Here is a 62,359-nt window from a genome sequence, read left to right as displayed (position 1 = left end):
CAGCGCTGTCTGAAGATGTCTCCATGGTCATGTGGCTGACATGACTAAATGCCAAAGGAGCACAGAACACTGTTATCTTCCCACCAAAGTTGGTTCCTATTTTTCTACTTGCATTTTCACATGCTTTTGAACTGCTAGGTTGGCAGAAGCTGGGACAAGTAACAGGAGTTCACTCCATTATGCAGCGCTAGGGATTCGAACTACCAAACTGCCAATCTTTTGGATCAACAAGCTCAGTGTCTTAGCCACTGAACCACTAAGTCCCTAGATTATTTGCTTCTAGGTTTTTGCAAATTTGTTGCTTGATTATCTTTACCAAGATCTTCCTACAACTGCCTGACTCACAACAAGAATGTTGTATCAATCAATTACATTTGCAGCATGCAAAAGCTTTTCAATTACAAATTATATTTTTTTACTAATGGGCAGGAATGAAGGGTCCTTGATGCTCTCTGAACTTTTCTTATCTCAGGACACCTTTACATTCATAAAAATGATTGTGGATCTCAAAGAGCTTGGGTTATGTAGTTATATCTATTGATATTCACTGTATTAGAGATTGACACTAAGAAAATTTCAGAATATTTATTTGACTTAGTAGACTTCCTGAACAGATCACATTTTGAGAACTACTTCAGGATACTATTAAGGGCAATAAAGATTTATAGTACTGCTAGCTACACAATTCTGACACTCACATCAACACAGTACACATTGTTTATTTAGCATATGGTATGTCATATATGGTATATTAAAATCTCAGCTAGATTAGCAAAACATGTTAAAATATAAATGTTTAAAAGATCTGTATTCAAATACCAATTCTAGGTCAACTAACAATTGAAGTACTGTGTTGTTTATATAAAAAAATATAAGATACTGGATCAGTATATGCCCTCAACTTAAAGCCAGTCACAATGTGTCCTACAGTTTGATGCGGATCCCAGCAGTCACACTGAAGGAACAATTCTATGCCCCTTCTATACAGAGAGTCCTGACAGACACCATATAAGGTACAAATCCTATTCAGAATTGTCCATTGCTAACATGGTCGTTCAAAGCCTGGCACCTTTTTGGGGGGTCATTTGTATGTCTGCCTATGTCTGGGCATCCAGAAACCTATTCGTCTTTCCATTGGAAATCTGTGTTAAAATTGTTGGGCAGATGTACATGTGCCAGTATGGTCTTCTATTTGAGCCATTTGAGTCTTCTAGCAAATAAATGAGAAAGGTTGACATGCATCGGTAAGATTGCCTTTGTAAAGCTGGTGTGCTATATGGCTCAGAAAAGGAAGCCAGAAAGTTGGAGTGGTTTTAATATATCCACTTATAAACTTCAAGGTGTCATTGAGTCTGGCATCTAGCTTACTAGTATGGCAACTATTGAGCCATATAGGGGCATAGTATTCTGTTATGGAATAGACCAACCTTTGTAGTTGATGATGTGAGGGTAGCAGCTGAAGTTCCTCACTTAGTTCTACAAAATTGTTGTATGTTGTTCCTACTATTTATTTTAGCTGTCATATTCTCTGTAGAAGAGAGTCCAGTCCAGTCAATGTTTCTCCAAGATACTTTGAATGGGGATTATAGGGGAATAAGATATTTAATTAGACCTTTGAAGCTTCATATGCTAGTTTATTGTTAAGGTGGAAGCATCTAGTTATTGTTTTACTGGTGCTAGGAGTGAGCCTTCGGTCAGTGAAGAATTTTCCTAAGATTTTAAGATCTTTGGGCAGGAGGCTGTTTGCCACTTTCATGTGTTTTTCTTATATTGTTATGGCCAAATCATAAGCGTATCCAAAATTGTGATCCCTTATCACGAGCATATCTGATATGTGTTAAGTTGAATAGCCTTGTGGGAGACTGTTGTTTAATCACCTTATCTTACTTATGTTGTCTCCCATTATCTGAAAGGATTTATCACTAATCATGCTATTAGTCACCAGAGATTTTTGCAGAGGATAATATGGCACAGTTTGTATATCAGCCTGTCCTTCCAACTAAGTCATCTGTCTCAATTAGATCGACAAATACAGCCGTGGTTTTGAGACTCATTGGAATCCTACTTCAATAAAGCCTGCTATTGCTTAGCACCTGGTTTATACAACTCTTATCTTGTCAGAAGCCGGCTTGTTCCACAGGCAGATGTTCATTTATTATGGAACCTACTCTGTTTATAATTAATCTTTCCAGGAGTTTGTAGCAGGAGTTCAAAAGGGTGGTTGGGTGGTGACTTTCAACTCTGTCTTGTGGTTTGCCAGGTTTTAGAAGTGAGGTCATTTTAGCTTTTTGGAATTCTGGTGGGAATTGAAAACTAGAAAACTACTGAAGCAGCTATTGAAAACCACATCTGAGAGAAATTTTCCAGTCCAACTGTGTGTGCCTCAAAGAGTTTATCAGGATTTCTGCATGAATGCCACCAAAGTCTGGTGCTTTACCAGATTTTCAACTACCAATGGCAGTGTCAATTTGCTTTATAGAGAAGGGATTACAATACTTAGAAAGCGTTTGGCCTGACCATGAAAAACTGAAAGGGCTTACTTGATGAGAGTGGAGTATCTTTTCACCCTTGGAACTTTAGAGAGAGATACAACTCAAGAGACTATTTAGTCAGAACTTATATGGGGTGTTTGCCATTGGTTTGTCTAGCTCCACCCAATTTCCTTAATAGGCTCTAAGTTTTCCTGCTAGATTTGAAATTGAGTGATTCTGTGTATTTTTCCCACTTCTTACATCAAATTGCATTCAAGCTGTGTAAGAGATCACTGACAATCTCCAGATTACCACTCTGTAGGAAGATCTGGTAGAGTCCTTCAGTTTCTTTATTCCATCCTTGGATGTATTCTTTTCTAAATACTCAAGGTATATGTCTTTTTGCTGAGATGATTATTGCTTTCACAAATAGTGAATAGTGCTGATAGTAATAGTAATGATAGTGCTGACTACTTGGTGGAATCCACCGTGTAGTTTTATCAAGATTTTAGGCAAATTCGGACCAATTGGCTTTTTTGAAAGTTCCATCTGGGTTTAGGAATAGAATGAATTAAGGGAATTTAAACTCCAACTTCTAGCAAGATAGGTTGTGTGGGAATATTATCCATTACTTTTCTTTTTATCAGGACAGGCTGCAAGTTTGTGCTTTCTGTGACGAAGCACAAGTCTGGGTTGTTTTTGTAATTACGTGCCACTGATTTAAATGTGCCCTTGTTTTTAGCATTGAAAATCAGCTGGACTTTGTTGAAGTTTGGGCCTTCTTGTTGGGCAATAATTTACTGTTGTCATCAGTGGAATGGTATTTCCAATTAACATGATGGTTATTGAAGTTGCTTGCATAGATTGTTGGGTGTGGCTTCATTTTCAGGACAAGCTATGGCCCTGTTGCCAAAAGGTGGTTTATAGATGTTCACTATTGTTAGATCACCTAGCGCAGAAGTGCACCAGTGTGCCTAATGTCCCTGTCCTACTGTCCCCATTTATTTGTACCCATTTTCTCTGTCCTTATTCATGTTTATTCTTATTCCTGTTATCTTGTAAATGAATGACTAAACAAATAAATAAATAAATAAAAACTAACTAAATAAATAAGGTTGACAATAAGGAATCATTTTCTATATTTCTTTTAACATGTGTAGCCACACCATAGCTGGGATGGTAGGTGGCTCCCAACATGTCATAATCATGAATCTTGCCTCTGCTGAGTTGCTGTCCTTTGTTTTCTATGTGTGTTTCTTGGAAGATAGTCATATATTACTGTCCAATAAAAGTTTGGAAACACATTGGCTCTTGGATCTGCTGAGCCCCTCGATATTGATTTGGCAAATTCAAATAATATTCCCAATCTCTCTTGTCATTTGGGCCTGAAATGATCGATTTTTTTGAAATCATTTTTGTTGAGTATTGTGATGTGGATTGGCTGCCATTTAGGCGGGAGTAATGCCTGTCTCTGATTGATTGATTGATTGATTGTGGTTGACAGTGGGGTGTTTTACTTGTGTTTAAAGTTGCAGTTCTCTGTGGCCTAATAAAGAAGTTGACTTAACCGAGACTTTGCCTAAGTTATTGAGTCTGAATCTTATAATTAAACAAAACAAAGTAGTTACCAAGATGGGATTCAATAATTGGCTGGTTAAGTAGTAAAATCAGCAGAAGCAGATTGTTCCACTAGTGACTTATTGTCTGAGGAAAGACAGCGTTACCTCAGACTCTGTTGGTTGTAATGGAGATGGTTTCGCCAATGGCTTTTGCACCTTTCAGTATACATTTGGAAACATGGGAGTCCTATATAGCAAGATTTGAGTTTTTCCTCAAGTTTTCTTGAGTTTCCTTGAGTTTGTCAGAAATTTCAGTTGAGCGAAAATGTGCTTACTTTTTAATGGTGTGTGGTGCAGAGATGTTTGACGCTGCTATATCATTAATGGCACCCACATCTATTCATGAAGCATCTTGGGAAACTCTGAAGTCTAAATGAAAAGACCACTATGCCCCAACACCTTATAAAATAGGTCATCATCATGAGTTTCATAGAAGGAATCAGGCAGAAGGGAAATCAATTAATAATTGTGTGGCTGCGTTGAGATCTTCTGCTTTGAATTCCGAATTTAAACACTTGGATGATGCCCTATTAGATCTCCTAATCTGTGGGGTCCGAGATTTAAAATTACAACGGAGATTGCTTGCAAAGCCTGATTTAACATTCCAGTCAGTGCTGGATAAGGCTAGGGCAGCCAAGATGTCCGAGAAGTCATTAGTTGCCATTCAAAGTAGTCAGAGCCAACCAAACAACAGGAATTTAGTTCCCGTTCCTAGGACTAAGGTTGACCAAAATGATGGGGTTTGTGAGGCAGAAGATGAAGAATTAGATGAGGAGAAACAAGTGAAGGAAGCGAAGAAGAAACTTGGAAGCCTGGGGGTAAACCACGTTATGAGCATTGCCTGGGTTGTGGGGAGGATCATTCCCGAAGCGATTGCCGATTTAAATTAGCAGTCTGTCAGCATTGCAATAGGAAGGGTCATCTCACCTGAGTATGCAGGGGTTCATAGCCCACTATAATGCAGCCAGCAAATTCCCAAATGAGCTGATGGCCCCCAGCTAAGAAGCTTCGGCTAGGAAATGACTGTCACACTGTCCATACTGGATCAGAGGATATAATCAGTCAAACTAATAATGGCCTTAAAAAGAAAATTCAATTAATAGTACAAATTTAAGGAGTTGACTGTGTAATGGAGGTGGACACAGGTTCTGCCTCCTCCATAGTGTCCTGGAGTACTATTAAAAGGCTTATCCCTTCCATGCCAAAATGCCAAGGGCTTTGATGTAGTGTGGCAATTTAATGATTAGTTCACAGAGTGATAAAGAATCAGATTGTAGGGTAAACAGACAGCTGCAATTTTTTCCATTATGGTATCTGCAAAAAAGGTGCACCTCCATTGCAGTTTACAGAGAAGTCTTTAAGTACCTTTCTGCCCTAAAATATTTTAGAGAATACATTAGTTCTGCATGAGCAATTAATCAGTTGCTAAAATTCCGGTAAACCTGTTGCTTCCTGCTCAATAAATCATGCTCTGTAAGAAACTTGCTTGAAAGAGTTACCGTATTTTTCAGAGTATGATGGACCTTTTTCCCTCAAAAAAGAGGCTGAAAATCTGGATGCATGTTATGCACTGAATACAGCATTTTTGCCTCCTGAAACCATACCCCTTCACCAAAATGGCCATGCATAGCCTTAGGGAGGCTTTCAGAGAGTTCCTTGGGGCTGGGAGGGCAGAAACGAGCAAAGAATGGGCTGTTTTTGCTCAATCCCCCACACACCCTGCAGGAGCACTCTATAAGTGACCTAAAGGCTATCGATGCCCCCTTTAAAAAAACCTGGGCCATTTTTGGGAGGTTTCCAGAGTGCAAAAACTTTTTTTTAATTTGCCTCTTCAAAACCTTGGTGCGTCTTATATTCCAGTGCATCTTATACTCCAAAAATATGGTACTTTAAGTTTGAAACAGTTGATCATAACTTAACAGGGTAGAGGCAAGTGGGGAAAGACCAGCTGAGGGAAAAAAAACACTGACAAAAACATACAAACAAACCACTATTCAATTCTTTCAGTCAATGACATTGAGGCATAGAACCAATTTTACACCAGCCAAAGCATTATTATGGAGCCTTCCCCTTTGATGGGCATCTGTACAAGCTGCTTTTTTTTGGTCAGCATTGCATTACAAGTGCTACCCATTTTGAGCTTATATACAACATCATGATGCGCATACAAAAGTGGTAGGGATTACATGTGATGCCACATCATTGCTTTAGATAGTCTGTGCATGTGCCTACTGCCAAGATGCTGCAATCTGTTCTGCTATGAGGCTCCCAGGTGCTCTCCAGTTAACACATTTCAGACCCAAACTGTTTCTTAAAAGGTTCTCTTATTTCTGTTGTTATAATAACACATTAAGATAGCCCATTGTTTGAAGAGTGTCACACAATAATGCATCAATCAAGCATGACAACAAAGAAAAATGAAGACTTGCTCAGGGGAAAAGTGAAACTGAACCTAGTATAAGTATATGCAAATCTGTTAAGTATATGCAAATCTGCATATATAACGCATATACACATTCATTGAGTCTAGCTGCAACTTCCCTAGCTTTCACCTTAGGAACGGTTAAAAGTAATCTACAGTGCGGTCGTATAGCTTATAACTCAGACTTTTATATTAACCCAGGCAATTGAGATAATTTAGTAAACAGTTCATTAACTATGAGCTAATGTACTATAGAAAGATAGTAATAAGGTCCTAAGGATACACTCTCCTGAGTTGAACTTGACTCTTGTTGACTCAGTTTTCTTGGCAACAATACAACAATACAAAAGTACTTTGCCATTGCCTTCTTCCAGTATCTTTTTAAACTTTCCAAGCTACCCTATAACCATGGGTTTCCCTGCAGGAATAATTGTTTCAGTCATCCAGATCATGGTTGTCCCAAAGATGATTTTTTTTCAAGAGGCAACTGGACTTTTTGTTACTTAGGTCAAGATCGAAACACAGGAATTGGAAGCATTCACCAAACATATCAACTGCGTGGACAGATACATCAAATTCACATGGAAAGATGTTGAGGAAAATACTCTACCCTTTCTGGACTTTTTGGGTCACATTAAAGAAGACAGAAGCCTTAACTTTGAAGTGTACAGAAAACCCACACACAGAGATCAATATTTAAATTTTGATTCCCACCATCCACTGGAGCACAAAATGAGAGTCACCAGAACCCTACGGCACTGAGTTGCTTACCAGCAAAGAATGGGAAAGAAAAAGAACTAAAGTATCTAAAGGAAGCCCTCAGAATGTGTGGCTATCCCAAGTGGGCCTTCATTAAATTTCAAAAAAGACCCTACGAGAGCTCCTCCATAACAGACAATGAAGAGAACAATAAACAAAGCAACATTGTCATTCCATACATTGCAGGAATATCAGAAAAGCTCAGGAGGATCTTCAGCCAACACAACATACGTGCACACTTCAAACCCAAGAATACACTACATTTGTCTACCCCAAGGATAAAACACCCAGACACAAACTAAGCAACATAGTATATGCAATACAATGCATTGAGCCATGTGCAGATCTATACATTGAGGAAACAAAACAACCACTTCATAAACGCATGGCACAACATAGGGAACAAACCCTTCAATATAAGATTCAGCTTGTTCATCTGCATTTAAAAGCAAAGGCCATTGTTCTGAATACAGCAAAGTCCACATTTTGGACAGAGGTGATTACTGGCTTGAAAGAAGGGTCAAAGATGCCATCTATGTCAAAACTGAATAGTCCTCTCTCAACAGAGGAGGAGGGATGCAACATCATTTATCTCTAGTCTACAACACAGTCCTTTCAATCGTTCCAAGGAGGGTCCACACCCATTTTCACTACTCAGGTAATCCTGAAGACACAGATAAACATCCAGGTGGCCTCAACCACTTGCTAAAAGAATGCAAGTGACCAGCTGTCTTCAAGGAGTATAAATCCTTCCATTCCTCACCATATAGTCAGAACTGTAGATGCTTCTTTGATGAAAAGCAAAATGTTTTCAAAGAAAAACTAGGAAGTCCAGTTTCCTTTTGAAAAAAAAACACCTTTGAGAAATTCAATCACAGAGTGGACCTGACCACCTTCAGTTATTGAGATGAGCCGTGGTCAATGGAATGCTCTCACCTAGCATAGACAGGAATAGGAATAGAATAGAATAGGTAACTGTTTTTTCTGTCTACCCAGAAATGGAACAATATCTGTGGTGGTTGTTATTGTATTGGGCAAGACAGTATTGTCTCTCAACAATTCTAATTTGTTTGGGGAAAGCAGTTGATCAGCAATATTAATATCATATCATTTATTATTATTATGTGGTTAATCTTTGGTGAGATTCACAGCCTTTGGGACTGGTTGGTAGCTCAACAGCTTGAGTCCTAATCAAGGACCAAGGAACTGTTAAGGTAACGTCGAACGATATAAGCTGTTCCAAGTAGGGTGGTTTTTTGTGGACTCAGAATGTTCAAGTCTGATAAATTTAAAATTTCCAAATAGCGAGGTAGCCCATTGGGTATTGCTCCAAGGGCTCCAATTACAATTGGGACAACACACGATTTCTTTTTCCACAGTCGCTCAACTTCAATTTGCAAGTCCCGGTACTTTGTGATTTTTTCTTGCTGTTTATCTTCAATTTGTGCATCTCCAGGTATTGCAATCTCAATGAACCATACTTTTTTCTTTTCAACTATTGTTATGTCAGGTGTGTTGTGGACCAAGTGCCTGTCAGTCTGAATTTTGAAATCCCACAAGATCTTGACTTTCTCATTCTCTAAAACCTTCTGAACCTGATATTCCCAGTGGTTTTTGCTGTACTCAAATCCAAACTTTTGGCACAATTTCCTCCTCCTCCTCCTCCTCCTCCTCCTCCTCCTCCTCCTCCTCCTCCTCCTCCTCCACCACCACCACCACCACCACCACCACCACCACCACCACCACCACCACCACCACTACCACCACCATCATCATAGTCATCATCATTATTATTATCGCAACAAAAGAATTGTACCACAGTAGCCAGTTGTTTTGCCGGATTTGGCATTGATTACTAGTCGGGCCCCACCCAGGGGCCTAGGACGTCGTAACGTATTTACGTAATATGCGTGCAGATCCAAGCAGTGCGGCATTTTGCATTTGACTGATGGTGATTTTGTCAATTTTTAACTGTTTTAAATGTAATTCCAGTGCTTTTGGAATAGCACCCAGTGTGCCGATTACCACTGGAATTACCATTGCTGGTTTGTGCCATAATCGTTAAATTTCAATTTTTAAGTCCTGGTATTTCGCAATTTTTTCATGTTCCTTCTCATAGACCCTGTTATCACCTGGTATTACGATGTCTATGATTGGCAATTTGCCTGAATTTCCTCAAGTTCAACTTCACTAAACACTTTATTCCATATAACAAATCGCCTTTGATCTGCTATTTGTTGTTCACTAACATTTGAATCTGGATATTGTTGTTTCCATAATTCATACATTCGCTTTAAATAGCCTCTTTTTTCTGGCTCTGAGTTGTAATAACAGGCCATTATGGCACGGTTTTCATCTGCACTATATTTTTGTCGTTTTGTTGACTGGTCCACTTGTAGTCCACTTGTTGACGGATGCCCAGGGACCTCAACATCCGCTGCAGCCCTTGTTAACCCGCGTGACGACCGATGTGGTATAGAATTTTATTCGTTCTTTCACCATGTTGTATGGGTTGGCGAGTTTTTTTTATGGGGCCAGGTTGCCAGCCTGACCCCAACCCTCATCATCCGGGCTTGGGACCAGCAACGGCGGAGTTCTTGTTGTTGTTGTTATTATTTTACATTTGTAATTGTAGCAAGATTATTCTAAGAAGAAATAATAAAATGCTCACAGTAGAAGAATGCATTATAAAATGACAGAACTTGAGGAAATGGCAAAGCCAATCAATTTAGACAAAAAGCAATAAAGATATTTTTAAAAACAGGAAGCCTTATATGGACCTTTTGTTGAAAGAAGAAAAGAATGAATTAAAGATTTATGTATTTGGGGGATTTAAAAGGTCAAAGAGAAAGGGAAAAGAATAAGATGGCATCTGATAGAAAGAGGGACAAAAGTAATCAATTTATATTTATATCCTCCTTACTTTTTATTCTCTATATTTTAGAAAAACAAGATTTAAAAAAGTGTATCTTAATTTTCTTAATTTTGTATATTCTAATAAATTGGAAGAATTCTAATAGAAAGGAATATACATTTGTGTTTTACAATGCTAATAAACTTTTTTAAATAAATGGCCAGTCCTCATAGTTCTTAAGAGTAATTATAAATATATAAATATATTCTGTAAAATAAAATATCTAAAACAATTAAATAAATTACACATTTAAATAAAAAGGTTCTGGTCTGCACCAAACACATGTTGCAGTCATTTTAATTACCAGCTCAATGTGTAAACTATATTCAATGGACCTACTAGGAAGTATTTTGAAATTGCTGCCTGCGTTCTAAGGATGCTGGAGGCTTTGATAACAGACAAACTATTAGTAAAAAAACTTTCCTTAGTAATTGAAAACTTATTTAAGAAAAATACGTTCCAGTCTATATTTTTAGTTAGCTCATTTGGGTGTCTTTTTAGCCTTTTTAGAATTCATTCATGTTTGGGTTTTTTTAAAAAAAAATCTTTATAAATATATTCTCTGGAATGTATCACTTCCAAAGAAACTATATTAATTCTACTTCGGAAAAGTAATTGGAACACAAGATAGATGACTGAGTCATCTCCCAACAGACTACAAGTATGAAAGCAATGTAAAGTTGTAATGCTCAAACTTTACAAATATCAGGAAATGACTGCCCTAACATAAGATGGAAAATTTGATTTCTTTCCAATACTGGCACAATTATTTTCATTTAATTTAACTTTAATTAAAATGTATTTTTAAAAAATAAAAGCTAATTTTGCAAGCCTCTGAAAAAAGAGAGGAAGGGAATAATAAAGATAAAATTATTGGTGAGGTAAAATTAATAGAGTGAAATGATACTGAAATGACTGCTTTGCTTTTATTAAGGAGTCTGCATGTGTTCCAGAAAGCTTATGCATCAAGATATTTATGGAGATGATTGCTGACACGTGAAACCCATTAGTATTCTCCCATTAGGAGATCATATATTGACTTTTGGACACAACTCAGATTGAAGTACTAGCCACTGGTCCTTGGGTTGGCAGGAAAATATGGTAGAATAAAACTTGTGGCATCAATTAACAAATTATATCCTGCTATATTAATGAGGCTGGTCTTTGCTGTTTTAATAAGGGGCAATTTTATACACTGAATATAGCATTTTTGGCCTTCTGAAACCCCACCCCTTTTGCAAAAATGGTCATGCATAGCCTTTAGGAAGCTTCCTGAGTGCTCTAGGGGGCTGGAGAGGGCAAAAATAAGCAAAAAAGGGCCATTTCTTGCTCATTTTTGCTCCCCCAGCCCCCCAGGAGCATCCGATAAGCCTCCTAAAGGCTATGCATGCCCTTTTTAGGGGCAAAAAATGGGCTAATTTTGGGAGGTCTGCAGAGTGCAAAAACTTTTTTTTTTTAAATTTGCCTCTTTAAAATCTTGGCGCATCTTATTCTCTGGTGCATTTTATACTCCGAAAAATATGGTAGTTCACTTCTAACCAGGCCTTGATTGTGGATAAGAAAACAACTAACAATTAGTGGAATGGAGCAAGGTTGGATGAATGTAGATAGGTGCTTATTAAGCATATTAAGGCATCTGTCAGTAAGTTTTAGGTGTAGAAATATTGCATTGTAATCTCTCAATTTAGGTGTCTCTGAATGTGAGTTTAAATTCTCTTCTAAAACACCATAAAACTTGCTATTTTTGAAATAGATGACAGGCATGGTAAAGGGGCAAAAAATAAAACAGAGAATAATTCAACTTACCACCACAATTAAGCCCAAAATTTATGTTGTTAAGTGAGATATTTTTAAGTGAGTTTTGCCCCATTTTATGACCTTTCTTGCCACAGTTGTTAAGTGAATCATTACAATAGATAAGTTAGTAATAGCTGTTAAGTGAATCCGGCTTCCCCATTGACTTTGCTTGTCAGAAGGTTGCAAAAGGGGATCATGATCTTGGGATGTAGCCATAGTTATAAATGTAAACCAGATGCCAAGCACTTGAATTTTCTTCACATGATCACGGGGGTCCACATAAGTCAGTTTTTTCAGTCTCATTTAACTTTGAATAGTCACTAAATGAACTGTCGTAAGTTGAGGACTACTTGTAAAGAGGGGACTGGTACTGTTTTAATACTGTTTGAAAAAAGGATTAAGATAGTTTAGAAATTGCCTGCATAAAATTTGATAAGGTGTCTAGTCTTTCTTATGATTCAAAATAGTTATGAATGTGAGGACAGAGAATCTTAAGATCCGCCTTGAGTGGACAGATCCCACCTCTGGCCATATAAATGATTGTTAGATTGTTTTCATGGAAAAAAAGGTGTCAAGGGAAGACGGAAAATGTTATGACCGGATTGGCTGATAGCTATAACTTTAGGCTGATAGCTATAGGAAGGGTGGTTCAACAAGATTTTAAGCATGTGGCAGGCATAGTGCTTACAAAGGGAATTTGCACCAATTAAGTGCATAGCCATTTGCTGGGATAAAATATGATGGGTTATTTGTTCATTTATAATCTGGTGCATTATGCAAAACCCAGGCAATTTAGCTGATGAATCATGGTTCAGCTAACACATGTTACTAGTATGTTATGCAAATGTAGCCCACCTGCTTGTGAGAAATGATAAAAGCAACTTTGAGGCAGAAGAGAGAAAGAGTGGTGAAATCAGCTGAAGTCTAAAATCAAATCTCATTATGAGTTAATCATGTTTATGCCAAATGAGAGACCTTCTTTCAAAATGAAAGATAATCCTGGAACTCTGTACAGTTGGTGGCTTCCTTTTTCTTTCTCTATATGTATATACTTACGTTCTTTTCATATATCTGCATTATTTGTTGAAAAGCAACCAAACTTTTCCCCATATGTAGGACTATATGTTGGGCAATGACATCTTTTTATTCTGACCAAGGAAGCTGGGCTGAAAAAAATAATCATTGGCTTTCCTTTCCAATTGCCTCTTGAGTTAGAAAAATCTAGGACACCAGAGACACAATCAGACTGATGGACATCTGATTATAATTTGCTCCTTGAGGGACTCTTGGAAAAAAGCAACTGGCAGAAGAGAAACCACTCCATTGTGTCAGAATCCTCATCTTCAAACAGAAACCCCAGGAACATATATAAATGGATTAGATTAAATACAATCTTCAAATTAGTAGAGGCAACCTGGAAGCTTTGCTTAAAGCCAGAAAGACATATGTTCTGGTTTCAGCAGCCAGGAAAAACACCAAAGTCTCAGACAGGCTAGATACATTCATTCGTTTGTGCACTTTCTATTTAATTCTATGTCTTTTAACAGTTGGGATTGAAAAGTTAGCTGGTTTTTTTTTTTTTTTTGAAATGAAGACAAACCTCCCTTAATTGGCACTCAGTTCTTGATGACATCATGGACATGTGCATGCAATTGCTAACCAAAAATCGTCAAAAATTAATTGCGACTGAAATTAACTTAGACAAAATAAAACTATTCAACTCTTTAGTTGACTGTTGATAAGCTGAGCTCTAATGTCAACAAAGCACTCTTACCTAGAGTCAGTAAAACTTCTTTGTAGGAAAATGAAATCATCTTTCCAATTAATGAACGTGTGTTGTAGTTTGGACATCTGCTATTTTTTTTAATGACTATTGCTAAGCTTTGATCTCACAACTTATCACTTGAGAAAAGATGAAGTTAATACCTTGCACCCTACTAGATTTACCCTTGAAACAGTTGGCTGTAAACTCCCAAATTAAGCAATTTTTGCTTTGTAAAGTTATGGTAAAAAAACCTCCACTCTTCCTGCTTTCTCTGGGACTTTTCCCAGATGTTCAGGAACTTTTCCTTTCTGACCTATTTTCAGTCATAAGGAGGTATCAAGCCTATAGTTAGGGGCTAGGGAATTGCCCCCTCGATGTTTTCCCCATATTCTCATCTTAAAACCCAACTGGGCCCAAACAAACAATTCCTCCTCATCTTGATTTATGGGCTTTTTACAGGCCTGGGAAAGATAAATATAATGTTGCAATATTTTGTTTGCCATTCGATCCCTAATCATAATGCAAAGATTGGGCATTAGCTTTTGAGGTGTCCTTGGTGCTCTCTGATCTTGGTTGGTTCTTGCAGACATTTTGTTATCCAAACTAGATAACATGGTTTATAATGGCTTTTGAAAGACTAACTGGGGCTGATGCCAAGATTGATTTTAAGTCTTTCCAGCTTTGCACCAGCTTCTTATCCTATCCTCTCCTGTTTAACACCATTTCTTATTTTGATATAATTAAGAAACAGCAGAGTGTGTCAGTGATCTTAGATTTATCAGGAATGAAAATATGATTTTCCCCTCTCCTAATTTCCATTATCACTACCTTTTAATCTGCTTCTTCTGTATAACTTTGAAAATACATTTTAAAAATATGCAGGAAAAAAATAAAATGCATAGGAGAATATGCTTTCCTTTCCTTTGTAGGTGTGTCCTTTACCGGAATTACTGAATGCCCCTAAAGTTTGATTATTTCCAATGAATGCAGAAATAAGCATTTCAGCCTAAATGTAATAGAACTTATTGAGAAATAATTGGATTTTTGTTCTTGCTATTCTTCAGAATAGTGGTGAAATAAAATCTAAGTAAAGGAATCGTCAATGTGAAAAAGAATACAGTATGGAATAATTAAGTAGCATCAAGTTTTATTCGAGGACAAAATGTTGCAGGAACAGAATACTTGTCTTGGATGCAGATTACAAGATTAGCTCAGCTATCAAGGTATGTTAACATTATACAGTATTTGAGATAAAAAGTAGATTTATTTAAAAGCACAAAAATAGGAAGAAAACAGGATAGGATAGGATAGGATAGGATAGGATAGAAGAGAGAGAGAGAGAGAGAGAGAGACAGAGACAGAGAGAGAGAGAGAGGAAAGCACCTAGTTTCTTAAACACTATTCATTTTTCTAACAATAAACCAGAGACAGACACAGAGAAAGTATATAAACATAGATTAAGTGAGCTTGTTTTTGATTTTTAGTGACTTCTTCAATTTTTGGTAACTTCTTCCTGGTAACTTCTTCTTCTTCTGTGAATGGAACTCAACCTAATTTTTTGGTTTTCTCTGATAGGTTCGTTCCTATTCTAATGCACTACGCTATAAAAGTTGTAGATTACATGCATTTGCATTCTCAGTATGAAGTAATGCCATCAGCATAGCACAAAGTGATGTTTTTCCTCTCCATTTTGAAAACCATGTTAATCTTTTTTCCAATGCATGTTTTCACACTTCATATTTAGCAGTGGTTGAATAAATAACAAGAGAGCACTCAGCCTACCAGTAGTCTGTGTGGCTATGTTCTGTTCTGTCTGTGGCTTCCTGATTCTGTATAGGTTTTGCATGTGGACAGTGAAATATTATGGGATTCCCATTTTGTTAAGCACAGACCCAGCTTTATTGGGGCTTTTCTATACAAAGGTCTTTCTGTAGTCAATGAAACAAACATTGACTTAACTTCTTAGTATTCCTTGGCTTTCTCCAGACACATACCTCTTGTTCCTTGGCTTTTTTTAAAAAAGCCACCTTAAACACCTGGAATTTATCTCTCCATACACAACTCTAATCTGCAGTGAACGATCCTAAATATTATTTTACTATTCGGCGTTTAGTCATGCCGGCCACATGACCATGGAGAACATTTTCTGATAGTGCTGGCTCTTCGGCTTAGAAATGGAGATGAGCACTGCTCCTAGAGCTGGAAATGACTAGCACGCATGTGGTGGTGGTGGGGGAACCTTTACCTTTAATATTAAAAATATTGTAATAGTTTGCATAATCTGTTCAGTCCCTTTTCTTTGATATTGTTGACTAGTGTATCATTCTTCAGATTTTCTAGCATTGTTTGATTAGAATCTCTATTGATTCTTCTATATTTCTTTAGAAATTCCACAAATTCCTATAGCCTTCTGATTTGGTAATGGCCTGAATGCAAATCTAACTTCCTCTTTCGCTTGATATTTGGATTTCAATATGCACCATCCACTCTGATTCTTTCTGAATCAGTTCCTAGCTACCGTATTCCTCCTGTAACTGTGTAACACACCAATTTCAGGTTGGAACCTCCTTTTTTGTTGGAGATTTTTTTTTAGCATACTTTCTTTGTTTTTTCCCCTCCCGGTGATTCTTTCCTTCCTTAATTCTTTACAGATGGCAATAGCACTTATATGCCACTTCACAGTGCTTTACAACCGTCTCTAAGCGGTTTACAGGGTCAGCATATTTCCCCCAACAATTTGGCTCCTCATTTTACCGATCTCTGAAGGATGGAAGCTGAGTCAACCTTGAGCTGGTGAGACTTGAACTGCCAAATTGAAGGCAGTCGGCAGTCGGCAGTCGGCAGTCAGCAGTTAGCAGTGACGTGCAGTGAGATTTATGGCTGGTGAGGCACTGACACAGGGGTTTCAATTTTTTTTAGACTTGTGGACTTCAACTCCCAGAATTCCACAGCCAGGCATGCTCAGTTCCGATTTAAAGTGACATTTGTTTTTCTCCTTTGCGAAAAAGTTTTCCTTCATTCTTTTTCTTCTCCCTCTCCCTCCTTCTGCCCTCTCTCCCTCCCTCCCCCCTCTCTCAAACAGACACATGCACACAGAGAAGTTGGATCCCTCTCTCACTCATTCAATCTCAAACACAAACACAGAAGTTGGATTGGATGTATTTTCCAATGGCTTGAAAGCAGCTCCTCTGCCATACCCACCCCCATTCCCCTGCTGCCCTCCGATCCGAGCCTTTGATTGCAGATGGAGCCACGTTGCCTTTTCAAACTTGTAATCAGTGAAGCTGGGCTTATATACTTTTATCCAGGTGTGTGTGTGTGTGTGTGTGTGTGTGTGTGTGTAAAGGCAACGTAGCTCTGCATGCAATCAAACTACACTTGAGGAGGGATCTACACTTGAGGATGAAGTTTGAATTCCTCCCACTCCCTTCGACCTACTCACGTACCTTTTCCAGCTGTTTCAGAGAGGCCATGCTTGCCATCATGAAAAGAAAAAAAATGTAAAAGGAAAAAGGCAAGAGCTGAGATTAGGCTGAGCTAGTTGTTGCCAGACTCACCGTATGGATGACTCTGCTTAACTGTTTAAAAAAGCCGCTTAAAAAAGCCCTCTAAAGGAGGCAGGAGAACGACGTGCCTCATTACGTCAGGAATTTTTCGGCTTTTAACCCTTGCTTAGCTCTGCTCGAGTGATCATAAAGTCAGACTAGATGAGGCACCTCGTTCTCCCGCCTCCTCCTGTAGAGGGCACTTTTTAGAGGCTTTTTTAAACAGTTAAGCACTAAGCAGAGTCATCCACTGTGACTCTGGAAGCAACTAGCGCAGCCTTTTTTCCTTTTACATTTTTTTTCATTTCATGATGACAGTGGTGCCTCTCCTGCCTCCCCTGATTGCACGTCCCTGGCAGTTAGCAGAAGTAGCCTGCAGTACTGCATTCTAACCACTGCATCATCATGGCTCATGCTATAATACAGTTAATATTACTCTACTAATACTGCCATTCTGTTTCTATGCTGGTCAATTGCAACAATGTTAAGTAAGTATAATACTATTCCCTGTTTCTTTTAATAACCTTCTGAAATGCTTTGTGAAATTCCCTTCTGAAATGTTTATATTTCTTGATTATGGCTTACCTTCATTTCCTGGTAATTTTCTCAGTTGATTCTAACACGCAGTTTGCTTTTTTCTGTTTCTTGGTTTTTAATAGTCTCTTTTCACATTATCCACAATAATTTCAATTTATTTTCATTGCATAACTACTTTGGTTTTCTATCAATGAGATTCAGGATGGTTAGAATGGGAGCAAACCACTTTACCTGCAGCTTCCTATAAAAATAAAGCCAAATCCCTCACAGTTCTATAGGAAGTTGACATGATGGGTCAAATACCTCCCCTCCCCAATCAATGATCAGTTTCTGAATTTTTATATATTTGAACTTTAAATTATAAAATAACAGTAAGTGCTAACTAGTCAAGCACTACCAAAATATTTGACCTATGGTTCTAAATAGCTATTATCTATGGCTTGGAACAAACCTAATTAAACATGAAATCTTACTTGCAGGACTTCATTGTAACTTTTGTAGGATTAGCTCCCTCTTGAGGAAGAACAATGAACCTAGTTTATATGCATTCTATCAACCATGAAAAATCAGTTGCTGTAAGAAACAGTAGCTTCATTTTGTTCATGATACAGAATATAGCCTAGTACAAATCATAGAGAAGTTGTTAGGAGGGTTGATGTGATAATGGGGTTGTATATTTATTCATGCATTATTACATTTCTGGGGTCCTGTTTGTTTTATTTGTATTTTTAGTCTGGGCTGTATTTTTGATGTTTTATCTGTTTTTATGAATTGTATACTTTTTCTACCATTGGAGTTGGGCAGCTAATAAATGTGAATGAATATGAATGAAATGTTCTAGGGGCAAACATTTCTTAAACCCAATGGTTAGAGAGCAATAATCTGGGAAGCCATTTGTGCACTAACTGACTGGCTGTTCTTCCACCCTTAATAAACAGCAAACAAGAATCCAAAGTAACTTATCAGACCAGAGGTGAGAAATGAAACACCGCCAAACTGGGCAAGATCAAGAAAGCATATTAGAAATATTTTAATTCTATTATTTTATTGTATGTATGTTTTTATTCAAATTGTATCTTTTGGTGTGATTTGTTTATAATGAATCATACATTAAACAGGTGAATTGTAGTTTTATTTATTTAGAACATTTAACAACTGCGCATCTCTCTCATAGAGAGGGTGGTGTACAGTCAAATATTAAAAGCATAAAATATTTAAAATTTAAGAGAAAAAATGAATGTTAAAGTTTACCTCCCAAAGACCGATTCGATCTCACAGGCTTGGCCTTCTCCGGGTTCCATCGGCCAGCCAATGTCGGCTGGCAACCCCCCCCGGGGGAGAGCCTTCCCTCTTGCTGCGCCGGCCCTCTGGAATGAACTCCCCGTGGAGATCCGGACCCTTACTACCCTCCCGGCCTTCCGCAAAGCCACTAAGATCTGGCTGCTCCGGCAGGCTGGGGGCTGTTGAAATATCCAGCCCCACCTCAATTGTGAATGTTGTGCATTTTTAAATTCTTTGTATTGTCTTATTTATTTCCCTTTCCTTGTTTATTGTGAGCCACCCGGAGTCCTTTGGGAGTGGGCGGCATGCAAAACTAACAAACAAACAAACAAACAATTATGAACGGAGGGAGACTTTTCAGGTCACATCCCCTTCCTGCATGTTTCTTTATGTACCCCAGACAAGGTTGCAGAACTATATTTGTACCTTTTACAAAAGGCCAAGAGAGCAGGGAGGCTGCTTCAGCTCTTGGGAAGTGTCCCACAGGGTGGGGGAAACAGTAGAGAAGGCTCCTTTTCTGGATCCCACCAGTTGGAATTATTTGGCCAAATGGGTCTGCATCATATCTTCCCTGCTTGATTGGCTGGGATGGGCTGATGTAAAAGGATGAAGATAGTTCTATAGGTAACCTGACCCGATGCCATGTAGGACTTTAAAAGTTATAATCAACACCTGATTGGATCTGGAAGCACATTGGCACTCAATGCAGCTCATGCAGAAGAGGATTACATGTTTCCTGTGTAGTTGCAATCTGTAGCAGCAGTTCTAGAGACAGTTGCATGCTTACTCAAAATAACATTAAACCAAATATATCATTGGCCATTTTTAATTAACAATTACATACCAGTATATGGTGGACGGCCACTGCTTCCTGGACAGGATTTTATTAATGCAAACTTTTCATTATTTTGAGCTTCACCTTTATTCTTCATGTCTATGTTTCACAACAAAGTATAAGGCTTCAATATAAATATTTTCATTAATGCAAAATATCAAACAAATAACACTGGATATAACTAAATGTTATATCTCAATTATCTAGGTCATGGTTGTCCCCAAAAGTGCTTTTCCAAAAGGCAATTGGACTTTCTTGGTTTTTTTCCCTTGAAAACATTTTGCTTCTCATCCAAGAAGCTCCTTCAGTTCTGAACTGAACTGAAGAAACATCTTGGGTGAGAAGCAAAATGTTTTCAAAGAAAAAAGAACAAGAAAGTCAGTTGTCTTTTGGAAAAGCACTTTTGGGGAAACTTCGATATACAAAAAATTATATAGCATTATATTGGTCAGTGACTAATTACAAAACTGAAAAATATCCATAAAGATAGAAAGCAAAATAATGTCTTGTTTGTTTTGGCAGTTAATAGGAGAATTCTCTTCAAATAGTTAAAACACAATTCTCTTAACCTTTGTTTTACATCTTCACTTTTTAATTTCATTAATCAAACTGCCTGCCAAACGTGTGTGGTGTGTGTGTGTTTGTGCGTGATATAATGCTTCAATGCCTTTATGACTCTAATGCATACCAAAATAAGTATTTGGAATTATACACAATAGCTGGAGTAGAGCTGTTAATTATGTTATACTTTTTTCTCTTTATTTTTTTTGTCTATACTAAAATTGAGACATCAAAATTATTTTTGTTTTAATGTCTTTTATGAATGTGAATTGCCATGAGCATTTACTGATTAAATAAATTGTTATGCAGTTTTTGGAATTATTCAATCTCATATTTTGACAGACAAATTGTGCAAAGTCAGCTGGAATAGTCAGCTGGAATAGTCAGCTATTTTGTTGCTGCCTTGTCAAGCCCATGAAGATTTTTCACAAGTTGATTGCCATTTCCTTGTTCCTAGAACGAGAGCCACTGGTCCAAAGTCACCCAGCTGGCCTTTTGCTTAAGGTTCAGGGGTCCTGATGCCATTAACCATTATATCAATCTGCCTTTTAGTATCTATATAATCTTTATTAAATGGAACCATGTAACTTAATAGTCCTTGGTAATATTCAGCCCTTGAGTCCTTAGCTACAGACATCGGGGATACCAAAAGTTCCTATTGACCCTTCCCTAATTGTGTAACTTTCCATGATTTATTTGCACTGCTGGCCCAAAATTATCTTTTTCTTCATTCAACAATTAACATCCAGATTAATATCCAGCTTAATAATAGACCAACAATCAAGAGATAAACAATATCCCAATCAAAGAATTACCATTTAGACAATCAATCAGTAAACAACACCCTAAACAAAGAAATACCAAGAACACTCCCACTAACACTGAAAGGGCAAACTATTTGTATGTAAAAAGATCAAACCCCATTCCCCTCTAGCATTGATGATGTTACCTAGTTGGATAATGAAATGTGTCAGCACTCCTCCATTGAATAATTAGGAAAGAAAACCACGAGACTCCATTGATAGAAATCAAGTGTACTTTTACTAATTATAAATGATTAGAAGCGTAGCAAAGCGAAAACTGATTATTTAGGCGCGAAAGCAAATGATATATAGAATAACCCATTCCCCACCCCTTGGCATCCCAGTTACAGTCCAATCATAATTCTCCCAAGTGTCAGGTGTGAGACAACGTCGAAAGGCATCACCCAGATGGAATGTCGGTGCCGTTGGCCTTGGCGGGAAACCTCCTCCGCATGCGCAGTAAGAGAGGCAGCAGAAACTCCAGAATCTTCCTCCAGCACAATTAGTATTCCCCTCCCAAATACCATGCCCCCCCTCCCCATTTCAATGGCAGCCGAAGCAGCAGCAAAGCAGAGGCTGACAGAAATGTTTGCAAAAAAGCAAGAAAGTAAGCTGAAAAAGCACCAAGGACCCCACAGTCATACATCTATAGCTATTTAGTCAAGACTAAGCTTCACTAAATTCTGCATGAATGCATAAAGGATTGTCAATTTCTTCTACAGCAATGTTTCCCAAATATATTTTATTATTATTTCAAATATATTGACAAAATATATTTCAGAAAAAGGAAGGTTTTGTAATGAAAAACTTGATATTTCAGTGTGTATGTATGTATGTATATGTGTGTGTGTGTGTATGTATGTATGTATGTATGTATGTATGTATGTATGTATGTACTCTTTGAAAAATGAACCTTGAATCTCTAAAAACTAATATTAACAAATTTTTAATTGGTTTATAAACATTTTACTTTCCAGTCATTCCATTTATATATGTAAAGGAAACACTATCTTGAGTGCCTATTTGTTTACCCAAAAATCTTGAATAGGCTGACTGGCTTTTTTCTTCACAAATCTGATTTTCTAATTGTGTGTGTGTGTGTGTGTGTGTGTGTGTGTGTGTGTGTGTGTGTGTGTGTGTGTGTATGTATGTATATAAAAGAAACAGACATTGTGATCTCCAGAACTTTAAAATATATTGCTCACTAAGCTTTTGTTAGCCACTGCTAACTTCGTCAAAGTGTAAACGCCATTGGAGATATCTGCCTTTATACAATGTTAATCAATTTGGAGAAATCAACATGGCTGCTGCCTTTACATCTGCTTTTTGTAGCTAAAAAAATGGGGGAGGGGAACGTGACAACGACAAAGAAACATGAATTCTCCCTCAGCCAAGCATCCAATCACAAATTATCATTTGCAATTTAATCAAGCAATGAATGGACATTTTCAGTGGAATACTGAAGCTACACTTGCAACTTCTGACTGAAAGATGATTTGCTTTCATTATTAGGATATAGAACATTCTCGAAAGCATTTAACTTTATCCGTTTATACAGTGCTAGAACAGGCAGCACAATTTCCTCCACAATATTTTTAAAAAAAGATACAGATTCAGCAAAGGAATCATTAGCTTGTATCTCACAAAGAAATCCATTAGAGGAGATAACCTCAGAAGATTTAACATTTAGAACAGCCATGTTAAATTGCAAGGCAAATTCAACCTCCTTTTTTAGCCTTCGTGAATTTGTAAAATCTTTTTTATTCTGAATTGCTAGAATACTATAATTTGGGTCATCTTGCAATTTGAACTGTAATACATTCTCGGCTATGAAGCAGGGGTATGATTGGTGCTCATGATTGCAAATGTAATTGAAAGATATTCTTTTGCTGTAATTATTCTTTTTTTTCCCGTGCCATTTCTCAATGGCCATTCTGGAATCTTTATCCAGACCATGTTCTTCTATCACATCACTATCTTCATTACCAGGTTTATGTTCAATGGCCATTCTGGAATCTTTATCTGGCCAATGCCCTTCTATCACATCACTATCTTCATTATCAGGTTTATGTTCAATGGCCATTCTGGAATCTTTATCTGGCCAATGCCCTTCTATCACATCACTATCTTCATTACCAGGTTTATGTTCAAGTGGATGAATCGGGGTATTTTCATTTTCAATTGTAAGTGGAGCTTTATCTGGCATATTATCATAATCATCATCATCAATAGACTGCTTCTTTTTCAAATTAATATTGCCTTCTGTCTGGATTGGTTCCTGGAACTTTCTATTATGGTTGGTTTTTTTCTGAGAGAACAGGATATTGAAAAGTTTCACAGGTATTTTTTTTGGTTGACCATTAATATTTTTCAAAAATTCTTTGAGTTCAATGTTTCTAAACAAGTCGTAATATTTCTGAGCAGTAAATGGAAGAAACTTTTTCAGCACACTAGACATCAGCTGTTTTTTCAGTGCACTAAATCCAGCAGTTTCAAGGATGTTTTCTAGGTGCTTTATTAGTTGGTCTTGATTCTTTGTTGCATAGTCTTCCAGATCAAAAAGTGTGTATTTACCTACAGGTGGGGAAAACATGAATGAACGACAGCTTTGTATTTATTTGTATTTGTATTTGCCTTTATTTGTATGCCGCCCTTTTCCCTGAAGGGACTCAGGGCGGCTCACAATTCAAAAGGGAGGGGGAAAACGACAAACAGTAAACAATACAACATATTAAAAGAGAAAAAAACGCAACAATCACACCATTCGAGTGGGGCTATAATCTTAGCCCCAGGCCAGCCGGGACAGCCAGATCTTTACAGCAGCGCGGAAGGATTGGAGGGTGGTGAGGGTCCGAATCTCCACGGGGAGTTCGTTCCAAAGGGACGGAGCAGCCACCGAGAAGGCCCTCCTCCGGGTAGTTGCCAGTTTGCACTGGCTGGAAGATGGAATTCGGAGGAGGCCTAATCGATGCGATCGAATCGGTCTGGTGGAGGTGATTGGCAGTAGGCGGTCTCTCAAGTACCCAGGCCCACTACCATGTAGGGCTTTATAGGTGATAAGTAGCACCTTGAAGCGCACCCGGAGATCCACAGGTAGCCAGCGCAGCTCGCGGAGGATAGGTGTTACGTGGGTGAACCGAGGTGCACCCACTATCGCTCGCGCGGCCGCGTTCTGGACTAGCTGGAGTCGCCGAATGCTCTTCAAGGGCAGCCCCATGTAGAGCACATTGCAATATTCCAGCCTAGAGGTCACAAGGGCACGAGTGACTGTTGTGAGGGCCTCCCGGTTCAGGTAGGGACGCAACTGGTGTACCAGGCGAACCTGGGCAAATGCCCCCCTAGTCACAGCTGACAAATGATGTTCGAAGGTCAGCTGTGGATCCAGGAGGACCCCCAAGTTGCGAACCCTGTCTGAGGGGCGTATAATTTGACCCCCCAGCCTGAGAGATGGAGTACTTGGCCAATTCTTGGGAGGGAAACACAACAGCCACGCGGTCTTTTCTGGATTGAGAACAAGCTTGTTGACCCCCATCCAGTCTTTAACAGCATCCAGCCCCTGGCTCATCACATCCATCGCTTCGTTGAGTTGGCACGGGGCGGACAGATACAATTGAGTATCGTCCGCGTATTGATGGTACTTTATCCCGTGCCGTCGAATGATCTCACCCAGCGGTTTCATGTAGATGTTGAAAAGAAGGGGGGACAGGACCGAACCCTGAGGCACCCCACACGTTAGGGGCCTAGGGGTCGATCTATGCTCCCCAACTAACACCGACTGCGACCTGTCTGAGAGGTAAGAGAAGAACCACTGTAAAACAGCGCCTCCCACCCCCACCTCCCGCAGTCGTCGCAGAAGGATACCATGGTCGATGGTATCGAAAGCCGCCGAGAGGTCAAGGAGCACTAGGATGGAGGCGTGGCCTCCATCCCTGGCTCTCCAGAGATCATCGGTCAACGCGACCAAAGCGGTTTCTGTGCTGCAGCCAGGTCTGAAGCCAGACTGGAACAGATCGAGATAGTTGGCTTCCTCCAAGGACCGCTGGAGCTGAAAGGCCACCACCTTCTCAACAACCTTCCCCACAAAGGGGAGGTTGGAGACTGGACGGTAGTTATTTAAAACAGCTGGATCCAAGGATGGTTTCTTCAGGAGGGGTCTCACCACCGCCGTCTTTAAAGCGGGGGGAAAGATCCCCTCCCGAAGTGAGGCGGTAACAACCGCCTGGATCCAGCCTTGTGTCACCTCCCTGCTGTTTACAACCAGCCAGGAAGGGCACGGGTCCAGCACACATGTGGAGGCACCTACATCTCTCATGGCCTTGTCCACATCCTCAGGGGCAACCGCCTGAAACTCAATCCAGCGATGACTTGCCAGATCATCCCTTAGTGCCTCGGCTGGAACTGCGGGATTGGAGTCCAGGTCCGCCCGGAGCCGAGCAACCTTGTCTGTGAGAAATTGGATGTAGTCCTCAGCCCTGCCCTGCAGCGGATCGCCCGTATCCCTCCTATTTAGGAGGGAACGGGTTATCCTAAACAGGGCGGCTGGGCGCGACTCAGCAGACGCAACCAGAGAGGCAATGTGTGTTTTCTTAGCCGTCCTGATTGCCCGAACGTAATCTCTGGTGCAGGTTGTCAAAAATGCTCGGCTCGATTCGGATTTGCTGGACCTCCAAAGGTGCTCTAGGCGTCTCCTTCGGCTTTAAAGCTTTAAAGTGTTGGAATAAAATTCTAGTTGTCATGAAAATCAAGTCTTACAGATTGGCTAATGTATTGAAAATCAAGCTTTATTTCATGTATTTAGAGGCAGGTTGATAATAAGTAAAATGATTCTTTATTAAAATTATTTAGTTAGTAATCAGCAGCAACATTGCATGAAAGGAAAAAATACTTTGTTTCTGTTAAAGGAAATCTATTTTCCATGCTTATTAATATTTGATTAGCAATAGGTACCAGAATATTGTTTTGCGTTTGTTTTATAGTACCTATGTATATGTATATATATGTATATGTTTTTGTGTGTCTGTATGTAGAAAACATTTTCTTTTGGTTTTCCTCTTTTTTCCTGAACCTATCAACTTTCTCTCTCTTATCCTAAATCTTTATTCCTTAGTACTTTTGACTGTAAGGCTGCCTTCTGAAAAGTGCCCAATTAACCTTTTTTTTGCATAAACAGGAAACAAAAAAATATTGTTTTGCTTACAGGTAGAAATAGTAAATATGGAAGTTTACACTGTAAATTTATTGCAGATTTTAAAAAAAATTATTTTTTTACAATTCAAAAGAATTGTCCAATTAAGATCCTCCAGTCAATGTTTTTCAGCGCTGAGCATAATTAGGCTGCTGGTTTAATTTTTAACACATATTATTGTTTAAAATAGTGCTAATAATTAATTGAAAGTATTTTTATTCTTCATTAGTAAACTTTTACCTATATTTCCATACCAGCCATACCAGCTAGGCATTATAAGAATTATAACCTATTATAAAATAATTGGTATGAATGATTTTATGTACTAATATAAAGGAATAATAGAATATACATATTTGCATTTGATTTTCATGATCTGGAGTTATATGCATGGCATTGGCCTCAGTCAGTTCTAACTATTAAATAAACATAGATCTTGGCATCTTCTATGTTTTAAATAAATTTTATTGAATAATTCTTTTATATTATTAACCTGCATTTTTTTATATACCGTGCATTGCTGTTACTATTATAATAAAAATGTTAAGAATGTTTGGGAGAGTCAGACAGGAGCAAAAAACAAACTGAAAGGATCACTGGTTAATAAAAGTATGCATAAGGTCATCTATGCACAACAAGCAAAATTTCTATATATCAGTAGGATAACCAAATCTTTGAAAACTTGTTAATTTATAGAATTCAATGCCATACCATTGGGATTTCAGTGAGTTATTGATACACATAAACAAACTATGTTTTAAATAATGTTTTAAATACAAACACATTTATGAACAAACATTGCTTCTAATTGTCTGGTAGGTCCACAGTGAGAATTGTTCAAAATGTCAGCAAAACAATAATTCTAAAGCAAAAATAAGTTAAATCTCAGTTATTTTTAAAATGTGAACACCTTCACTTCACTTGCACAACTTACCTCTCTGGACATATTTTATAGTATGTCATCTTCATTTGCTTAGCTATGAACCTATAATTTAGTGACATTGAGATTATTTTAAGGAAACAAAATCCATGGAGCATTATCATGTCAACATGTGGAAATATAGTTCTAGAGACAGTTGCATGCTTACTCAAAATAACATTAAACCAAATATATCATTGGCCATTTTTAATTAACAATTACATACCAGTATATGATGGACGGCCACTGCTTCCTGGACAGGATTTTATTAAAGCAAACTTTTCATTATTTTGAGCTTCACCTTTATTCTTCATGTCTATGTTTCACAACAAAGTATAATGCTTCAATATAAATATTTTCATTAATGCAAAATATCAAGCAAATAACATTGGCTATAACTAAATGTTATATCTCAATTATCTAGGTCATGGTTGTCCCAAAAGTGCTTTTCCAAAAGGCAAATGGACTTTCTTGGTTTTTTTTTCCTTGAAAACATTTTGCTTCTCACCCATGAAGCTCCTTCAGTTCTGAAGGAGCTTTATTAAATGGAATCTTTATTAAATGGAACCATGTAACTTAATAGTCCTTGGCAATATTCAGCCCTTGAGTCCTTAGCTACAGACATTAGGGATACCAAAAGTTCCTATTGACCCTTCCCATCTTGTGTAACTTTCCATGATTTATTGGCACTGCTGGCCAGAAATTATCTTTTTCTTCATTCATCCTGCAATAAGCAGAGTAGAGGAAAGTGGAATTCAAACACTTTATTTCTGCACAGGAACAAAATGCCCCCCTCTGCTGACAGTTTCTGCAAGCTTCAATCTCACTCGTTGATTATCTAACATGTCCTAGGCATTCAGATTGTGCACACACTCACAGGTGCTCCAAAAGACTTAGTATGTTTAGCATGATCTCTATGTTGCTCATTTAAATACAAGGATTGAGTTTTTAGTATATTAATGATGAACTTTTGTTCGCTTCTGGACCCCTGCCCTGTAAGCTACAGTCACAGTTAAATTACCTCTAAGTAATGGCCCCCTTGCAACAGAATTGTTTTCAGACCACATCCTGTCATCAAACTCCCTCTAAGTGGTTTCTACTTGAGTTCTTTCTAGCAAGTAACAAAGCTGATTCTTATCTTTGGTTTATTTCTGCTGGCAAGCTTCCATTTATCTGTTGCAAAAAGCTTCCGTTTAAATAATAATAATGCAATTTATCTGAGACTCCTTTGTAAGTTAATATTAAAGTACCTCACCTTCCATGACTAGGCCTTCACTGGACCAAGATTGAACAACTATGTCTTCAGTATTGCAGTTGCTGCCCTGACTGTGTATTTATGGAAAGGCCCCTATTTCTAAAAAATGGGAGACTGTGAAATCTTCTCTATAACAACTGAGAGCATTTAACTGTTTGACTTCTGCTCCAAGTAGACTGGAAGAGAAACTCACCTTGCAAAATAACTGCATCATTGATACATTTTTGTAAGGTGAAATGTTTGGTTTGAATAACAATATACTAAATTCTACTCTCAGTATCATAAATTTTATTGAGATTTAGAAAAAACTAATTATGGAGTATCCTGTGCCTTTAGAAACTTCATCTACTATCTTCTATGCACTACGCATCATTTTCACTATAGCTAATTATTATAAGAGTAATAAAACATTAAGAATTGGTGCCTACTCGTGATCTCTTTCCACCATAATTCCTTCACTGTGTTATCATTTCAGATAGTAGGCAGTAGGGTTATGCAACACTCTGAATGCAAAGGGGAAAAGATGATTGAAAGCATGAGTTTGTAATGGATTGCTCATGCTCATGGATTGTAATTCCCTAAAACATTTACACGTGATCCCAAGGAAAATGTGTTTTAGGGGATGCTAACTGTTGTGATGCATGCACCAATGCATGCTATCAATCACCTTTCTTTCCTTTTATGAATACAGATGACTACAAAGTCCTTATGACTGTGAAAAGAGAGACTTTTTCTATGTTTTCTATAAAACATTATTCTATGTTACTCTAAGTCTTTCTGGTTGAAAAATAGAGCATGCACATTAAATAAATGAAGAAACCACAAAACCAATGTACAGGTCTCTTATCTGATCACTTACATAGTAAATAGAAACATTGTACAAATCTATGACTACCCTGTTTCCCTGAAAATAAGAACCTCCCCGGATATTAAGGCCAATCTGGCTTTTGACCTCATGGACTAAAATAAGCCTTCCCCCGAAAATAAATGCTCCCCCCAAATATTGCCATGAGGTGACCACACTCGCCACCTCCTGCAACTCAAAAATAATAAGACCAAGTGCTTATTTTGGGGGTAAAAAAAAAAGACCCTGCCTTATTTTGGGGGAAAGAAGGTATATGATTTTTCCAAACTATGCATTTTGCATTCATCTCATAAGAAGCTGGGGACTTGCTACTGAAAGTATCCATCTTCAGTGCATAGCTATTGAATCCTCAGTGCCCCTGGGCTTTGGCTGCTGATTTTATCTGTAACAAAGCTGCCTTCCATGTTATCCTGAAACTTAGTTGGGCTTGGCAAGGATGTGCATGTATGTATCTGTTCTTTGGGGAGAGGGCAAGGAGGAAGAGTGCCTGTTATCACCTGTGAACTGTTGCAAGCTTTCAGAGGCTTCCTTCTCCATAACTGGATTGGAGATAGCAATAGCAATAGCAGTTAGACTTATATACTGCTTCATAGGGCTTTCAGCCCTCTCTAAGCGGTTTACAGAGTCAGCATATTGCCCCCAACAACAGTCCGGGTCCTGTGATCTGGCAGTGGATTGCCAAGGACGGATCACATTGACTGTCTTTTGGCACTGGTGTCACTCTCCCTTGGGTTTTCCTAAGGATTGGGAGGCAATTCAGCTAAGGCATAATTGCTGCTAAACATAGTATTTTTCTGAACTAAGGAAGAACATTGGCTGAGGACAGAAGTCACCATTTTGTATGTTTTTCTTCCTTTCTTGGGGCTGGTTCAGTTGTTGATTGGAGGGCTGGGAGAGATGGCTTCCTAGGCTCCTCTTTTGTAGGATACCTTAGGGTTCTATCCTCTTTCTCTCCTATTCAACACTTACAAAATAGTTGGTTTAGAGCTGAATATCCTCAGTAGATTGGTGATACCCAATTATATATTTTAGCCTTAAGCCAGTCAAGTAAGGTTATCAAAGTTCTGTCCCAGAGCTGGAGGCTGTGCCAGAGAAATTGCTTCTGACTTAATATGCAACTATGGGTATCTGGCCCCCCCAGATATGGAGATTTTTCATCTTTAATCTTGGATGGGATAGCATTATTCTATTCAAGAATGGTGTGCAGCCTGGGGAATATCCTGGATTCACAATTCATACTCAATCATTAGTTAGTAATGGTGAACAGAAAGGCCATACTTTCATCTGGTAGGCTAGTAGCACCCTCTCCTAGATTGCGAGGCCATTTAGACAGTCATGTCTCAGTCACCTTGTGGTTTAACTACTACAATACACTCTATACAGGGCTTCTCTTGAAGGCCATCTGGAAGTTTTGACTGGTCCAGAACGCAGAGCTGAAGGCAGGGATGGGCATGCCTCACTACACTTATTTAATATTTCTGTTCCATAAGCTCAATGATTGCAGCTTGTGGCGCACTGGTTGCACTGGTTGCTGGAGCACTGGTTGCATTTGCCTCGGAATGTGATTCAAGCTGCTGGTTGTTACCTCTAGAGGACTGCAAGGCATAGAGTAAGTTATTTGTGGGATCTTCTTTTTCCATAGTATCTACAGCCAATTTGATCTGGTAGAATTGATGCATACTGGGTTTCTTCAGTTAAACAATACTATCTAAGTATCTAATATAATACTATATAAGAGCCGAGGTGGCGCAGTTGTTAGAGTGCAGTACTGCAGCCACTTCAGCTGACTGTTATCTGCAGTTCAGCTGTTCAAATCTCACCGGCTCAGGGTTGACTCAGCCTTCCATCCTTCCAAGGTGGGTGAAATGAGGACCCAGACTGTGGGGGCAATATGCTGACTCTGTAAACGGCTTAGAGAGGGCTGAAAGCCCTATGAAGCGGTATATGTCTAAGTGCTATTGCTATCTGGCAAGATCCCAGAACTGCACTTGATCTGCTTTAGTATCTACCCTCTGGAATGAAATCCCCTCAAAATATGGATGGCTCCTATCCTGCTGGCATTTGAAGACCACGCTCTTTACCCAGGCCCAGGTCCCTTCTAGGTAATGTGGGTGTGCCTTAGTTATTGTGTAGTTTGTGCTATCTTTTGATCACTGTCTTTTTATCACCGTACATTGCATTGTTTTATTGTTCTGTAAGGTTTGATCTGTAGGCACTGCATAGCATTCCTAAAGAATCAGGAAGTGCAAAAATTCAGTAAATCAATTATGGCTCATTTGGAAATATACAAACTTCACTCAACTTACCAGCTTCAATTTTAGCACTGATGTTTTGAATAAGATCAATTCTGGGAATCTGCTCCAGCCACCAACTAAGTGTTTTTAGAGGTGTGTAAGAAGTAGTCATCAATAATTCTGCTGCCTTTTTTGCATCAAGATTCTCTAGCCGATTTTTTGTTATTTGACCATCGTTGAGTAAAAATTCGAGTTTCTCCATTTGTTTCGAGCTCAAGTCTTCAAGGATTTCCAATATGAATTTTCTATTATTGTCTGCCATGTTTCTTAAGATTCTATATGGTATTGTGTAGACAGACCTGGAGAGGAATTTGAGCCGTTAGGGACTGGATGCGGGCTAACAAGCTTGTACTCAACCCAGAAAAGACCGAGTGGCTGTTGTGTTTCCCTCCCAAAAATTTGGCTAGTGTTCCATCGATCAGGCTGGGGGGTCAAAATTTACACCCCTCAGACAGGGTTCGCAACTTGGGAGTCCTCCTGGATCCACAGCTGACTTTTGATCACCACCTGTCGGCTGTGACCAGGGGGGCATTTGCCCAGGTTCGCCTGGTGCGCCAGTTGCGACCCTACCTGAATCGGGAGGCTCTCACAACAGTCACTCGCGCCCTCGTGACCTCTAGGCTGGAATACTGCAACGTGCTCTACATGGGGCTGCCCTTGAAGAGCATTCGGCGGCTTCAGCTAGTCCAGAATGCGGCCGCGCGAGTGATCGTGGGTGCACCTCGGTTCGCCCACATAACACCTATCCTCCGCGAGCTGCACTGGCTACCTGTTGGCCTCCGTGTGCACTTCAAGGTGCTTCTTACTACCTATAAAGCCCTTCATGGTAGTGGATCTGCGTACTTGGGAGACCGCCTTCTGCCAATTACCTCCTCCCGACCCATAAGATCCCACAGATTAGGCCTCCTCCGAGTGCCATCTGCCAGCCAGTGTCGGCTGGCAACTACGCGGAGGAGAGCCTTTTCTGTAGCAGCTCCGACCCTCTGGAACGATCTCCCCGTGGGGATTCGTACCCTCACCACCCTTCAGACCTTCCGCACAGCCCTCAAGATCTGGCTATCCCGCCAGGCCTGGGGGTAAAGATCATAGTTTGCCCCCGCCCGAATGTTGAATGAATGTTGTTTGATCTTAACTACACACTGTATTTTTATGTTATTGTATGTCTTCCCCTCCCATAAGTTGTTAGCCGCCCTGAGTCCCCCCAGGGAAAAGGGCGGCCTATAAATAAACACAACTGAAACTGAAACTGAAACTCAACTGAGGGATGGGTCAAAGCTGTCAGTACTAACAGTTAATTGAGTTCAATTTCACCTAGCATGCACAACTTTTTCAAAACTTTTCACAACTTTGACTGATGTAGCACTTATAAATATTAGATAAGGCTAAATTTTATTTAGTCTATGTATATACAGTAGCTTACTTAAATAAAGTTAACCCTACACTTTAATATTCAGTACTTCTATTTTATCACATTAAAAATACAATGTGGCAGTAACTCTGGAAGAATCTTAAAAATACTTTTGTAGATCACCTGAAGCTCAGAGCCCTCTGGTTGTACACTTCTGATTGATTCTACACGTGAAGGATAGTGACACATGAAATTATGCAAATGAGGCACATATTCTCTCGCCTCCTGTAGAGGGCATTTTTAGAGGCTTTTTAGAGTTCTCTGGGAGCAACTAGCTCAGTCTGACAGAGTTCTGGCTTTTCAAGAGGGCAGGGCAGGGCAGGGAGAAGCAGAGTTGAAATCGTCTCTGAAACAGCTGGAAAAGGTGTGTGTGTGGGGAGGGGGGAGGAATTCAAAACGTTTGATCGGAAGGCAGCAGGGGAAGGGGGGGTATGGCAGAGGAGCTGCTTTCAAGCCTTTGGAAAATATATCCAATCCAACTTCTGTGTTTGTGTTTGAGAGTGAGTGAATGAGAGAGGGATCAAAGTTCTCTGTGTGCGTGTGTCTGTTTGAGAGAGGGGGGAGGGAGGGAGAGAGGGAGGAAGGAGGGGGAGGGAGAAGAAAAAGAATGGGAAAACTTATTTTACAAGGGGGAAAATGCTGTTGCTTTAAATCGGAACTGAGCATGCCTGGCTGTGGAATTCTGGGAGTTGAAGTCCACAAGTCTAAAAAGTGCTTCACCAGGGCTAAAGCTGACCGCACGTCACTGCATCATGTGGTATAAAAAGATGATGAATTGGCTTCCATGTTGAGGGGAAGCATGTGTTGCTTCTCTGGTTCACAGTGACATTTAAAATGACCGACTTTGTTTTGTGTGCAGGTAGAATGTCCCAGTGGTCAATCCGAAACACAAATATGATCACATGTCATGGAACTACATTTCCCATAAGGCAGTCTCTGACTACATTCCCAGGAGGTAGTTTCTTAAAGGAGACAGCTCTTAATTCCTACACCATCTATATACTATTGAGGCAGCTCACACCATTTATCTTTCTTCACTCATTAACTTTTTATCTGTAAGGGCTTAGATAGCAACCAGTTGTTTTCAGGCAAAAACAGCAGTTACATGCCATATAATAAGTTAGGTTTTGCAGTAATTTCTCATTTTGTTTAACAATCAGGAGGATAATAGGACTTGTGATTTAAAAAAAAAACACACACACATTAGCACTTGCTTTAAGCCCTGATTTACCAGACCTCTGAAAGTATAGCAATTATGTTGACAAAAATAAGGTTTTTTTTAAAAAATATCCATTGTACTACACAAAAGTAAAGATTTGGAGAAATAGCAATAGCAATTAGACTTATATACCGCTTCATAGGGCTTTCAGCCCTCTCTAAGCGGTTTACAGAGTCAGCATATTGCCCCCGCAGTCTGGGTCCTCATTTTACCCACCTCGGAAGGATGGAAGGCTGAGTCAACCTTGAGCCGGTGAGATTTGAACAGCCGAACTGCAGCTAACAGTCAGCTGAAGTGGCTGCAATACTGCACTCTAACCACTGCGCCACCTCGGCTCATCAAATGTTCCCAAATTCAACATTTCACCAGATAAGAGTCTTTATCAAAAACAACTGAGATAATAAACCATGTATGAATTGGACTCTGCCAGTGGTGGGTTTCAATTTTTTTAAGAACCTATTCTGTGGGTGTGGCCTATTTTATGGGCGTGGATTGGCAATCATGTGACTGGGCAGGTATAGCCAATCTGACATCACTCATGCATACTCAGTCACATAACGCCCCCCCCCCCCACCAGCCATGTGGCAAAAAATTTTGGGACTCCTATGTGGGGGGGGGAGAGAGAGGGGAAAACCTCCCAAAAATAGACAATTGGAGATTAAGGGCCGAAATTAGGGAGATGGGAGAAGATAGGACAGAGAGGAATCCAGTAGAAAGCTATCACATGCTGGGGAAAGAACTTTGGGAGATCTGAGGAGGCAAGACAGAGGGGAATCCAGGACAAAGCTATCACTCTGCGTAATTCTATTCCACAGAAGTCCAACACTATCTTTACAATTCAGTGTCTCCATATGCTGGTTTGTGTGTTCTACACCACTCTCACTACGCTTCTCTGCACGCACTCGTTCTCCTAACGTGGAGCATTAACCACAGCAGGTAGACAGATATAGATCAGCACACACACTTCCTTTGGGGGCTCTCGAAAGAGTGTCTCGGGACTCTTGAGATGAATGGTTGTACTTAGATCTAGAATCTCGCAAAACTGGAGCATAACAGATTCCTTTCCTAACCTTCCAGAACTTACCTTACAATACAAATACTTCCGCAGTAGTGCTGGCACAGGTGCTGGCTTGCTCAAGTCTTGTAATGAGAGTGGCCAGTTGATGGAGGAAAAGGCGGCATGGAATAGCATGACCGGGAAAGCTCCCTTTATATAGACTCTGCGGATTGGCGCCACCTTTCCCACCTTCCAGAATTTCCCAGAATTTACCTTACAATACAAACACTTCCGCGATGCGATGATAGTGCTGGCACAAGTGCTGGCACAGGTGCTGGCTTCCTCAAGTCTTTGAAGTTTAGCGGCAAAGCCTGAGAGTGGCCAGCTGATGGAGGAAAAGGCGGGATGGAATAGGATGACCCGGAACGCTCCCTTTATACAGACTCTGCAGTTGGCGCGTTAGAGATAAACATGAGAAAAGCTATACATCTTTAAACGTCCGATAACCTAAAATCGAACTACCCCGGACTATCACTTCCCCAAAAGCTTTTGTGGTAGAGCCAGTGTGAGAGATAACTGTTGGGAGAATTACATGAGAGAAAGAGATAGAGCTTGAAAAATAAACAGGTCTATAGCTGCGGTCCACTGCTTTGCTTGGAAGCCTGAGTAACCCCCGCCCCCACAAAGGAGAACAATAAATGGAGGGGATAGAGAGCTTTCAAGACGGGGACAGGCTACTAGGAAGAACTTTCTTCTTCTTCTTCTGATGAAAATATTAGCTGAGGAATTTTGGGAATTGAAGTCTACTGAGATTGAGAAAAACTGCTATATTATGCATTCTGTGAAAGTACCCATAAAACGTCGTCGTTTCCAAAATGTGTGTGCTTTAAAATTATAAGGAAAATGAGATATATTTTAAATCATTAGACTAAGAAGAGTATAAAATCATTTTGGCTAACCAGAATGAACAGCTGAGTCCATATATTCAGATAAATCTTGCATATGGTTCAGTTAAGCATATTTGCAAATTATGGGGAAAAAATCTCTTAGTGGTTTGTTTGTCTGAATGCCCTGTCATGCTTAGCTTACTAATAATATCTTTGGATATTATTTTTGCCTAATTTAAGCACTAATTGATAAACTGATATGGTACATTCACAAAAGCATTTTCTGATTGCTAACTATATTTAAGTTCCTGATATTTTAAGCAAAGAATAAAAAATAACATTTAATTGTATTCCCATCAGCTGGTGTGTGTGTGTGTGTGTGTGTGTGTGTGTGTGTGTGTGTGTGTGTAATTTACCTGATTCCAATACTTGTTCTGTGGTTAGGTTGGTTCTAATTTTTCAATGGACAATAATCCAGACTAGAAAGTACACATTTACTTAAGAAAACATTTTTAAAAGACAATTTAAAATTAAAATGTACTATTAAGTTATCTTGAGAATGTATTTATTTTTTTATTTGTATTCCTGATAGGGAAGAGGCAAAGACTGGTGGATTAGTGCAATTAAAGTAACCTGGTTCTAAATATTAATAAAAACAAAGGAGATTATTGTAGATTTTAGGAAGAGCCAGCAGTCATACTCCATCCATGAAGGATGCAGCTGAAGATGTGGTCAACAGTATTAAGCATCTGAGGGTGCAGATAACTAACAGTCTGAATTGGTCTCTCCACACACCATCCTTAGTGAAGCGTGCAAACCTGCGTCTGCATTTCCTGCATTGGATGAGGAGAGCATATCTTTCTCCTTCTGTACTGGACACTTTTTACAGAGGCGTGATGAAGAGCAATTTAACAAACTGCATTACTATTTGGTTCAATGGCAGCAGTGCCTCAGATAGAAAGTCCATACAAAGAGTGGTAAGGACAGCTAAGAAGATTATAGGAAGCTCGGTTCCTGTTATTCAGGATATTGCTTATAAGCACTATGTGCTTAAAGCTCAAAGCATTGTTAGAGATTCCACACAGCCACTTTACAGTCTGTTTCTATTTTTTCCCCTCTGGGAGGAAGTTTCAAAGTATTTCTAGCAGGACTACCAGATTGTGTAACCCAATGCCATCTGTCTGGTAAATTCGCAAGATTCATTTTTCTCATGAAGGGGAATAGTAATAAGGGTACAAACTTGTTGGTTTTAATAGAAACATTTGTTTTCTGTAACACACATATATTATGCCTTGTATTTGTAACATATAAGCTCACATGCTGTGCCTTTTGTTCCCTGCAACTGACTTCCTTTGGCACTGTTAGGGTCTGTAGAATAACTGACAAATGTCAAAATGTATAATCCTTGCCATTTGAACTCTGATCAATCTGCAATCTATGGGCATAGAACTTATCCTGGAATGGAGCTGTAAAGAGCTGTAAAATTGACACCTTTGATATGTCCCCCACCTTCTGCCTGGGAACGTATCTCACCTTTGATCTGTGCCCTTCACAACAGGGGGCCAAATGGCCAATCATGGGAACAGAGGAAAAAGATAATGCTGATAAGTCTAGTGAGGAGTATTGTAAAGCCAGGATGTTATTCTATGATATCTCTAACCTTCTCTGAAGAGTAGTTCTTCCCTGCATATCCTTGGGGTATGTTGAGAATAACTGACCATCATGTCTTTAAACTTTGATCAAAGATTAAATGCTGATTGTTATTCAAGCCCCCGTTTAAGTCTCATGTTTGGCTCATTGTGACTTGGATGGGTTCTCAAACTTCCATGGATCTCAACATATTCTCAAACCTTACATTCACCATGTACATATATACGTCTTATACATATATGTTTTATCCTGTGTCATATAATATATGTGTGCATATGGATAATTTTATATTTATTTAGTATTTATTTATTTTGTCATGTTTATGTAGTGTATATTGGAGGTGACAACCCTTTGAAAGCTGTATGCAACAAAATTGCATTTTAATGTATGCTGATTAGTGTACATTCAAAGTGACAAAGTTATTCTATTCTATTCTTCTTTATTTCTAAAAAAAAAACACAAGAGAGTGAACATATCCAGTATACCTTCCTCCTCCTATTTTCCCTGCAACAACAATCTTGTAATAGACCTGGTTTGATTAATCAGACTTAATCAGTATGACTAAGCCAATATCTAACTCATATCTGTATTTAATCCTTAAACAATGTATTATTCCTTTCCAAAATATTAAATATTATTAAATAACTAAATTAAAAATTTAGGTTAAGCAGGAGTCAGTCATGTCCCTTACTTCGGAAGCTAGCTTGAGTCTGTCTCTGAATGAATCCATTATGTGTTTCCTTTATAATCGTGGTTGGCTGCAGTGGGATTTGGATGTTTTGGAGGGTCTTCCTTCCATATCTTTTTCCAATTTGTTGTTGTACAATTCAATTTCCACATGTTTTCCTCTTTAATTTTCGAAGCAGAAAGTCAGAAGCAAAAGAGTTGCTGAGGGATTACAGTTTGTTACCTACCTGCATCATGATGGAAGATATGACTCTAGTTCTTACTATTTCTCCATAGGAGCTATGACAATTGGCCAATCCCTTGTTCCTCCTGGAGTTATACAATACAATACAATACAATAGCAGAGTTGGAAGGGACCTTGGAGGTCTTCTAGTCCAAACCCCTGCCTAGGCAGGAGACCCTATACCGTTTCAGACAAATGGTTATCCACCATCATCTTAAAGACTTCCAGTGTTGGGGCATTCACAACTTCTTGAGGCAAGCTGTTCCACTGATTAATTGTTCTAACTGTCAGGAAATTTCTCCTCAGTTCTAAGTTGCTTCTCTCCTTGATTAGTTTCCACCCATTGCTTCTTGTTCTACCCTCAGGTGCCTTGGAAAATAGTTTGACTCCCTCTTCTTTGTGGCAACCCCTGAGATATTGGAACACTGCTATCATGTCCCCCTAGTCCTTCTTTCTATTAATATAGACCTACCCAGTTCCTCCCGTTCTTCATATGTTTTAGTCTCCAGTCCCCTAATCATCTTTGTTGCTCTTCTCTGTACTCTTTCTAGAATCTCATCATCTTTTCTACATTGTGGTGACCAAAACCGAATGCAGTATTCCAAGTGTGGCCTTACCAAGGCATTATAAAGTGGTATTAACACTTCACGTGATCTTGATTCTATCCCTTTGTTTATGCAGCCTAGAACTGTGTTGGCTTTTTTGGCAGCTGCTGCACACTGCTGGCTCATATTTAAATGGTTGTCCACTAGAACTCTAAGATCCCTTTCACAGTTACTACTGTTGAGCAAGATACTATACTGTACCTGTGCATTTCATTTTTGTTGCCTAAATGTAGAACCTTACTCTTTTCACCATTGAATTTCATTTTATTAGATAGTGCCCAATGTTCAAGTTTGTAAAGATCCTTCTGTATCTTTAGCCTATCTTCTGGAGTGTTGGCTATTCCTGCCAGCTTGGTGTCATCTGCAAATTTGATGAGTTCCCCATTTATTCCCTCATCCAAATCATTGATGAAGATGTTGAAGAGTACTGGGCCCAAAACAGAGCCTTGGGGTACTCCACTGCATACATCCCTCCATGAAGATTCGGTTCAATTGAGGACTACACGTTGAGTGCAGTTGGTCAGCCAGTTACAAATCCATCTGGTGGTGATGCTGTCTAACCCACATTCTTCTACTTTATCTAGTAGTAGGTTATGGTCTATCTTATCAAATGCCTTACTGAAGTCCAAGTAAACTATATCAACGGCATTCCTCTGGTCCACTAATTTTGTCACATTATCAAAGAATGCAATAAGATTAGACTGGCATGATCTGTTTTTGACAAACCCATGTTGGCGTTTGGCTGTTACTTTGTTTGCTTCTAGGTGTTCGCTAATTCATTGCTTGATTATCTTTTCCAGAATCTTTCCTGCTATTGAGGTCAGGCTGATAGGTCTGTAGTTTCCTGGATCTGGTTTTTTCCCTTTTTTGAAGATGGGAACCACATCAGCTCTTTTCCAGTCCTCTGGTAGTTCCCTGGTGTTCCAGGATCTCTGAAAGATATAGTTAACTGAGGATTGCAGGCAATGGTAAAAATAAGGGGGGGAATAGTATTTTCCTATCTGAGATCCCCAGGATACTGCCTCTGCAGGGACTGTTGTGACTGATGGTCATTGATAGCCTTATGCTCCCTTATCTGTCTTTCAGTTGGCATAAAACAGGCTTTGGGTCTAGTTGGTTCAGGACAACTTAAGTTCTTACAGACTGGAAAGAAGAAGTGGGACATTGCCTTTTAAATGCAGCTGAATTTGAATCCCAGCTTTGAGATTCATTATAAATTGAAAAATACAGAGAGGTAGAAGCAGACTATGAAAAGCACAATAGGCAGAACTGAAACTTAATTATGAAAATTAACTTTTTGACTCTCTGGTTTTGTCTGTGCATGAAGCTATTTCCCCCAGTCCCCCAGCTTCCTACATCAATTTTATTTTCTGAGAAGAGGAGGTATTTAGCTATGCTTTGTGAAAAAACAGGAAGTAAATGGTTCCAGTCAGTAATTTGCAGAAAAACATGCCCAAACAGTATGAAATTGAGCATCCCTGAAACAAGGACATTTGGGGCAGTGTCTTGATAATAACTGTATATGTGTTTTATATGTGGAATGTGGCTTTGAATTGCCACTTTCTTGATGTGAAAATTGTTTAGTGGCAGGGTAACCTTAGCAAGTATGAAAAGATGATACATGGTTAGTTATTGTTTTCTTATGGACTTTCTCTGGTCAAGCAATGGAAATATTGCTGGCAGTATCTTCTGCCTCAAATGTTCACTGAAACACTTGATCTGGATGAGGGAACAAGAGACACGTAGGCGTTTCGGAAGAAGTGCTAAATTTGCAAAACATCTGCAACACCACTCTGGCTCTTAGATATCCGTGTGTGCAACATTAGTACAAAAGGTGTAGTTTGTGTTATCACTTCACAACAAGCCTTTCATTATTTTTGTTTTGGAAATAGATGTCTACGCAAATACAGTTGTTCCATTTTGGGCAGCAAAATATCTATCACCAGGTTGGTTTTTAGCAAAGCTTCTGTGCTTGCCAACAGTGACTAGATCTCTACTTCAAAAAGGATTTAAAAAAAAAATACTTTGGTTTTCAAAATGCAATCTCTGAAGGTCTATGACAGATGTGTTCACCAAGGAATAAAAATCTTCACAGCCCTTACCATAATATATCATTCTTCCAATCTGGTGCTTTTCAGATGTGTTTGAATTAAACTCTTGTAATCTTCACCCAGTTTTGGCAACTGACAATCAACCCAGTTGGAGGGCACTTGGAGCTCCCTTAGACCCAAAATATAATTATTTACAAGTAGTTCTGAAAACTACTTGGTTAAAAGGTTATTCTTAAGAAATTGGTTATGCATATTGAGCTAAAAATGTTACATCTTCAGATTTCTGTGGTAGAAATTTGAAAACACACTTTTCCCCCATGCTCCTGAAACAAAGAAGTAATATGCTAAGTCAAAATTTGGGGGGGAAAACCATTAGTATTAAATGTTTTTTTTATTATTTTGAAAAGTTCAGCATATATGTTTGAAATTATTTCATAAGGATGCTAGATATTTTTTTAAAACATGAGCCTAAAGAAGGAAAATCCTAACTGCAAAACTGTAAATCTCAGTAGGAAACATTATGTCCTATATAGCTTATATATTTCAGATATTTTCACCATAGACATCTTGGTAAGGAATTCTGGGAGCATTGGTCCCAGACCATCTGGAGGGTCTTGGGTTAAAGAAACTAAAGCAATGTGATGCTAGATACTAGTTTATCAGATTCAATGCTCTGTTGCCTAGCCAGGAAAGAGCAGAAAATGTTCAATTTTTAAAAATGCCATTTGGGGAATGGAATGTTGAGCAAACTCAAGCCAGAAAGCCCATCTACTTACATATTCTTCTCAGTTCTTTTTGTTTTCATTTTTATGGTGTGCCTCAAATTGTCTCTGCCTATCTTCTCCCCATTTGAATGTCTTTGATTCAACATTCCCGGAGAATCTGGAGATTGTGAATACTGCTCTTTAGTAGTTTCTAGCAGAGTGGCTGCAAGCAAGAGATAAGCACCTTTTAAAAGCTTCTCTAGAGTGGAATTTTTACAGTGGACCCTGTTTGCCCCAGGAATTGGGGCCCTTTGGTTAAGTCAGCTGTGGTTGACCAAGCTGCTAGCCATTTTATTCTTCACATGGATGTTCCCCCAAATCCCACTTCTCTGGTCTGTCTTGGTAAACCCCAATGTCTTCATACGTATCAGCTAGTTCAACCGTCAGCCCCTGGTGAAGAAGAAAAATAGAACCAGTCAACGAATGGAAAGTGTTTCAACCAGGGCAACAAGCACTTTGTTGTGTTTTTTTGGGGAGGAGAGGGGAGGGGGTAGAAACATACTGTCCAACTCCATTTTGTTCTTTCTACAGGCCAGTAAAAGAACTGCCCAAAAGATGTCCTATGGACATAAAAAGAATCCTCCTCAATGAGGCCCTTCTAGTCCAGTTCTTGACTGGTGGACTGTTCAGCCAGAAGTCAAGAATGAAAGAAGCCGACTTGTACAGTATTGAACTAGGTCCATAATCCATCCAGGACAGAAGTATTTGTTTAAAGTGGCAGTGGCTCCCCAGAGTTTCAGATAGGGTGTTTCCAAGCCCCTCCTGGAGAAGAGAGGAATTGAACATTTTGGCAAAAGAATGAAAGGCTTCTCCATGGCTGGCTGCAATTCTCTGGCCTGAAGACAACAGGCAAACATGGAATGTGAAGAAAAATGCATATATTTTTATGTGGTTAAGACTAAGAATCTCTCACTCTGTTGCTTACCTCGTAAGTATGATCCTCCCCAGAGGCATCTTTTCTGTCACCCTAAGTAGTAGAGAGAGAGATAATCAAACTTCAGATAGTTTGATATTTCTTTTGATAATCATTTGAGACCCATTGGCTAAGCATTCCTGATCCTTTCCCTTTTTAAATTCTTGCTGGGCTTATTTACCAGTAATCTTAATGTTTTATTTAAATATCATATTTTGAAGATCTTTGTTAATGGACAAAAGAAAAGCCTAACTAATTGGAGAAGGTCCTTTGAGATGAAATGTGATGATTTGAAAGAGAAGTTGCTTCCTGGTCTGGTTTTGAAATATTTGTGGTTGTTCTGAAGTCCATTTGATTATGAGCAAAACCAAGAAAACACTCTGTTCACCATCTTCTTTGTAGGGTCCTCTTGCCATTGGTTTGGGATTTGTGCTCATATTTTTTACAGAATATATGCTTCCTCCTAAGAAAGGCCCTTGACTTTACCCCATCCCATTACCTCAGCTTCTGCTTTGATGATTTATTTCAGTGTCTGCTCATGATGGGAACTGTAGCCCAATAAATCTGGAGAATGAAAGGGATTATGACATCCATTGGGTGAGGTGAGGTGGAGGCAATCCATGACTCAGAATCAAGCTTAAAAGCAGGAGTTTTCTCAGCCTTCATTAAGCAGATTTGAGTTGGCTCAATTTGTTGCTTTTGGAGGCAACAATCTTCAAATAATCATTTGCCAGTTTGCATGTTATTGAAATATTTCAAGTGTTTTCTCACTTATTTGTCCATAATTTACATTTGTTCATTTATTAATACAAAAGAAATTGATGGATTTAAGAAGTGGAACTTTGATAAAAGCACTACGGATAACCAAAGATAAGCTGATTAAAGAAACTGATCGAGGCTTTCGAGAATTTATAAGATATGCAACGAGCAACAAGGTGCGAATAGAAGTCCACACAAAGTTGATTAAGGAAATAACCAGAAGATTAATGCCACATAAGGCAAAAGAAATAAGACTGTACTACTACTGGAAAGACACAGGTTGAGACATATTAACAAAATACTAGCTAAATAGTTAAAAATAGAGCATTATATTAAAAATGAAGTGATAATGGATATAGCTAGATAGATAATTGATAATGATATAATGTATACATATGTATTGGTTTGACAATAGAAAATTTGGCATAAATTTTTAAATGGTTACCATGAAAGGAAGTTTTGAAACTTAGTTATGTATGAAAGCCTATAATATTGAAATTGGATATAGATTGTAAACAGTGATTAAGAAAGGAGGTTTAGAAACTTTGTTATCAAACATAATTAATTTTTATTTAGAATGTTTCACAAAGATAGAATGTTGTTGGATGATATTGAAAATAGACAATAGAATGCCATTATGTGATTTTGCTTTGAATTTTGGAATATTTGTTATAAAGGGATGTTAAAATAACTATAGTCATATGAAGGATGATGTATGATGATAGTAATATATATAAATATATTTGATGTAAAATATATAATTTGATATGGATTATAGGTGATGACTGTGGAAGGGATGCACGAAAGTTATTTGTAACCAATTGACACACTTTTTATAATTTGTAATGGAATATGTTTTTATGGTATTTGTATTTGTTGTCTTGTTTGTGTCTATTCAAAAAATATTTTTTTAAAAAAAAAATTTAAAAAAAAGAATCATAATCATGCCAGATATATTATTATGCTGGCACAATGTACCAGTGAAATATCCCAAACTTCCTCCAGAAGAGCCAGATCTTAGTAGGTCTCCAGAATGAAAATAAGGAAGAGCCCACCTTTGTATCTGGAGTCAACTGTTCTAGAGGAAAGTGGCTGAGAATAAGAAGGTGAGCCTTAAGACACTTGCAACTGCATTCCTGCAACCCTTCAAAATAGCAATAGCACTTAGACTTATATACAGTTTCATTATGCTTTTACAGTCCTCTCTAAGTGGTTTACAGAGTCAGCATATTGTCCCCAACAATCTGAGTCCTCGTTTTACCCAGCTCGGAAGCAGCGGTGAGATTCACTTACCTTCCCTACCAGTTCACAAATGTGAGTGCACGCACCATATCTGCAAATGTGCACATTCTGCACATGCGCAGTGCTCCCGCATTATGTCGGGGCGGGTGGGCAGAGCCTCCTGCAGCTGCCGTTATCGGTTCACCTGAACCAGAGAGAACCAGCTGAATGCCACATCTGCTCGGAAGGATGGAAGGCTGGGTCAACCTTGAGCCGGTGAGATTTGAACTGCTGAACTGCAGCTAGCAGTCAGCTGAAGTAGCCTGCAGTACTGCACTCTAACCATTATGCCACCTCTGCTCTAAAAATTCCCCAAAGACCCTCCCTGATTCATGAAGAAGCTACCCACATGCTCTAATATTTAAAAAAATCACCATTATAATCACAAATTTGATTATAGTCTAGTGGTCAGTCAAGGCCCTACTGAACGATTATGACTATTCCATTCACTCACCTTCCCTTGGGTTAGCAACACAGGTATGCTCACAAAAAGGACAAGAAGAATTGTCTGGATTAAGATGATAGCATCTTTCACGTTGTGCCGACTCTGCACTTGCTCATAGGTGCTGATACCTTCAAAACAACAAAATGACTCACTTCACTTTTGTGCTTTGCTTATCATAACATGATTGTGTAACCCTCTATCCTAGGACTACACTTACAGAAATATCCAGTTTTGACCATTGTTTTCATTTCCATTTTGACATGAAAATAGTCTGTACTATAGGACATAATTCAGATCCTGCAATGCAGTTTAGGTACCGCATGTCTATAGCTAAATATCCTATAAATCCTGTAAATTTAGGAAAGGATACAGATGTTTTGAAAGAGGTTAGATGTCTGCCAGGTGCTACTACTAACAGAGACGAGGGGTGTATATTTGAGATAGTCAAGGATGCTATTAAGGACTGTGATGCTGATACTATTGTATCTCTTGGCACAAATGATCTGTCCCCAAAAGATGTACTTTCTGTGCAGAATGATTTGCAGAACTTGGGGCAGGAATTTAGTAGGATAGGATGTAGGCTTTACTTTTCAGAAGTTTTCCAATATATAAGGAAACATATAAGGAAACAAAAAGAAAAAGGCCAGCGTATAACGGAGTTCAATGTGTGGCTAAAGGAGTGGTATAAAAGCGAAGGCTTTGGTTATATTAATCACGATGTCTGCAGCTGGTCCAAAGAAAAACTGTACAAAAGAGATTGTTTGCATCCATCAAAGAAAGGAACTGAGTTCCTTGGCATTGTATTGATTTTCTGGAGAAACATTTAAATTAAACAACGGGGACATAGAATGCATTGATACAGAACATTTCTGTCCCCAGTAATCTAGAATTAATATGGCCATGATGGAGAACCTATTGCACGCATGCAACAAGTGGCACATGGAGCACTCTCTGTGGGTATGCGAGCCATCGCCCCAGCTCAACTTCACCACATATGCACACATGCCTCTCACTGGCCAACTGATTTTTGAGTTTCTGCCATGCATGCGTTTGGAGGGGGGCAGGGGGTGTGCATGCACGCCAGGGGGCACAGGGGGCGCAATGCCCCCCACGCCCCGTTTTTGGTCTCAGGAGGCTTCAGGAAGGGTTGCTAGGCCCAAATTGTGTGTGTGTCACACATACATGAACATGGGTGTGGGGAGAGCGTGAGGGTGTCATGCACGCATGGCGTTATGGGTGTGGGCACACACACCTTGCAACATTGCTGTCAAGCAAAATCAAACATTTAATAGTGAGTGCCATACCATGTGCAGCTGGTAAGGAAGTAGAGGAATTCAGGCACAAAACAGGTTATGTAGAAAGTAAACACAGGATCAGCCAAAAAAACCTCAAATGTCTATATACCAATGCACAGTGTATAAGGAATATATAGGGGGAATTAGAAATTCAAATAAATGAGAGCAGATATGATATTGTTGCCATTACAGAAACTTGGTGGGATGAAACATAGGAAATAGATGGATTTTTTGCTAGTCAGTAAACTAAGATATATAGGAAGCACATCAATTGGAAGACAAACTCTGTACTGTGGTAGATTAATCAGGTTCCTGACAAACCTAGCAGACAACTTTGTTTCCCAAAAAGCAGAGAAGGGAAATAGGGGATCAGCCAATTTAATTCTTACTAACAGAGATGGAAAAATGATATAAGGTGTTGAAGCTACAGGAACCTTGAGGGCGAGTGATCATGCAGTATTGGAATTCAGCATTATGCAAGCACGAGCAATAGAACAAAGTCAAACTAGAGTCTCTGACATTAAGAGAGCTACTTTCAATAGAGAGAACTTGGGAAGGATGACACCAAGCTGGCAGGAATAGCCAAGACTCCAGAAGATAGGCTTAAGTTACAGAAGGATCTTGACAAACTTCAACATTGGGCGCTATCTAACAAAATGAAATTCAATGGTGAAAAAAGTAAGGTTCTACATTTAGGCAAGAAAAACACAATGTAACGATATAGTATATGTGGTACCTCACTCAACAGAGGTAACTATGAAAGGGATCTTGGAGTCCTAGTAGACATCCATGTAATTATGAGCTGCAGCTGCCAAAAAAGCCAACAGTTTTTGACTGTATTGACAGAGGGATGGAATCAGGATCACATGAAGTGTTAACACCACTTTATAATGGTTTGGTAAGGTCACACTTGGAATACCGTATCCAGTTTTTGTCCCCACGATGAAAAAAGATGTTGAAACTCTAGAAAGAGTAACAAACATAATTAGGGGACTGGAGGCTAAAACATATAAAGAATGGTTGCTGGAATTGGGTATGTCTAGTTTAATGAAAAGAAGGACTGGGGGGGTGACATGATAGCAGTGTTCAATATCTCAGGGGTGCCACAAAGAAGAGGGAGTCAAACTGTTCTCAAGGAAAGCCTCTGGAGCTCGGGGAGGGCAAAAACCTTGAGTTGCCACAAAAAAGTGGGGGTTAATCTATTCTCCAAAGCACCTGAAGGCAGGACAAGAAGCAATGGATGGAAACTAATCAAGGAGAGAAGCAACCTAGAACTAAGGAGAAATTTCCCGGCAGAAGAATTAATCAGTGGAACAACTTGCCTCCAGAAGTTGTGAATGCTGCAACACTGGAAGTTTTTAAGAAGAGATTGGACAACTATTTGTCTGAAATGGTATAGGGTTTCCTGCCTAAGTGAGGGTTGGACTTGAAGACCTCTAAGGACCCTTCAAACTTTTGCATTGTATTGTATTGTATTGCATTGCATTGTTCTATTCTATTCTATTCTATTCTATTCTATTCTATTCTATTCTAATCTAATCTATTCTAATTCATTACGTGTCTAGCTAAGACAGGCTGCCAGTATGAACAGACAGAATCTCAGAAATTAACTGGTATATTTTTCTTTAGGAACAGAATGTATGGCCTTGTGTCAAGAAGTATTGTCCATACATAGCGATACCCAAGCATGTAGCATCTGAGAGGGCAGTATTTAGAAGATTAAAGATTTACCCATGACTTTGAGTTCAGTACCACATGTCGCCTTCAATGAGTCCTTGTTCTTACAGTGGTAGATACCATTGTCGGTGTGCTGGAGTTTGTTGATCCGCATCACTACAATAGAATTATTTCTAGTCACATGGACTCTGGAGCTGTTCATAATCTCCTGGGGTTTGCCCTGATCAGTCTCTTTATGCCAACTTGCCTGAGTACCAAAATAACAGCTAAGGGTAATTCGGGTGCCCCCTCTTGCAGCAATGAAACGTGTATTTATCACATTCATGAAAGTGGTTGCATCTGTATAAAAGAAGAAAAATCCACAGTAAAGAGAGAAAAGTGGAGAGCAGGATGGAAAAGAAGGGTAAATATCTTTATTGGACTTTCTGCCAATCTTCTCCAGCCAGGTTACCTCTAGAAATGCTGCATTAATGGGCTCATTACATGTAGCCAGTATCTGGATCATGGTAGACTAGGAAGACAGGTGGCTCTGAATAAGCTATTGAAGCATGTATCAAGTTCCAGCTAATTCCTGACTAGAAGAATGAGTTTGTCAATTCTTCTTCATTGGAGATGTGGAGCTGTTCTTATCTAGGAATGTCCTTGTATCCTTAAAAGCTTTGTGGCAAACATTTATGCAATAGTCCAGGACTTCCCAAACCCATGGAGAATTCCCGGGTGGGGAAAGCTAGTTTTAATTGGGACACATATTTGTCTTGTGCCTTCATTCAGCTACAGAGCACAGTAGATTGGGACTCCTAACCTACTTTGCTTTTCCTTTACCTTTGGGGTGAAACTGACAGATGGAGCAGGTAACTGGATAGAGTCAGTCACTATTTGGTCCTTTCTCAGTTCAGGCTGGCTTTTTTGGATTTGAAGGGCTCATCTTCTTACAGAGTCCAAGTCTCTTTGGATGAAAAGGTAGCCAGATGGGGGAGGGGAGGTATTGGCAGAGCTTTTTAATCAAACACATTACAGGTGGAAACACAATCCTTGGTTTGGTCCACCGACAAAGAGTAAAAGGTGCATAAGGCACCCAGTGACCTGACATAAATGTGAACATTGGGTTCTTTTACACGACCTAAATTATTCCAAAAATTGCAGCCATACAGCTCTAGTAATGTTCAAAATCAGGCAATCATTTTACAAGTAACAAATAACACAGCCTTGGAAAAAGGATTTTGCAAGGAAATTTCAGAATTAGGAACTGGAAAACAATATCATCTTGAAAGTACACATATACCTTGTTTTTGGGAAACATTTCTTTCACCAGAAGCTTTGACGATTGTCATACCTGGGGAAAGAGGAAAAATGCTCTGAAAAAACAGCCAGTATACCCATTCAACTAAAATTGAAATTGGTGCTCTTTGATTTTTTTCCCCTGTCTTCTATGCCTTCAAGCAGAATGATCTAAACAAATGAAGAAAAAAATGAAGCAACATTTTCCTCCCCAAAATTCACTTCAATAAATTTTGATGGTGAAGAAGGATATTTTGATTATTACATCCAAAGATTCAACAGTTCCAAACAGTGTTCACTGCAATCTGACAAAGGCTGCAAGAGTGGATAGAAATTGATCTTTGGCAAGATATAACAAAAATGCAGTGCACCCCCCAAGGGAGATAAATAGACAGCTATGTTAACATGTTTCCCTTCAGCCCTTGAACTGCCAGAGAAGTAGACTGGCATCAATTGCCCTGCCTCAACTGATGCCCTGATTCAGAAATCAGGATGGCAAATGTTCTCTTTACAGTTTCAGTGTGGAACAAGATAAAAAGTTGATACGTGGTTTCTTCCGTCACCATCACTGAGCATTATTATTGTGTTAAAAAAATAATCACCCGTTGCTGTCCTTAATATCAGTGATCTGGGCACTTGAGGGGCTTGAGCACCCTCTTCTTAAGTTGCCCATGTCATGCATGAAGCCCGTGTCCAAAATAGCCACTCAAATAGGCTACAGGCCTAGAAGAGATGTGCAGGGTGAAGAAGAAAACACAACTGATAATGAGGAAATTCCATCTTCACCTACGCTGCAAAAGGATGGCCATGCCTGTGATAGGAGTGCAGAGGCAGCCTGTGGAGAAAGAAAAACTATGTTCCCAAGTAATAGACACAATAGAAAGTATAGTCCCAGAGCGATATCAATAGGAGGCAATAGTGGGGGAGGGGGGAAGAATGGTGAAAGCAGAATTACTAGGAAAACCAACTTCTTTTGTACACACATTGTGATTTGTATGCATGTGCAAAAGGGCCAGAGCTGTGGGGCCACACCAAGCCACAGATGCCTGAGCAGGAATTTGAAATCGCTTGTCAGCAAAACAACGGAAAGCCTGTAATGCACTCACTGGTGACAGAATCAGCAGACACAGCTGGCAGAGTCTTTCCTGATTTGAATCCAACTTCTCTGGAGCATGGGGTTGAAATTTTTCCAAGAAAACATCAATCTTGTTTTTATACTGTGGATTAACACACTTTTAATGAGTGCCATCTTGTATAAATGAGGAGGCTGTGTAGGCCTGACAAGTGGTTTGGAATGTGATGGCCAGGCCTTATGCATGCAGATGTCTCTTTGGAAGCCAAGGGTCTGCCACCCAGAATGGTCATGGTGGACCTGGAAGGACCAGCCATCAGAAGTGGGAAATGCCCTCTGTAGCAGTCTAATGGGGCTAAACGATTCTAGGTATGCCACCAACCCCTGACCATATCACCAACTGCATCTAGGATCAGATTCATGGGTAATATTGTGCTGGGAGAAGTCCCACTTCAAAATTAGACCTGCTGAAAACACCATAAGTTGCCTCCGCTGTGAGCTGGAGAATTATAAGAAAGCAAACCTCATGAAGGCACTCATATAAAAACTGCCGTCAGGGGGATGTAGGGATGAACCTTCAACCAAAGACATTTTTTACTGAGTTGTGTAAGCCAATCTGACTTAGTGCACTTTGTAGACCAAGGCTAAGAAGGGCCATGGATTTCTGATAAAAACCACAGGGACCTACTTGATATCTACCTAAATTCTGCAGATGGCTACCTGGCTGACTATTCAGGACTTCTCTACTCATCGTGGCTTTTCTCTAATACGAGTTCGTAGTCATGGCTAAGTGACCTCAGGTTTTTCTGAACCACCAAAGCTGAAGTGGAATTTTCAATGTTCCCTAACTATCTTGGGGGCAATTAAGCTGATGATTCAAAAATGGGGGTGAAGGTTGGAGGTCTATCTGGGCACATTCTCTGTAGTGGCTGGTGCTGTGTGTGTGTCACATGGTGAGGAGAGTGTGCTTGAAATAATATTTTGTCTCCCATCCCAGGTTCCCTGCATGGTGTGCTGGCAGCCCAGTTAACAGATCACATATGGTGGGTGCTAAAATGGGAGATCAACCATCAGAAGGTCAAAAACAACATTGTGCTGGCTGACATTCCTCCAATTTTTCCACTTCAGTCTTTCTACCTCAACCTTCCTTGTCATGAAGAGGGAAACTGGGCCAGCAAGTCTGAAGGGGTGGCATCAGGTGTTTCAGGGATACGGGAGATGTCCTCCCCATAGCTCAGATACTGCAGGCAGCCCAGAAAATTGGCAGATGTTGAAGAGAGGCAGGGCTCAGTAGAACTAAACCTATGAGCCTTGGCCACCCACATAGGTTTCAGCAGCAAAAGCACTATACTGAATGGCCTCTTGGTCCCCACTGGTGGGCAGTGCACAATAGCAAAAGAACTCCAGGGGCAATTTTATTTTCAATAAAACTCACATCAACCTCTACCCATTCCATGGACACTTGCACCATCTAATACATGGGGTCAGGTGACAGTCCAAGTTATATCTAGAGGATTTACGGAAAGCTGGAGAGTCTCTCTTACTCATTTGAATAATGCCCAATCAACTTCTGACAGACAGCTAAGTCCTCCTCTTTAATTCATTTGTCTGAACCTGCCTCTTCTCTTAGTGCTAGAAGGGCAATTGGATGTTTTTCTCATGGATGAGAAAATTCTCCAGTCTCTGCCTCTTAACTTGCCTTGCACTGCACATTCTCCCCTCTTGTCCCTGACAATATGTTAAACTGGCTGTCTAGATATGCTGCCTTGAGAAAAGCAAGTAGCAGAAAGAGATTAAGTGAGATCTGAATTCAGAATGGAGGACCTGCAAGGAAGCTTTGAAGACTAGAGTATTCATACCTTTGAAGAGACCCTCTAATCTATCCCCTCACACTTCTGCCTTTCTATGTTTTCAAGACTCACTGTCTCTTTCCCACAATGGTGTATTTGTAAATTGTATGCTCTGTAAACCTAGCCATTGACTGGGTTCATGCTAAGTCATAATGTTATTTGATTTTGCCTTAGTGTACTGAATGAACATAACAACTATGGTTTATTCAATACTCCATGATTACATAGAAGATGTTAATGTGATGTTTGAATCTACTTCATAACAATCTTTCTAAAACTGTATTCTTTCCATGGGCTAACCATTTTTAAAATTATTACAAGAAACAATATAATAATGTTCACTTTTCACTTCTTGTTATTGGATCATGCTTTAGGCATGTTTTTTCAGTAAAAGTTGAGGGTTAAAGATCCCATCTTGTTATACTTAATCTCTTCCCTGGAAGATGAAATCTGATCAATTCTATTTGTGCATTTACTGAAAGGTAAAATGTGTAATGCCAGGTAGCTTAAGTCCAATATTATTATAAGGCTGAAATGCAAGGATTACTTGGAAGGAAGCTCCTTTGCACTTAAGAGAAAACTTACTTCTGAGAATAGCTAGGATTACATTGTGCGCACCATCTTAAACTCTTTAGAAATAAAGTGAGAGAAATGTATGATTCACAACAACCATGTTTTCTACAGTATTCCTAGTCTTAATTTTACAAAAGCCCTATTTAAGTCAAGGAGAAGTTTGAAAAAAGGACAGGGCCCCATATATTAATTGTTGAATAAAAAACCTCAAATGATTCTATTTTACACCCAGATTTGCTGAAAGGACCTCTTTTATGCTGCATCCTATTATTCAAGATGGATAAAGAAGTTTCAGTCCTTCTATCCTTTTATTCAGCCCAAATAATTTACGAATGCCCATTTTCATTGCTTTGCCCTTCACTGGAGAGCTTCAGAAAGAATGTTTCTCATTTTAGATAGCAAACACGATATGTGTCAGCTTCTCTCTACATTCAAAGCAGCTGGACAGGAAGCGTTGCAGTTCTGGTGACACAGCTCAATGAACACAGTTCTTTCTTTCTTGCTTCTATGAAATTTCCCCTAAACTATTCTGGGAGGGGAGGGGAGGGGAGGTTGAGGGGGATGAAGAAGGTCCTGGGCTCTTTCTTAGACATTTCCATCTCCCACCAAAATCCCCAAGTAATATCTCCACCATCACGAAAAAAACCATACTCTTTGTAAAATGTGGCTTCAGGTATTTAGTTACAGTTTTGTAAAATTTCATTTTCTAAAATAAAACATGCTCAGTAACTTAAGAGGATGTCATTATCTCTTATTTGATACAGTATTGCTTTTATTGAATTCTCAGAAGAATTTTTTGCTGATCCCACTATCCCCCTTCTCTCTTTTGCTACTTTTCCCTCCAATCTCACAGAATCACTGGAAAACCAACCCCTGTCTTTTCCAGGTGGGTTTTAGGCTGTCTACCTTGTTTATTTATAAATCAAATCTTCACCTGGGATCCAACTGTCAGCCTACTATGAATTTAGATCAGACTTCTCAATAAGGTATCCTCTTTATGCATTAACAATACCAATCTTAGTCAACTTGCAGTGTGGAAATTCTAGTGCTATCATCCGAATGGTATCAATTTAGAAAAGCCAATGAATGTAGTTTTTATCCATTTATTTGCTGATTTGGGTCCTATCATTCAATCCAAAAGATTAGCCTCATAAGAGAGAGGGGGAAACACATCAAAAAATTCAACTAACATTAAGCTACGTAGGACTTTAAACCATCTTCATCAAAGGATTTGCCCAAAGGAGATGAAAGAAACCATACCTGTGACTACAAGCAAGAGCCCCAGGGTGGCCCCAAAGTCTCTGCAAATCCGGAAGGAAGAAGCTGCCATAGCTGAACAAAAGTTGCCTTGCAGGGACTGGTTTACTTCTCCCTAGTAAAATGCAGAGGCACAGCTATCACTAGGAAGGAATGTATCTTGGGTTGAATTCAATCGGAGGTTTGCAAAAACACCTTCAGCTTTCTTCTTTCTTTTGACAAAGAGCTGAGGCTCCTGGGCTGAGCTCTTGTTTCCTGTCCATGTAAATTCAGTTGTCATGGGACGGTCCCTTGGGTGACTTTATTGGCAAGAGCTGCACTTAGTGACTAGGTCTCACATTGAAAGTGGAGGAAGTTATTCTGGTTCACCACCTTTTCTCTTGTGGATATTGTGCTTTGAATTGCTTGATGTTACTTTATTTATACCATATTGTTCCTTTCCAAAGACTCCAGATTGGTGGCTTCTTCTTTCCTGCATAAAATTCACAGAGTGGGAATTTCCCTCCCTTCTGGTTGTCCCATAGTGGTATCCCATAGTGGTAGCTGTGCCTCTGCATTTTACTAGGGAGAAGTAAACCGGTCCCTGCAAGGCAACTCTTCTTCATATCTGATGCTGATCAGGGCTGCTTGCTAAAGGGTCAGCTTGACATGCAGGCACAACTGCCCACACAGACAGAATGTAAATTTATCAGCCCCTTCATCATCCATTCCTGTTCATCACCAAATCAGGTTTCATGTTAACTTCTTGGTGCCAATAAAAACGGGCATTGTGTCAGAAGATAAACTATATGGATCCTCCCTCTTACTCTGTTGTCTGCACTATTTGTTCTCACGTAGCACTTCTTGGACATTCAGAATTAATGTTCAACAGGGACACATCGTTCCCACAAATAAGGAGACATTACATCATGGATATATTAGCAAAAGAATTGAAAATAGGAAACAAAGGACATCATCAAGCGGTCATGGAAAAAGATCTCACATTGCTTGTTTTAAAAGTAATGCAGCACCCAGCTAAGATGGGGAACTTAAAACCTTTGCCTGCATATGCTCTATTCACCAAGGCTGCTTTGTATTTTACCTTACTGATTACTGGTACTATTCTGGTTTTTAAAAAAATGAAATCGGAGATTTCCCACCACAATGTCCTTTCTCATATCTAAGAATTAGTTTTAAATTAGTTTTTTTTAAAAAAAAATAATGATCATTAATTTATGGTAGAGAGTAAGAAGCAGTGGCTTAGATGGGGCCTGCTTCCAGTGGGGCATCCAGGAGTGTGAGGCTTTGATTCCAAACATCCCTCTCCAAAAGATGGAGTTAGATCCGAAGCGCATTTCTGCACATGAGGATAAAACAGGTGACTTGGATTGTTGTCTCCCTAAAGCAGTCTTTTCCAATCAGCTTTTTCCAACATGAAGCTGAATGGAATAATAGACAAATACACAAAATACATATAACTGTAAGACATGCTTTACACAATTGGTTCAATATACATTTCACATTTAATTGCAAACAAATCGGATTTTCCCTTCAAACTTTATGAATCAGTCATTGTGATTTACTCCAATTTTCTGGTCATCCACAGTTCGCCACAATATGGGAACTATGTCATAAAAATGCCTATCAAAATAGTTCAAAATACTGCTTTTTTCCTAAATAGCATATATTTGGACATTTTAAATTGTCAGTCATCTAGAAATTACAGGTGTTGGATAGGCTGGGCTCCAGACCATTGGGGGTTACAATGGGCTTTTTCTCATTCTACAGAGAGAAGCTAGAGTGGTTCTGAATTACCTCTACTTGAGCAGAAAATAGAGATGCCTCTTGTTCCTGAAGGCAGCTGATTGGCTTATAGGATCCAGACCACATGGTGAGAAGCGGGAGAAACTGCCAAATTCTGAAGGAACTGCTGGGAAGCTGCCATCTTTGTCCCTAGTACTATCAATATGGAGCGATATCCTGCCTGGCTTAAATCTTTAAAACTCAATCAGGAACAGCTACTTTTAGAGAGAGTACAACAGAGACTTCAATTACCAAGTAAAAGCCAACCTATATTAAACACTGCAACCAATCCTAAAGCATATTTATTCATAAGTAAGCCTAATTGAGCCTAATATATTCCCCAAATGACAGGATTGTCTTTTTAATTTTGGTATTTATCTAAACAAATTTAAGTAACTATCCAACTCACACAAAAGTCATTCCACTAAAGTATTTGGCTGGTTAGAGGCATATTGAACCAAAGTATCCTTTAGATTGATCTAGTTAAAGTAGTCACACTTTAAGTTTTATTATTATTCTTAATATTAGGTAATTCAGGCTTGCCTGAGCCACATCTGTAATACCTACAGGAATGTAGAGCCATATTTTTCAGATCCAATAATAAAATTGAATATAGCCAGATCACCAGTGATTGCTTCTGCATTTACAAACCTATTTTTTGAGTGTATTTTTCTTTTTCTACTCTGAAATGTCCTTAAAGAAACAATTAAAGAGAAAAAATTGTGAGATCATATACTGGATAAAACCCTTTTGACAATGTTCAAATCAAATATGGCAGGGGTGTTAAACTCGCAGCCTCATGTTGTCATCACATGACATATCACGACTTTTATCCCCTTTGCTAAACTGGGCTGGGTGTGGCCAGCTCATGACGCATCCGGCCCATGTGCCGCAAGTTTAACACCCTTGATATATGGCATATATTTCTGTATTGGGGGAGCGCACAAACTCCTATCATTTAAGTAAAAGATGTACAGTATATATTTCCATTTCTCAAAATGGACTCAAAAGGCCTTTTTAGTCACAAGACTTTTCTGAGCAAGCAATAACCAAGCAGCAGAAGCCTTAATTGCCTCTTATGCTGAAACACATGCCTGCATTTCTCTCCATAGCTTTAAGAGTGTAAGTTGCAGGTAACCGCTTAGCTGTGGGCTACTTCTTTTTGGCTTTGGTAACATGCATGCCCACCTGACAATCTCAATTTTAATGTTTATACAGCACTGAAAATTGTTTAAAGTTGCAAAGAAGAATGGAGAATCAAGGATATGGGACAGTGGGAATGTAGCAGGAAGGCAATGCTATACAGCAAGCAACAATGCAGATTATTCAGCAATGTTTTCAGTTTTACAACTTTTATATGCAACATGATATGAACTAAAATTTGCTTTTCAAAAGTGAAACTCATAAGGGTGTTGCCAATAAATCTTGAGACTAGTCCTCGTAAACAGGATTTTCAGAGTAACAAGTTGCAAATAACTAGGTATCTCCAGCGAAGAGTTACTGTTTCTCCTGAGGGGTTCCTTCCATAACTTTTGAAGAGCAATGGGAACAGATTTGTTTACTCAGCCCCAAAATTATTCCTCAAGATGTACAATATTTATAGTTCTTTATTAAGGTGACCAGACGTCCCGCTTTTGGCAGGACACCCCCGCTTTTTAATGCATTTTCCCGCGTCTCGCACGCTTTTTAAAAAAGCATGCTTTTTTTGGTGCTCGCAGCTCCCGCCCATCAGCTGCTAGCTTGCTGGGCTGGCTCATCGTTCTGTTCTCTATCCTACCTACCTACAAATTTAAACCAGCCCAGCCTGCCGCTCACTGATTGGATTGGCCTGGACTCCAGCCAATCAGTGAGCTGGCTGGGATGGGAAATTTTCAGCATGCCATGTGCTGAAAATTTTCCATCCCAACCAGCTCACTGATTGGCTGGACTCCGCTTAGCTGAGCACGCCTGCGCGAGTCTCCATTTCCTTTCGTCTTTTGGGGTTGCAGCTGTGCTTACTCACTGGTGAGTAATCTAATCTATTCAATCTAATAATCAGAGAATTTTCCGCTCGCTGCGGCAGGAGGAGAGGGTGGGGGCAGCGGCAGCCGCCCGCAGAGAACTTCTTCTCGCTTCTGGGGCTCCTGCCACCCGGCAGAAGCCCCTGAACCGCGTGGAAGGCCGGGCGGCTGCCGCTGCCCCCCACCCTTCCGGGGAGTCTGTTCGTGTTTGGGATCGCCGCCTCCGAGAGGGTGGGAGCAGCTGCAGCCGCCCGCAGAGAAGTTCCTCTCGCTTCCGGGGCTCCCGCCGCCCGGCAGAAGCCCCTGAACTGCGTGGAAGGCCGGGCGGCTGCCGCTGCCCCCCCACCCTTCCGCGGAGTCCATTCTGTTTGGGATTGCCGCCTCTGAGAGGGTGGGGGCAGCTGCAGCCGCCCGCAGAGAAGTCCCTCTCGCTTCCGGGGCTCCCGCCGCCTGGCGTGGAAGGCCGGGCGGCTGCCGCTGCACCCCCACCCTTCCGCGGAGTCCGTTTGTGTTTGGGATCGGCGCCTCTGAGAGGGTGGGGGCAGCTGCAGCCGCCCGCAGAGAAGTTCCTCTCGCTTCCGGGGCTCCCGCCGCCCGGCAGAAGCCCCTGAACCGCGTGGAGGTTCTCTGCGGGTGGCTGCTGCTGCCCCCCACCCTCTCCTCCTGCCGCGGAGTCCGTTCGTGATCGTGCGCCTCTGCTCTGCAGCAAAAATGCCACCGCCACCCCCTCCAGCTCTTCCCACCCAGACACCTGCCGCCCAGGAGCTGCCCGAATACCTTCCTGCCCACCACCGGCTGCACCGCAGCTGACTCGCCCTGAGTGGGCTGGAAGGCTTTGGGCATCCAAAGAAGACGCGCGAGCAGATGGCAGTGGGGTCGCCGCCCGGGAGCCGCCAGAAGCCTTCCCTTCCTGCCCAACATGCTTGTTTTGATGAGCGCGGGGCGACTGACGAATCAGCTGAGTGATCTATTTCCTGGCTGCTTGGTTTGCTCTCTTTCTTGAGGCGGTGAGAAGCGGGGGGGGGGGGGGGAGGAATCTCCGGATGAGGTGAAGACGTGTTTTCTCTTTAAAATTATTTTTTGAATAATTCTGTAAGATTTCTTTTTCTACTTGGAAGTTGGGAGAGCGGGATGTGTGTGTGTGTGTGTGTGTGAGAGAGAGAGATAGAACATGGAACATACATAGAATAACCAGAGCTGGAAGGGGTCTTGTCCTTGGAAGTCTTCTACTCCAATCCTCCGCTCCCTGCTCAGGCAGGAAACGCTATACCATTTTTGATCAATGGCTGTTCAGTTTATTCTTTAAAACTTCCAGTATCGGAGCACTCACAACTTCCGGAGAAAAGCTGTTGCTCTGGTTAATCGTTGTCACTGTGGGAAGTTTCTTCTTACTTTTAAATTGGATCCAGTTTGACTGCATCTGAATACTTTCAAAGAATGCAAAGAATTTCCTTTAACAAGGAGCTGGCTGTGTGTGTGTGTGTGGTGTGTGTGTGTGAGTTTTGAATGGAGACCTCATGGTTTTGATTGCCAAGTTTCGATTGCTGCGAGCAGATGGCAGTGGGGTCCGCCCGGGAGCCGCCAGAAGCCTTCCCTTCCTGCCCAACACGCTTGTTGCTTCGGGAGAGAGGTTGGAATGTTTGCTCTGTTTCTTGAGGTGGTGAGAAGCGGGGGGGGGGGGGAGGAGAAGGAATCTCCGGATGAGGTGAAGACGTGTTTTCTCTTTAAAATTATTTTTGAATAATTCTGTAAGATTTCTTTTTCTACTTGGAAGTTGGGAGGGCGGGATGTGTGTGTGTGTGTGTGTGTGTGTGAGATAGAACATGGAACATAGAATATGCATATAATTCATAGTACTCCATGGATTATTTTAATTATGATTCTAAATTAGTGGAATTTGCTGCTCTCCATTTCAATATCTGTAGGTATCAGCTGTACTCTCTTTTTTTTAAATGGCTCTCACTTGAGATTCACATTGTAAACTGGTTTCCTTTAATAAATAAAATCCATTTTCTTGTACATTATTTCTGCTGTCCTGGAACTTTTTCAGTTTCATTTAAATAGGGATGCACTTGTAACAATAGGGTAGAAAACAGTACTGATTTCTGAAGGAAAATTAGATAGAACTGAGGATGCAAAAAATCTGATCAATCTTCATTTTTGGTCTGAAAATATACAAGTGGTTTTATGTGCTTCTGTTCTAACTAAAGGATGCACTCACAGTTGTGATTCTGTGAACTAGTTGCAGCTTGTTTCTGTACCATTCTGTGCCACATGCTTTCCAAGTTTCACAGCCTTGGATTTTTGCATTTAATCACTTTCTGATTCAGATTCCTAGGCTTTCGCTTGCATTAAAACATTAATGTTGATTTATAAGATCAGTAAACTGGATATTCTACTTTACAGTTATTGTAAATGCCATTTATTAGACATACAAGCCACAACAACTTCTAACACTCATAAGTATGAACCAGTTGCCAAGCATCTGAATTTTGATCACATAATCATGGGGATGCTACAAAGGTCATAAGTGTGAAAAATAGTCATAAGTCATTTTCAGTGCCATTGTAACTTTGAACAGTCACTAAATGAACTATTGTAAGTTAAGGACCACTTGTAATATCTTTACACTCATGTAATTTAAATATTGCCATAGCTAAGATTATGCCAGGATATTCTACACAGCAAGACATTCTTTAAAGCTTGCAGTCATTTTATGGGCATTTTAACTTGCTGTGGTATAATTTTAGAATACATCTGAATGTAGGTAGTAAGCAATCTTTTCCCAAACAATGGAAGGGACAGAACTGGCCATCCTGCATTGGAAAACAAAACTTGCTGCTAGAAACAGTTGATATTGGCAATCCACTTGGAACATATCTTATTTGGCAAGTAAACTTTTACTTGTTAAAATTTGTTGCTTAGTTGTTTGATTGATTTATCCTGGAAACGGTATTATATAAAAGAGGCATTTGCTCTTTTCTTTGCCATTATAAACCTTGTTTTGGGAATGGGAGATTATCATAGCCCTCACTCCTATGATTGAAAAAGAAGTAATTATGAAAATAAAGTATACATAGTACTTCATTGAAGATGGTCACATGACCTTTTTTAAATTTGCAATATTTGGCACATAGACTTCTTTCCTGGAAAATGTATTCCTCAAATTGAGGTAGTACTCTTTGGGCCCTGCTTCAAGTTTTTCTTCCTCCTTTTCTAAACTGCTGAAACACAGGGTGATTTAATTTTGAAAATATTGTTCAGATACTCGGCACAAATGGTAGTGATGGTATTAATCATAATAGCCATGGACAAGGAGAATATAGTACAAAAAGATGAAATATAGTACAAAAAAGACCACCTCCATAGTTTAATATTCCAATCAAACCACCTCATATCTTTACGTAATAAGGGAAAAGACAGTAACTTGCTTCTTGAAAAGAAAATTATATCAGCTGTTCTCAAAGCTTTGTTAAACACAATTGCAGTTATCATTTGGTTTAAGCCAAGAAGCATGTTGCTTGGAATTATATCAATCCAGAACCAGTGAAATTAAATCAGTGTTAAATTAAAAATGTATTTACGGGTAATTAATTATAGAAAGATACAAATGTTGCAAACTCATCCACTTACATGGATCACCTCATATCCATTATATCATATATCTTTTGTTATTGTCTTTCCTGTTTTTCAGTGGCATTCCATAAGAAAAAGTTTCCCCACCATGATTTGTGACATCTATACCATACTATATTCCACATCCATGTATTAATTTAAGGAGGAGGGGATTAATATGCTAACAAACACATATTGTTTCCACATGGTTTCACATCTTATTTATAGATTGATGTGTTTATTG

General features: G+C 39.6%; 2 protein-coding genes across 2 annotated transcripts; both read right to left on the bottom strand.

Moving 5' to 3' along the window:
- Nucleotides 1–21,528: 21,528 nt before the first annotated feature.
- Nucleotides 21,529–35,770, bottom strand: LOC148045978 (uncharacterized). Its single transcript, XM_087714432.1, has 4 exons — nt 35,539–35,770; nt 31,840–32,126; nt 27,640–27,729; nt 21,529–23,883 (listed from the first exon to the last, which is right to left on the bottom strand). Exons 2-4 carry the CDS (start codon nt 32,087–32,089, stop codon nt 22,775–22,777), a joined length of 1,449 nt encoding a protein of 482 aa, XP_087570558.1. The 5' UTR covers nt 32,090–32,126; nt 35,539–35,770; the 3' UTR covers nt 21,529–22,774.
- A 6,156-nt stretch (nt 35,771–41,926) lies between these two features.
- Nucleotides 41,927–54,929, bottom strand: LOC106554400 (B-cell antigen receptor complex-associated protein beta chain). Its single transcript, XM_087713381.1, has 6 exons — nt 54,722–54,929; nt 49,971–50,021; nt 48,743–49,027; nt 45,726–45,844; nt 43,244–43,285; nt 41,927–42,708 (listed from the first exon to the last, which is right to left on the bottom strand). Exons 1-6 carry the CDS (start codon nt 54,789–54,791, stop codon nt 42,610–42,612), a joined length of 666 nt encoding a protein of 221 aa, XP_087569507.1. The 5' UTR covers nt 54,792–54,929; the 3' UTR covers nt 41,927–42,609.
- Nucleotides 54,930–62,359: the final 7,430 nt, after the last annotated feature.

This window comes from Thamnophis sirtalis, unplaced genomic scaffold (genome assembly GCF_051295495.1).
Source record: "Thamnophis sirtalis isolate CommonGarterSnake01/CBP01778 unplaced genomic scaffold, rThaSir2_p1.2 scaffold_4, whole genome shotgun sequence".
In the NCBI taxonomy this organism is placed as follows: Eukaryota; Metazoa; Chordata; class Lepidosauria; order Squamata; family Natricidae; genus Thamnophis; species Thamnophis sirtalis.
This window is presented reverse-complemented; position numbering and strand designations above follow the sequence as displayed.

Excerpts from the sequence above, each read along its gene's own strand:
- LOC148045978 (XM_087714432.1), bottom strand. The coding sequence starts at position 32,089 with ATGGCAGACAATAATAGAAAATTCATATTGGAAATCCTTGAAGACTTG. Across the intron at positions 27,730-31,839 it reads CAGTGCTAAAATTGAAGCTG|ACATGAAGAATAAAGGTGAA; the intron begins GTAAGTTGAGTG and ends TGTGAAACATAG. Across the intron at positions 23,884-27,639 it reads TGGCCGTCCATCATATACTG|GTAAATACACACTTTTTGAT; the intron begins GTATGTAATTGT and ends CCCCACCTGTAG.
- LOC106554400 (XM_087713381.1), bottom strand. The coding sequence starts at position 54,791 with ATGGCAGCTTCTTCCTTCCGGATTTGCAGAGACTTTGGGGCCACCCTG. Across the intron at positions 50,022-54,721 it reads GCTCTTGCTTGTAGTCACAG|GTATGACAATCGTCAAAGCT; the intron begins GTATGGTTTCTT and ends CTCTTTCCCCAG. Across the intron at positions 45,845-48,742 it reads TACTGAACTCAAAGTCATGG|GTATCAGCACCTATGAGCAA; the intron begins GTAAATCTTTAA and ends GTTGTTTTGAAG.